Here is a 72,089-nt window from a genome sequence, read left to right on the forward strand (position 1 = left end):
CCTCGCTATGCCGTCCCTAGCCGTCACTACTTCTCCCGGTGTGCCGTCCCCGCCTTGCACCAGCACGTGTCACTCAACATCAGGCGGGCCCTTAGTTCCGCGCTTTGCACAAAGGTCCACTTGACCACCGACGCGTGGACAAGTGCATGCGGACAGGGACGCTACATTTCACTGACGGCACACTGGGTGAATGTAGTTGAGGCTGGGACTGCTTCCCAAACTGGCCCGGTGTACCTCGTCTCCCCGCCTAACATTCCTGGCAGGGACACGAGAAGAACACCCCCCTCCTCCTCCTCCTCTACCGCCTCCTCCTCCGCCACCGCCTCCTCCTCCGCCACCGCCTCCTCCTCCGCTGTTAGATTGACCCCAGCTACGAGTTGGAAACGTTGCAGCACTGGCGTTGGTAGACGTCAGCAGGCTGTGCTGAAGCTGATCAGCTTGGGGGACAGACAGCACACTGCCTCCGAGGTGAGGGATGCCCTCCTCGATGAGACGGCAATATGGTTTGAGCCGCTGCACCTGGGCCCAGGCATGGTCGTTTGTGATAACGGCCGGAACCTGGTAGCAGCTCTGGAGCTTGCCGGACTCCAACATGTTCCATGCCTGGCCCACGTCTTCAACCTAGTGGTGCAACGTTTCCTAAAGAGCTACCCCAATGTTCCAGAGCTACTGGTGAAAGTGCGGCGCATGTGCGCCCACTTTCGCAAGTCGACAGTAGCCGCTGCTAGCTTAAAATCTCTCCAGCAACGCCTGCATGTGCCACAACACCGGCTTTTGTGCGACGTCCCCACACGCTGGAACTCAACGTTTCAGATGTTGAATAGAGTGGTTGAGCAGCAGAGACCTTTGATGGAATACCAGCTACAAAACCCTAGGGTGCCACAAAGTCAGCTGCCTCAGTTTCACATCCATGAGTGGCCATGGATGAGAGACCTTTGTGACATCCTACGGGTCTTTGAGGAGTCCACAAGGAGGGTGAGCTCTGAGGATGCGATGGTGAGCCTTACAATCCCGCTCTTGTGTGTTCTGAGAGAATCCCTGATTGACATCAGGGATAACTCAGATCACACAGAGGAGTTAGGGATAGCATCCGATCCGTCACAGCTGGAGAGTAGGTCCACACATCTGTCCGCTTCACTGCGTTTAATGGAGGAGGAGGAGGAGGAGGAGGAGGAGGAAGAAGAGTTGTCCGATGATGTGATGGTGATACAGGAGGCTTCCGGGCAACTTCGAATCGTCCCATTGTTGCAGCGCGGATGGGTAGACATGGAGGATGAGGAGGAAATGGAGATTGAACTTTCCGGTGGGGCCAGAGGAGTCATGCCAACTAACACTGTGGCAGACATGGCTGAGTTCATGTTGGGGTGCTTTACAACCGACAAGCGTATTGTCAAAATCATGGAGGACAACCAGTACTGGATCTTTGCTATCCTTGACCCCCGGTATAAAAAAATACATCTCGTCTTTTATTCCGGTAGAGGGGAGGGCCAATCGCATCAATGCTTGCCACAGGCAATTGGTGCAGAATATGATGGAGATGTTTCCAGCATGTGACGTTGGCGGCAGGGAGGGCAGTTCCTCCAGTAGGCAACCAAGTTCTCACTGGTCCACACAAACGAGGGGCACACTGTCTAAGGTCTGGGACACCTTGATGGCACCCCCTCGCCAAAGTGCCGCCACGGAGGGTCCTAGTGTCACCAGGCGTGAGAAGTATAGGCGCATGTTGCGGGAATACCTTTCCGACCACAGCCCTGTCCTCTCCGACCCCTCTGCGCCCTACACGTATTGGGTGTCGAAGTTGGACCTGTGGCTTGAACTTGCCCTATATGCCTTGGAGGTGCTGTCCTGTCCTGCCGCCAGCGTCCTATCTGAGAGGGTGTTCAGTGCAGCCGGTGGCATCATCACTGACAAGCGCACCCGTCTGTCAGCTGAGAGTGCCGACCGGCTCACTTTGATAAAAATGAACCACCACTGGGTAGAGCCGTCATTTTTGTGCCCACCTGTGTAAAGCACCCCAACATGAAACTCCATGTCTGTACTCAACCTCTCCAATTCCTCCGCATCCTCATACTCATCCACCATAAGCGTTGCACAATTCTGCTAATACTAGGCTCCCTCCACCCTGATTTCCCCCAACTCTGCTGGTTAGAGGCTCCCTCCACCCTGATTTCCACCAACTCTGCTGGTTAGAGGCTCCCTCCACCATGAATTGGTCCAAACTGGGCTGTTTAGCGGCTCCCTCCACCATTAATTGGTCCAAACTGGGCTGGTTAGAGGCTCCCTCCACCATGAATTGGTCCAAACTGGGCTGGTTAGAGGCTCCCTCCACCATGAATTGGTCCAAACGGGGCTGGTTAGAGGCTCCCTCCACCATGAATTTCCCAAAACTTGGCTGTTTAGAGGCTCCCTCCACCATGAATTGGTCCAAACTGGGTTTTTTAGAGGCTCCCTCCACCATGAATTGGTCCAAACTGGGCTGTTTAGAGGCTCCCTCCACCATGAATTTGCCCAAACTGGGCTGTTTAGAGGCTCCCTCCACCATGAATTTGCCCAAACTGGGCTGGTTAGAGGCTCCCTCCACCATGAATTTGCCCAAACTGGGCTGTTTAGAGGCTCCCTCCACCATGAATTTGCCCAAACTGGGCTGGTTAGAGGCTCCCTCCACCATGAATTGGTCCAAGCTGGGTTTTTTAGAGGCTCCCTCCACCATGAATTTGCCCAAACTGGGCTGGTTAGAGGCTCCCTCCACCATGAATTGGTCCAAACTGGGCTGGTTAGAGGCTCCCTCCACCATTAATTGGTCCAAACTGGGCTGTTTAGAGGCTCCCTCCACCATTAATTGGTCCAAACTGGGCTGGTTAGAGGCTCCCTCCACCATGAATTTGCCCAAACTGGGCTGTTTAGAGGCTCCCTCCACCATGAATTGGTCCAAACTGGGTTTTTTAGAGGCTCCCTCCACCATGAATTGGTCCAAACTTGGCTGTTTAGAGGCTCCCTCCACCATTAATTGGTCCAAACTGGGCTGGTTAGAGGCTCCCTCCACCATGAATTGGTCCAAACTGGGTTTTTTAGAGGCTCCCTCCACCATGAATTTGCCCAAACTGGGCTGTTTAGAGGCTCCATCCACCATGAATTGGTCCAAACTGGGGTTTTTAGGGGCTCCCTCCACCATGAATTTCCCAAAACTTGGCTGTTTAGAGGCTCCCTCCACCATGAATTGGTCCAAACTGGGTTTTTTAGAGGCTCCCTCCACCATGAATTGGTCCAAACTGGGCTGTTTAGAGGCTCACTCCACCATGAATTTGCCCAAACTGGGCTGTTTAGAGGCTCCCTCCACCATGAATTTGCCCAAACTGGGCTGGTTAGAGGCTCCCTCCACCATGAATTTGCCCAAACTGGGCTGTTTAGAGGCTCCCTCCACCATGAATTTGCCCAAACTGGGCTGGTTAGAGGCTCCCTCCACCATGAATTGGTCCAAGCTGGGTTTTTTAGAGGCTCCCTCCACCATGAATTTGCCCAAACTGGGCTGGTTAGAGGCTCCCTCCACCATGAATTGGTCCAAACTGGGCTGGTTAGAGGCTCCCTCCACCATTAATTGGTCCAAACTGGGCTGTTTAGAGGCTCCCTCCACCATTAATTGGTCCAAACTGGGCTGGTTAGAGGCTCCCTCCACCATGAATTTGCCCAAACTGGGCTGTTTAGAGGCTCCCTCCACCATGAATTGGACCAAACTGGGTTTTTTAGACGCTCCCTCCACCATGAATTGGTCCAAACTTGGCTGTTTAGAGGCTCCCTCCACCATTAATTGGTCCAAACTGGGCTGGTTAGAGGCTCCCTCCACCATGAATTGGTCCAAACTGGGTTTTTTAGAGGCTCCCTCCACCATGAATTGGTCCAAACTTGGCTGTTTAGAGGCTCCCTCCACCATTAATTGGTCCAAACTGGGCTGGTTAGAGGCTCCCTCCACCATGAATTGGTCCAAACTGGGTTTTTTAGAGGCTCCCTCCACCATGAATTTGCCCAAACTGGGCTGTTTAGAGGCTCCATCCACCATGAATTGGTCCAAACTGGGGTTTTTAGGGGCTCCCTCCACCATGAATTTCCCAAAACTTGGCTGTTTAGAGGCTCCCTCCACCATGAATTGGTCCAAACTGGGTTTTTTAGAGGCTCCCTCCACCATGAATTGGTCCAAACTGGGCTGTTTAGAGGCTCCCTCCACCATGAATTTGCCCAAACTGGGCTGTTTAGAGGCTCCCTCCACCATGAATTTGCCCAAACTGGGCTGGTTAGAGGCTCCCTCCACCATGAATTTGCCCAAACTGGGCTGTTTAGAGGCTCCCTCCACCATGAATTTGCCCAAACTGGGCTGGTTAGAGGCTCCCTCCACCATGAATTGGTCCAAGCTGGGTTTTTTAGAGGCTCCCTCCACCATGAATTTGCCCAAACTGGGCTGGTTAGAGGCTCCCTCCACCATGAATTGGTCCAAACTGGGCTGGTTAGAGGCTCCCTCCACCATTAATTGGTCCAAACTGGGCTGTTTAGAGGCTCCCTCCACCATTAATTGGTCCAAACTGGGCTGGTTAGAGGCTCCCTCCACCATGAATTTGCCCAAACTGGGCTGTTTAGAGGCTCCCTCCACCATGAATTGGTCCAAACTGGGTTTTTTAGAGGCTCCCTCCACCATGAATTGGTCCAAACTTGGCTGTTTAGAGGCTCCCTCCACCATTAATTGGTCCAAACTGGGCTGGTTAGAGGCTCCCTCCACCATGAATTGGTCCAAACTGGGTTTTTTAGAGGCTCCCTCCACCATGAATTTGCCCAAACTGGGCTGTTTAGAGGCTCCATCCACCATGAATTGGTCCAAACTGGGGTTTTTAGGGGCTCCCTCCACCATGAATTTCCCAAAACTTGGCTGTTTAGAGGCTCCCTCCACCATGAATTGGTCCAAACTGGGTTTTTTAGAGGCTCCCTCCACCATGAATTGGTCCAAACTGGGCTGTTTAGAGGCTCACTCCACCATGAATTTGCCCAAACTGGGCTGTTTAGAGGCTCCCTCCACCATGAATTTGCCCAAACTGGGCTGGTTAGAGGCTCCCTCCACCATGAATTTGCCCAAACTGGGCTGTTTAGAGGCTCCCTCCACCATGAATTTGCCCAAACTGGGCTGGTTAGAGGCTCCCTCCACCATGAATTGGTCCAAGCTGGGTTTTTTAGAGGCTCCCTCCACCATGAATTTGCCCAAACTGGGCTGGTTAGAGGCTCCCTCCACCATGAATTGGTCCAAACTGGGCTGGTTAGAGGCTCCCTCCACCATTAATTGGTCCAAACTGGGCTGTTTAGAGGCTCCCTCCACCATTAATTGGTCCAAACTGGGCTGGTTAGAGGCTCCCTCCACCATGAATTTGCCCAAACTGGGCTGTTTAGAGGCTCCCTCCACCATGAATTGGACCAAACTGGGTTTTTTAGACGCTCCCTCCACCATGAATTGGTCCAAACTTGGCTGTTTAGAGGCTCCCTCCACCATTAATTGGTCCAAACTGGGCTGGTTAGAGGCTCCCTCCACCATGAATTGGTCCAAACTGGGTTTTTTAGAGGCTCCCTCCACCATGAATTGGTCCAAACTTGGCTGTTTAGAGGCTCCCTCCACCATTAATTGGTCCAAACTGGGCTGGTTAGAGGCTCCCTCCACCATGAATTGGTCCAAACTGGGTTTTTTAGAGGCTCCCTCCACCATGAATTTGCCCAAACTGGGCTGTTTAGAGGCTCCATCCACCATGAATTGGTCCAAACTGGGGTTTTTAGGGGCTCCCTCCACCATGAATTTCCCAAAACTTGGCTGTTTAGAGGCTCCCTCCACCATGAATTGGTCCAAACTGGGTTTTTTAGAGGCTCCCTCCACCATGAATTGGTCCAAACTGGGCTGTTTAGAGGCTCCCTCCACCATGAATTTGCCCAAACTGGGCTGTTTAGAGGCTCCCTTCACCATGAATTTGCCCAAACTGGGCTGGTTAGAGGCTCCCTCCACCATGAATTTGCCCAAACTGGGCTGTTTAGAGGCTCCCTCCACCATGAATTTGCCCAAACTGGGCTGGTTAGAGGCTCCCTCCACCATGAATTGGTCCAAGCTGGGTTTTTTAGAGGCTCCCTCCACCATGAATTTGCCCAAACTGGGCTGGTTAGAGGCTCCCTCCACCATGAATTGGTCCAAACTGGGCTGGTTAGAGGCTCCCTCCACCATTAATTGGTCCAAACTGGGCTGTTTAGAGGCTCCCTCCACCATTAATTGGTCCAAACTGGGCTGGTTAGAGGCTCCCTCCACCATGAATTTGCCCAAACTGGGCTGTTTAGAGGCTCCCTCCACCATGAATTGGTCCAAACTGGGTTTTTTAGACGCTCCCTCCACCATGAATTGGTCCAAACTTGGCTGTTTAGAGGCTCCCTCCACCATTAATTGGTCCAAACTGGGCTGGTTAGAGGCTCCCTCCACCATGAATTGGTCCAAACTGGGTTTTTTAGAGGCTCCCTCCACCATGAATTGGTCCAAACTTGGCTGTTTAGAGGCTCCCTCCACCATTAATTGGTCCAAACTGGGCTGGTTAGAGGCTCCCTCCACCATGAATTGGTCCAAACTGGGTTTTTTAGAGGCTCCCTCCACCATGAATTTGCCCAAACTGGGCTGTTTAGAGGCTCCCTCCACCATGAATTGGTCCAAACTGGGGTTTTTAGGGGCTCCCTCCACCATGAATTTCCCAAAACTTGGCTGTTTAGAGGCTCCCTCCACCATTAATTGGTCCAAACTGGGCTGGTTAGAGGCTCCCTCCACCATGAATTTGCCCAAACTGGGCTGTTTAGAGGCTCCCTCCACCATGAATTGGTCCAAACTGGGTTTTTTAGAGGCTCCCTCCACCATGAATTGGTCCAAACTGGGCTGTTTAGAGGCTCCCTCCACCATGAATTTGCCCAAACTGGGCTGTTTAGAGGCTCCCTCCACCATGAATTTGCCCAAACTGGGCTGGTTAGAGGCTCCCTCCACCATGAATTGGTCCAAGCTGGGTTTTTTAGAGGCTCCCTCCACCATGAATTTGCCCAAACTGGGCTGGTTAGAGGCTCCCTCCACCATGAATTTGCCCAAACTGGGCTGTTTAGAGGCTCCCTCCACCATGAATTTGCCCAAACTGGGCTGGTTAGAGGCTCCCTCCACCATGAATTGGTCCAAGCTGGGTTTTTTAGAGGCTCCCTCCACCATGAATTTGCCCAAACTGGGCTGGTTAGAGGCTCCCTCCACCATGAATTGGTCCAAACTGGGCTGGTTAGAGGCTCCCTCCACCATTAATTGGTCCAAACTGGGCTGTTTAGAGGCTCCCTCCACCATTAATTGGTCCAAACTGGGCTGGTTAGAGGCTCCCTCCACCATGAATTTGCCCAAACTGGGCTGTTTAGAGGCTCCCTCCACCATGAATTGGTCCAAACTGGGTTTTTTAGAGGCTCCCTCCACCATGAATTGGTCCAAACTTGGCTGTTTAGAGGCTCCCTCCACCATTAATTGGTCCAAACTGGGCTGGTTAGAGGCTCCCTCCACCATGAATTGGTCCAAACTGGGTTTTTTAGAGGCTCCCTCCACCATGAATTGGTCCAAACTTGTCTGTTTAGAGGCTCCCTCCACCATTAATTGGTCCAAACTGGGCTGGTTAGAGGCTCCCTCCACCATGAATTGGTCCAAACTGGGTTTTTTAGAGGCTCCCTCCACCATTAATTTGCCCAAACTGGGCTGTTTAGAGGCTCCCTCCACCATGAATTGGTCCAAACTGGGGTTTTTAGGGGCTCCCTCCACCATGAATTTCCCAAAACTTGGCTGTTTAGAGGCTCCCTCCACCATTAATTGGTCCAAACTGGGCTGGTTAGAGGCTCCCTCCACCATGAATTTGCCCAAACTGGGCTGTTTAGAGGCTCCCTCCACCATGAATTGGTCCAAACTGGGTTTTTTAGAGGCTCCCTCCACCATGAATTGGTCCAAACTGGGCTGTTTAGAGGCTCCCTCCACCATGAATTTGCCCAAACTGGGCTGTTTAGAGGCTCCCTCCACCATGAATTTGCCCAAACTGGGCTGGTTAGAGGCTCCCTCCACCATGAATTGGTCCAAGCTGGGTTTTTAGAGGCTCCCTCCACCATGAATTTGCCCAAACTGGGCTGGTTAGACGCTCCCTCCACCATGAATTGGTCCAAACTGGGCTGGTTAGAGGCTCCCTCCACCATTAATTGGTCCAAACTGGGCTGTTTAGAGGCTCCCTCCACCATTAATTGGTCCAAACTGGGCTGGTTAGAGGCTCCCTCCACCATGAATTTGCCCAAACTGGGCTGTTTAGAGGCTCCCTCCACCATGAATTGGTCCAAACTGGGTTTTTTAGAGGCTCCCTCCACCATGAATTGGTCCAAACTTGGCTGTTTAGAGGCTCCCTCCACCATTAATTGGTCCAAACTGGGCTGGTTAGAGGCTCCCTCCACCATGAATTTGCCCAAACTGGGCTGTTTAGAGGCTCCCTCCACCATGAATTGGTCCAAACTGGGTTTTTTAGAGGCTCCCTCCACCATGAATTGGTCCAAACTGGGTTTTTTAGAGGCTCCCTCCACCATGAATTGGTCCAAACTTGGCTGTTTAGAGGCTCCCTCCACCATTAATTGGTCCAAACTGGGCTGGTTAGAGGCTCCCTCCACCATGAATTTGCCCAAACTGGGCTGTTTAGAGGCTCCCTCCACCATGAATTTGTCCAAACTGGGTTTTTTAGAGGCTCCCTCCACCATGAATTTGCCCAAACTGGGCTGTTTAGAGGCTCCCTCCACCATGAATTTGCCCAAACTGGGCTGGTTAGAGGCTCCCTCCACCATGAATTTGCCCAAACTGGGCTGTTTAGAGGCTCCCTCCACCATGAATTTGCCCAAACTGGGCTGGTTAGAGGCTCCCTCCACCATGAATTGGTCCAAGCTGGGTTTTTTAGAGGCTCCCTCCACCATGAATTTGCCCAAACTGGGCTGGTTAGAGGCTCCCTCCACCATGAATTGGTCCAAACTGGGCTGGTTAGAGGCTCCCTCCACCATTAATTGGTCCAAACTGGGCTGTTTAGAGGCTCCCTCCACCATTAATTGGTCCAAACTGGGCTGGTTAGAGGCTCCCTCCACCATGAATTGGTCCAAACTGGGTTTTTTAGAGGCTCCCTCCACCATGAATTTGCCCAAACTGGGCTGTTTAGAGGCTCCATCCACCATGAATTGGTCCAAACTGGGGTTTTTAGGGGCTCCCTCCACCATGAATTTCCCAAAACTTGGCTGTTTAGAGGCTCCCTCCACCATGAATTGGTCCAAACTGGGTTTTTTAGAGGCTCCCTCCACCATGAATTGGTCCAAACTGGGCTGTTTAGAGGCTCCCTCCACCATGAATTTGCCCAAACTGGGCTGTTTAGAGGCTCCCTCCACCATGAATTTGCCCAAACTGGGCTGGTTAGAGGCTCCCTCCACCATGAATTTGCCCAAACTGGGCTGTTTAGAGGCTCCCTCCACCATGAATTTGCCCAAACTGGGCTGGTTAGAGGCTCCCTCCACCATGAATTGGTCCAAGCTGGGTTTTTTAGAGGCTCCCTCCACCATGAATTTGCCCAAACTGGGCTGGTTAGAGGCTCCCTCCACCATGAATTGGTCCAAACTGGGCTGGTTAGAGGCTCCCTCCACCATTAATTGGTCCAAACTGGGCTGTTTAGAGGCTCCCTCCACCATTAATTGGTCCAAACTGGGCTGTTTAGAGGCTCCCTCCACCATGAATTGGTCCAATCTGGGTTTTTTAGAGGCTCCCTCCACCATGAATTGGTCCAAACTTGGCTGTTTAGAGGCTCCCTCCACCATTAATTGGTCCAAACTGGGCTGGTTAGAGGCTCCCTCCACCATGAATTGGTCCAAACTGGGTTTTTTAGAGGCTCCCTCCACCATGAATTGGTCCAAACTTGGCTGTTTAGAGGCTCCCTCCACCATTAATTGGTCCAAACTGGGCTGGTTAGAGGCTCCCTCCACCATGAATTGGTCCAAACTGGGTTTTTTAGAGGCTCCCTCCACCATGAATTTGCCCAAACTGGGCTGTTTAGAGGCTCCCTCCACCATGAATTGGTCCAAACTGGGGTTTTTAGGGGCTCCCTCCACCATGAATTTCCCAAAACTTGGCTGTTTAGAGGCTCCCTCCACCATTAATTGGTCCAAACTGGGCTGGTTAGAGGCTCCCTCCACCATGAATTTGCCCAAACTGGGCTGTTTAGAGGCTCCCTCCACCATGAATTGGTCCAAACTGGGTTTTTTAGAGGCTCCCTCCACCATGAATTGGTCCAAACTGGGCTGTTTAGAGGCTCCCTCCACCATGAATTTGCCCAAACTGGGCTGTTTAGAGGCTCCCTCCACCATGAATTTGCCCAAACTGGGCTGGTTAGAGGCTCCCTCCACCATGAATTGGTCCAAGCTGGGTTTTTTAGAGGCTCCCTCCACCATGAATTTGCCCAAACTGGGCTGGTTAGAGGCTCCCTCCACCATGAATTGGTCCAAACTGGGCTGGTTAGAGGCTCCCTCCACCATTAATTGGTCCAAACTGGGCTGTTTAGAGGCTCCCTCCACCATTAATTGGTCCAAACTGGGCTGGTTAGAGGCTCCCTCCACCATGAATTTGCCCAAACTGGGCTGTTTAGAGGCTCCCTCCACCATGAATTGGTCCAAACTGGGTTTTTTAGAGGCTCCCTCCACCATGAATTTGCCCAAACTGGGCTGGTTAGAGGCTCCCTCCACCATGAATTGGTCCAAACTGGGGTTTTTAGAGGCTCCCTCCACCATGAATTTGCCCAAACTGGGGTGTTTAGAGGCTCCCTCCACCATGAATTTGCCCAAACTCTGCTGGTTAGAGGCTCAATCCACCCTGATTTTCAAAACAAATGTTGGTGCCAACCTCAACTTACTACAAGGGCCAAATTCACTGCTGGTGACAAGCTCTCCTCACTGCAAGTGCCAAATACACATGTTTCAAGGTGTTTTCCTACTGTCAGAGAGGTGGTATTGAGTGTGTAAAGTGTGTAGTTGTTAGGCTGTGATGTTGGGGTAATAGAGGGTCTTTGGTGTGTTAGATGCCCCCAGACATGCTTCCCCTGCTGTCCCAGTGTCATTCCAGAGGTGTTGGCATCATTTCCTGGGGTGTCATAGTGGACTTGGTGACCCTCCAGACACGGATTTGGGTTTCCCCCTTAACGAGTATCTGTTCCCCATAGACTATAATGGGGTTCGAAACCCATTCGAACACACGAACATTGAGCGGCTGTTCGAATCGAATTTCGAACCTCGAACATTTTAGTGTTCGCTCATCTCTAGTCATTAATCCTAGGTACCTTGTAAACCCAATGCATAGAATGAGGTACAAAGAAGCTTTCTAGGTAATAATTTGAAATATGACAAAATGTGGACTTAGGCCATTTTTCCGTTGAGCTCTTCACATATATATATATATATATATATATATATATATTATATTAATAATATATATATATATATATATATATATATATATATACTAGAGGGAGGACCCGGCTTCACACGGGTATATTACATTTTATGATTGTGTACTGGCCCCATAAGAATTGTCCAATTTTGCACTGGTGTATTTTGTATGTGGTTTGTGTGTATGTCCATAAGCGTCATGTGATTATGTCTATCTCATTTTGGATGTCAGTGAAAAACCTGTGATCAGTTGTTATGGATACCTGGAGTAAAGCTGTATCTAATCCTTCCCCGTGTAGTACTGTGTTTAGATGCAAGTGTCTAATTCTTGTTTGTGTGGTACTTTGTGCAGATGCACATATCTAATCCTCCCCATGTGATATTGTGTGAAGAGGCGCGTATCTAATCCTCCAGTAAGTGAAACTGTGTGCAGACGCGCGTATCTAATGACTCTGGCGTGTGGTACTGTGTGCAGATGCGCGTATCTAATCCTCCCCATGTGGAACTGTGTGCTGAGACGCGTATCTAATTCTCTGGCATGTGGTACTGTATGCAGAGGCCTGTATCTAATCCTCCCCTGTGTGGTATTGTGTGAAGAGGCGCGTATCTAATCCTCCCCCGTGTGATACTGTGTGCTGAGACGCGTATCTAATTCTCTGGCTTGTGGTACTGTGTGCAGAGGCATGTATGTAATCCTCCAAAGTGTGATACTGTGTGCACACACACGTATCTAATCCTCCCCTGTGTGGTACTGTGTGAAGAGTCGCGTATCTAATCCTACTGCATGTGGTACTGTGTGCAGTCGCGTGTATCTAATTCTATGGCGTGTACAACTGTGTGCAGACGCGCGTATCTAATCCTCTGGAGTGTGGAACTGTGTGTAGACGTGTGTATCTAATCCTATGGCATGTGGTACTCTGTGCAGACGTGTGTATCTAATCCTATGGCGTGTACAACTGTGTGCAGACGCGCATATCTAATCCTCTGGAGTGTGGAACTGTGTGTAGACGCGCGTATCTAATTCTACAGCATGTGGTACTGTGTGCAGACGTGCGTATCTAATCCTCCCCATGTGGTACTGTGTGTAGACGCGCGTATCTAATCCTACGGCATGTGGTACTGTGTGCAGATGCGTGTATCTAATCCTATGGCGTGTACAACTGTGTGAAGACACGTGTATCTAATCCTCCCCTGTATGGTATTGTGTGAAGAGGTGCGTATCTAATCCTACAGTGTGTGGAACTGTGTGTAGACGCATGTATCCAATCCCCCAGCATGTGGTACTGTGTGCAGACGCGCGTATATAATCCTTTGGCATGTGGTACTGTGTGTAGACGCGCGTATCTAATCCTCCCCATGTGGTACTGTGTGCTGAGACGCGTATCTAATTCTCTGGCTTGTGGTACTGTGTGCAGAGGCATGTATCTCATCCTCCAAAGTGTGGTACTGTGTGCACACACACGTATCTAATCTTTCCCTGTGTGGTATTGTGTGAAGAGGCGCGTATCTAATCCTTCGGCATGTGGAACTGTGTGTAGACGCACGTATCTAATCCTACTGCATGTGGTACTGTGTGAAGACACGTGTATCTAATCCTATGGCGTGTACAACTGTGTGCAGACGCGCGTATCTAATCCTCTGGAGTGTGGAACTGTGTGAAGACGCGTGTATCTAATCCTATGGCATGTACAAATGTGTGCAGACGCGCGTATCTAATCCTCTGGAGTGTGGAACTGTGTGCAGACACGCGTATCTAATCCTTCGGTATGTGGAACCGTGTGCAGACGCGTGTATCAAATCCTTCAGTGTGTGGAACTGTGTGCAGAAGTGCGTATTTAATCCTCTGGTGTGTGATACTGTGTGCTGATCTGTGTATCTAATCCTCTGATGCGTGTATCTCAGTTTGGATATCAGTGTTGTATTGTGCATGTGGAGTGACCGTGTGTATTGCAGTTGGAATATGAGTGAAAGTCTTGCAGGTTTGTATTGGCTAAGGGGGGGCACTGTGTTTGAAATGCTGTATCTCAGCAACGGTACGTCCGAGCGAGTTGGAGTCTCGTCTTAAACCTTCCCGGATACCTGAAGTATCTCTGTACCAAATTTGGTGAAGATCGGTCCAGTCGTTTGGTTCGCATTAGAGCACAGACAGACAGACAGACAGAAATTCATTTTTATAATGTAGGGAGATATATATATATATATATATATATTAATAATATATATATATATATATATATGCGCTGTATGATTCTGAGGCAGTGATAACTAAAAATATGAGCATCTAGAGGACAAAGATCGTTAGAAAGAAGACAAGGTTAAAACAAGAAATTAAACAGTTTGGAGGAATCTTTAACCTTCAAACTACATTTTCTCTATGGAATGGATTCAGGTGCAGGAATTACCGATCACGTTAGTTCTGGAAGGGAGGCTTTTACAGTTCAGTGTCAACTCAGAGCTGTGAGGAACATCTTCTCTGACAGTACAAGGCTATGGAGGAAGGGGGGTGTTCTTCACAGCCCAGCAAAGACATTAGGCTGTAAGGCCAACCCTCCTGGCAGAGGAGAGATATGGGTGCCGAAACTAAGAGCACTGATATCTCCAACACCCGAGCACATTCTGGCAAAACTGAGAGTCAACTGAATTCAGTAAACTGTCAGCTTTCTAGCAGTAAATAATATTACACATCTATGAGGATGTTTTATTTTAGGGTTTGTCACCTATGCTTTCTCCTCCGCCTACTTTTCCTTTCTATTACTCCTGTTTTCCCACATTTTTTTGGCTAGGTTTCCTATACCCAGGGAATTTACATTTGAGGAGCTATACCGTGCCCTCTTATGTTATTTATATGACAGTTTTGTACTAACTAGAACCGCTGCTACAGTTTGTATAACTGCGGGAGTGCAGGGCATTACAGTGATGACCTATACTAGGGATAGGCCCTCATTGCTAGACGTTGAATAACTCCTTTAGAAACATGAAGATAACAACAAATATTTAATAGGGCTTTTTACTATGAGGATTGCTGAGCACAGCTGTAAGGCAGTTACATCTATGTATATAAAAAGGTTAAAGGACCAATGTAATTTTGTCACTGTCTGCATGACAGGAATTGTCCCAAAAAAGTAATATGGAAAAATCTGCAGTTACCTCAGGGAAGTGACACAAGTCAGTCTGGCGTCACTTGTGAGGTAATCTGTGGCCTATCCATAGACATAACTGAAGTCAGAGCCTCAGAGGAGCTTCTGAGGTGTTCACATGTTGTGAGTGAATAGTGAGGGAAATACACTGCCATAGAGAAAATCAACTTTCAGGTTCACACAAAATGGTGTCTTCCTTCAAATCTTTTGGTCTTCCTAACACATAGTAGATATTCACAGTATCATGCAAAAAGGGTTTATGTGAAGGGCTACAGACATTATCAGAGGTGCAGGGTCTGTCTCACCTGTGTACAGTCACATATGAGAGGTGCAGGGTCTGTCTCACCTGTGTACAGTCACATATGAGAGGTGCAGGGTCTGTCTCACCTGTGTACAGTCACATATGAGAGGTGCAGGGTCTGTCTCACCTGTGTACAGTCACATATCAGAGGTGCAGGGTCTGTCTCACCTGTGTACAGTCACATATGAGAGGTGCAGGGTCTGTCTCACCTGTGTACAGTCACATATGAGAGGTGCAGGGTCTGTCTCACATGTGTAGTCACATATGAGAGGTGCAGGGTCTGTCTCACCTGTGTACAGTCACATATGAGAGGTGCAGGGTCTGTCTCTGCAGTCACATATCAGAGGCCTCTAGTTTAGCAGTCTCCTTTACTTCAGAGTTATTCTTGCCCTCCTCTGGTTTAGCAAAGGGGCATGTTAGCACTCTAGTAATCTATAAATCCATTTATTTTGTTCTCTTGGAAGATTTTGTGGATCTGGGATACCATTTAACTTCTCAACTAGATTAAAAAAATGAAAATCTATAATAAATTACCTCAGGAAAGCGAAGTGTCCAGACCTCCAGCTCCATGTCCAGAGAGCCAGAATGAGGCCTATGATAATGGCCATCCTTCTCTTGGTGAGGTAAAAGTGATGGCTTTGACCGTGGTCGTTCACCTCACACACTTGTCCTTATCCTCTCTCCTCACAGTCTTACTTTTACATGCACCTCCATACAGTAAGGCTCCTTCCAGACACCCTGCTTCATTTCTGTCAGTCATGCCTTCCTTCCCTGAGGTAGATTATGAAGGGTGTATACAGCTCCTATTATTCACAGAAAACTGTGGCAAAATCTGTTTCCATCTCCACAGAAACCTGACATTGCTATTTGTTTGCCTCTCTTCATGTGTCAGAGATGCGGTCACATATTACAGCCCGGCACTCATAACATGTCTTGTATGTAATAATTTCTTTCTTTTCTGATGAAGAAGATGAAGTAGAGAGCTGTCTTTTCTTTCTACCTCATGAAAACCAGCAGGGAATCGCATTCTGAGGAGGTTACCACAGCGTTTGATACCTAAACCCTGCATGGATCCTCCATTGTCACTACCTGATAACTTTCTGAGGTAATCCTGTGTGGGTGGAGCTTCATCTGAGGGGAAGCCCCGCCCCTATCAGGACTCCTGAGGGAGTGACTGTAGGCAGGTGAATGCATTCAGTCACTTGTCAGGCAGCGAGTAGGAGTCAGTCCCCTGTACCCCATAAGACAAATGGCTATTTTCATAAATGAGGTTATTCAATAAGACATGAGCAACCTGCTTTCCCCTGAATTTTTAAAAATTTTCAGGCTTGACTCAAACCAAAAAGTTTCGGGGTTTGTCAACCACAAAACACTGTTATGCAGCGCTCACACTTGCTCCGCTGTCTGCCCTTTGTGATTCTGCCTAAATTCCCAGAAAAACTGCATAGGGACGGCTTGCCGGCGGTTAATTTAAAAACCCATTCATTTGAAACTGCCGGTGTACATACGCAACCTCTCCTCGGTGACACCGTTTTATTTACACGGACACAAGGTCTTGCATGTCTGACTTTGTGTCCGTGCAAAAAAACTGGTTTCACCGCGGAGAGGCTGCATACAGACACCGGCGGTTTGCTTTAAAAGCCTATTGAAATGAATGGGTTTTTAAACTGACCACCAGCAAGCCGTCTCTATGCAGTTTTGCCGGAATTTAGGTGGAAATACAAAGGGCAAACAGCAGTGCTAGTATGAACGCCGTATTATACTGTAGTATATTTCACCTGAAAACACACGGCCTCCGGAGTCTGCAATCTGCAGCCTTCTCTGTGTTTCTACAGATTATGAAGGTAATGCAGCCCATCAACTTCAAAATATTTCTATGTGTGACCCATTTGCCCAGCCGAGTTTGAGACTCCAGCTCTTGGATTTCTTCATATTCCATAGAATAAAAAGTGAAGGCCCAGGAGAGGGACGGCAACAGAGCAAACAGTTATTGCTCACCTTGCCTCATCTCTCCTGGACATCCTGGCAGTATCTTCTTCCAGCCTCTGAACGATGTCATGCACCCAAGGGTCACTGCCGAGCTTTGATTGGGGCATGCCAACATTATGAAGCTGGGTCAAAGCATCATGACTTTTGTATGCCCCTTGTGACAACTGAGGCCCAATCACAGGCACCAGTAGTGGCCCTGAGGTACATGACATCAGCCACAGGCCAGAAGATGATGTTGGGGTACCCTCGAGGGTACCCAAGAAAAGTAAGGCAGGATGAGTATAACTTATGTCCCTGCACATCCACTTATTACACTCTGGGTCTAACGAGACCCCAGCATAAAATAATAGCAAACAGCTCAAAATAAATCCGACAACTGAATCTCATGAAAATTGGTCTAAAAAAAATCATGCGAGATTCGCTCATAATTATTCTTAATTCAAAACACACCAGCCTTTCTTAATATGACATAAAACAAGATAAATAAGACAAAAAGTATAGAGTGCAGAGCAACAAATATATTTTACACTGTATATATTACAGCATATTAGCAGACAGCTACAATATTAACTAGCCAAGAGTGTGACAATTTACAAATATGCAGACCCTGCAACATAGTGTTTCAAAGCCAACCATACTCAACTACAGGATTATCACATTTTAGGTCAAACATCTTCACTTATAGAACCAACTTTACTAACTTTAACTATCTTAGTTTTTGAAACAATTTTTAGAGTCCAAACCAGGACTTAATATAAGAGAGGAAAAAGCATTAGCACATCAATTCTCACCTTTATCTCCTTAAACAGCATTAAAAAAAAGTTCACAAAAAACGTCATGTCTTTGAAAATCAGACAATCATTTACAAGAATATTATTTGAAAATTATAAAGGAAAAAAAACAGAACAAAATGGGAACATTCATTTCAAGAGCGTTAAAACAAAAACAGGCCTGTGCACACTATGAATGATATATTACACTTTTCTTGGCTCAGTAACCCAGTGTAAGAGACTTCCAGAAGTGGCAGCTAACCGAGCTGCAGGTCCAAGGGCTACTATTGTCGAGCTCCTTGGGATCTGAAATTTTTGAAATCCCATAAGTGGGATACCACTACTTCCTGTTTGGTTAAGACTTGAGGATTCATAGAACAAGCAGTTATCTTCCAAAAACTGCAATTTTTCTTCTCTTGGGCTTAGAGACAACGTATGATCTACAGAAAAATGAAGAAAAAAAACAAAATATTTTATTGCACAATTCCCGTTATCCTACATTCTTCTCTAGGAAAAAGTTTAAAGGGGTTGTCCCATAACATGAATCCTATCTATACTGCTAGTTTATGTGGATATAAGACTTTTCCTAAATACATTGCTTTATCAAAACTGCTTTGTTTGGCCGCTATCTTAATTTATTTATGTCATTGTTTACACCACGTTTCCATGACCACGGGGGCCATGCTGAGCTTATCTGCTCAGTCCCCAGTGACGTAGCTCCCTGCTCTCAGGGGGGTAGGGAGGGGCTGAGTGCTCGGCAGCAGCTCTGAGCTGTGTATGTCTTTGCCACAGACAAGTAACGGAGCTCCTCAGATAAGGGAGGAGGGAGGTGAGAGCTCTGGGATTTCTGAGCTCTTATCAGTTGGTTTAATTGAATTTGGCTGATAAGGGCTGAGATAGGGAGTCCGGTACCTCTGTATGTAATGCAAACTAACTCAAATCCAGCTCAGCTACATCAGTTTCATACTGTGGTAATTCAATTACAACCAATCCCGTGCAAGTGAAAACCCGCCCACCAATGTGCCGAGAGAACCAGGAAGTGAATACAGCACACAGCCTGCACGTTGGTGAGCAAGAGTCATGGGAATACCCCTTTAATTTTTTATGTTTTAGATAAACCACAGGCAGTTTTGACCTTCATATACACAGTGGTAAAAAAACTATTGAGACCAACATATTGGGCAATATTTTTTGAGATCTATGAGAGAAACAAGTTCGGTATCACTATGGCCCTATGTAGTGTTTAGAAATCAAAAGTATAAATGCAATATGTCCCACCCACTTTTTTGTGTCTCGTTTGTTCCATCTAAATAAATGAAAAAAAGACACAATGGTTATTCTGCTGTATGTCCGTATGTATTGTATGTCTGTATGTGTTTTTATGAAAAAATGTTTTCATAAAAACAATCAGTTGCTGGTGCATAGTGTACAGGGTGTACTGCAAACAGGGGCTGCTTGTTCTCTGAGGGTCATTTTATTATACTCGCACTGTACTATACCTGGCATAACATTTTTTGAGATGACTGTTAAAAACTACATTGAAAAAAAATGGTCTTATAAATGTGCAGTCTAGAGATGAACGAGTACTGTTCGGATCAGCCGATCCGAACAGCACACTCGCATAGAAATGAATGGACGTAGCCGGCACGTGGGGGGGTTAAGCGGCCAGCCGCCGTCAAAGCGGAAGTACCAGGTGCATCCATTCATTTCTATGGAGCGTGCTGTTCGGATCGGCTGATCCGGACAGTACTCGCTCATCTCTAGTACAATCCTCTCAAAGTGCATAGGAATATTAAATAACTCAGAAAGGCCAAGGCTTCATGTGATCAAGTGTAGTCTTATCAAAATGGTCATCATGTGGAGATGTTCCTCTAATATTTCAGTTTTTTACCATTAGGTTTGACAGCAGGCTGAACAGTCCTCTCAAGCTCTTCACGTTTCCTTGGTGGAGATTGTAGAATTGTTGACGTCTTAGATGTGTTTTTAGGCTCAATTAGAGAGATGTAAAATTCCTCCAGAGGTTGAGAGAGTTGTTCTCCATCACATCTTTTCTTCAAATAATTTGGTTGCTATAAAAAAGTAGAACAGAAGTTCAGTGCAAACTTTGGGCCTCCGAAAAAAAAAAAAGACAACACTTGGAGATACTAACCTCTAGCTTAGTTTTCACCTCCTGATCTTGTGGTTTTGCAGCAGCATTAAGAGATGACATACTCCTGGAGAAGGGCCATTTTTCATCCCATATATCTTCACCCACAGGATTGGCTTCTAAGCAGAGTAACTCCGTTTCTGCCTCCTCTTCAACCTAAACATATAAAGGAATATCTGTAACCACAACTTTTTCAAGGGAACCTCTTGCTGTTCCAGACATGTCTGTCTGTATTCCCCACGGTTGGAGAACATAATTTCCTAGGATATTGTGTTGTGCAGTTACGGTTATCGCTCCTAGATTTTTATGAATGTAAGGGGGCGTTCACACTACTGTCGGTGTCCGACATGTAGTGTCCACTCCTAGTGTCCGCTCAAAATCTGTCACGGACACTAGGAGCGGACACTAGCAGTTAGGGTTGTGTTCCTTCTCACTGTACAAGCAGCACAGCCAGTTTCAGACTATTTGACAAGTCAATAGTAGCATCCTGTTGTCAATTAATTCATTAATGTCAATGAGTATAAGCAAAGGAACATCATAATGCGGAGTCTTAAGAAAAGATCCTTCATTATTGTTTTCATGTGCAATACAGATAGAGTGAAATCTCTCCAAAAGACCACATCATCTGTGAAAGATTTTCAATTTATCTATGCGACCCATCTTCTTAGAGAAAACCACCCCTCAAGATGATAATTTCTTTCCTGGGAATTAAAAGGGGATGTCCCACAATAGGCAGTATACATTCACTGTCTACAGAATAAGTGATCTCTGGAAGTGGACCCCACTGATCACAGAAACAGGGGCTTACAAATGCCTCATATCAAAGAAGCACTAGCGCACATGCTCAGTCAGTACTCCGTTAACCCCTCTGGGACACCCCGGATGGCTGTCTGCGGCAGTCCCATAGAAGTGAATAGAATGGTGGTCCAGTGTGTGCACCACTGCTCTACTCACATGGGGTACTTATGGACTTCCAGCCTCCTGACTGCTAGTGGTCAGACCTCCAGTGCTTAGATATTGGAATAAGGAAGGTGTCACGTTGCTTGTAAAATATATGCCACACACCATAAATTTCAAATATTTTTCATTGTTCCCCCCCCTCTACCCTAAGAAGTTATTTTTTTTTTTGTTATATTTGCATTTTGCTTTCAAGTCCTGTATAAGCCTATGGGGAAAAGGCTGTGACCAAAGAAAAAAATAAGTCGGAAGTGCATCATATATGACTTTATCGTAACATTTCACCAGAGGGCTGTTGTTAAAAAAAAAATAAAAAAATAAAAAATATATATATATATATATATATATATATATATATATATATATATATATATATATATATATAATGTGACACTGTGTGTGAAATCAGACTGCATTTATTGGAAAATTTGTTTTATGAGGCATATTTTGTGTGTGTGTGGGGAGGGGAGGTTTAACCAAAGCCAGGAGTAGACTGACCGTCAGGGAGAAGTACAAGCCTTTCTGTATATTTCATGTCTGTTTTAAAGCCTCTCAGTTTTGGCCTTTAAAAAAATAAATAAATTAATAATATATATATATATATATATATATATATATATACATATATATATATATGGCTGATGACTAAGGGAGCCTTCATGTGCAGCAGATTTTATTGCAGATATGTCTGCAACCAAAAATTCGTAACATTAATCTGAATGGAGTTGCTTTAAAAGCAAGGGATTCCTGCAAGTTCTCTTTTTTTTTTTTCTAATGTATAGGCAAATGTGGAAATATGCTTTCAAAAATAGAAATGTTAATAGTCTGTTTCAATTAGGTAATGCAGAGAGTGCACACAAAATACAATTTAAGGCGGAGGCCCCACATTGCAGATTTTGCTGCGTTTTTGTGAGCTAAAACCAGGAGTGGATTGAGAAGAAGGGAGAAGTATAAGAACTTTCCATATATTTCCAATTCCTTTTGTAGCCATTCTTGGCTTTGGCTCAAAAAACCGCAGCAAAATCTGCAACAAAAGAAGCTGCGTTTCTGCAACGTGGGGCCTCAGTCTAAATTTGGTGTGACGACCCTTTGCTTAACATCAATTCTTCCAGGTATACTTGCAGACACTTTTTGGCAGAACTTGGCATGGAAGTTGTTCCTGCAATCTTGGAGAACTAAGCACAGATCTTCTGTGGATGTAGGTTTACTCCAATCCTTCTGTCTCTTCACGTAATCCCAGACTGACTGGATGACGTTGAGATTAGTGCTCTATAGAGGCCATATTGAGGTGGCCACACCACATATTGATGTGATTTAGATTTCCCTTTTGTTCACTTTATTTTGTTAATAGGCAAAAATAAAGCGCTCTCACTTTGCAGCACTTTTTCCACACCCGCCTAAAACTTTTGTACAAATCAGTTTTGGGTTTTTACACAAGGTCAGTGAGTCTATGATCATAAATAGCTGCGAAAATCTCTTTTGGAGCTATTAAAAAAAAAATAAATAATAATAATAGTATGGAATATTATATAATAACTTGCAAGGTTTCATTATCTGGCTATCTTGTTGGGGGGTTGTTTGGTGAACATGTTTAGAATATGCTTAAAACGTAAAACTAAACTTTCGGACAACTTTTGATTTTCCATGCAGTATTAATAAATTTTGTAATATTCTTTATTAACAAATTTTGTCTCTGTCTGAAATCCTGTTTATTCTTACCCTTGCTTCTGTATTGTGAGCTGTTTCTGCATTGGTCAGTGATTTTGTTCAGTCATTGTTAGCCAAAATTAGGAGCGGCGACTACACAGAGATCAGGTATAACAGAAGTATTTGTACCTGTTCAGTGTTTTTAACCCATTCCTAGTTTTGGCACACAATCACTGATAAAAATCACTGACCAAATACTGACTGTGTAGAGAGAAAACTTACAAACTTGTTTTTGGTGTCAGATGAAAGAGAAGATTCACTTCTAAGGTTGCAGTGCTACCTATTTTATTTCTAGAGATATTGCTGGTCAGGATTGGGATATTTATATCATATATATTAAATATTATTATATATTATGCAGTTGCATATAACTATCCTAATCCTGACTGTGTCTTGCTACCCTAGAAGAGAGTCTCCTCTTTCATATGACACCAAAAGCAAGTTTCTATATTTTAAAATTCCAGAGATATATCGGTTTAAAAGACCCTCTCCCAGTCTAATTTCCTCTGCATTTTACACAGCCCACTACTCCAAACCCGTACTCTATACAGTTACACGGTGAGAGGCAGGAACACCTCTCACTACAGAAGGAAGACAGTGGGAATAAAGCTAGTCGGGACTTTACTCCTGGTTAAGTATATTACAAAAATGTTAAAACATCATCTGACAATATTAAAAAAAAAAAAAGTTTTCGCCTCTATAATTTTCCAGCAAATATTCCTCTTATTTTTGAGGAATATTTGTAGCCATATAAGAGTAACGTGTTTGAGTTTCTTTTGATTTATTTATTTTTTTATGATATAAAGGAATGGCAATGATATAAACTTTTTTTTCTAATTTTAAAAAAATATATTTTTTTTCTTGAGATCACTTATACCATAGACTGCAATACCACTGTATTGCAGTCTATGGCAAAATCCCTGAATTACTATTAAGGCCGGACCCAGAACTTCAGAAGGCTCCTGGCTGCCATTCCAACTGCACAGCTCCTGCAATCTCATTGCACTGGAGCTGCTCATAAATAGAAAGACGTCTTAACCTTTCAGATACCGAAGTCACATCAGACCACAGTATCTAAGTGGTTTACATGTGCCTGCAATCACTGAAGTCTCAGAGGCAGTTGCTGGGTCTCCACTTTGTAACACAGACAAGACCCTGCAACTATAACAGCAGATCAGCTCCTGATTGAGCACTATGTATAAACCCCAGTTCTAGATAGGCCACAATGTTATATCAGGGAGGTTACACAGGTCTAAATACTGATGAACATCTACTTACACACCTCTGCCACCCATGAGGGTGTGGATCTTTACTAATGTAATTGCATGGATATGGCTGCTACTAGAGATGAGCGAGTAGTATTTGATCGAGTAGGTATTCGATCGAATAGTCGAATATTGAGGTCTACTCGAATCGAATATTTCACTACTCTCTCATCTCTACTGTATACGCTTTTTTAATGCCTACGTTGTCCTACTTCCTGTCCCACCTCCCCTGCATAGTTATTGGTGTAAAAAAAAAACGCCAGGGAAGGTGGGAGGGGAATCTTAATTTTTACTGTGTTTACCGCGTGGTATTTTACAGAGTACGAGTATTTCGAATACCGTAGTATTCGATCGAATACTACTCGCTCATCTCTAACTGCTACCAGGTGCCAGTCACACAGTTATATGTAGTTCATCATGCTAATGCCAAAGAACACCTACAGACTGTGGCTTACCTGTACTGTAATGGAAAAGTGTTTTAAAATGCTCTTAGAAATTTTTTGGATTTTAGTGTCACTCTGTTTGCATGTTCTTCTTTCAAGAGCAACACAAAAGCTATAGTTTCTGTGGGTGAGTTTTGTCATGATTAATCTGTTTTGTTTTTCAATCTATGAAAAATAGATCAATCTTATATGACAAAGATTGTATCCATGTACTGTCTGTAATTTTCACAGGCCTATATACTTGTTTTGGCATGATTTTGCTGAATTGTCCAAATCAAAATAGGACAAGTTTACACACACCCCACATGTCCATGGAAAAGAGACATGTGAATAAGGCCTTGGAAGCAATATACTCATGCATTAGTGTGAACACTAAGAACAGTGTTGTTTTTTTTTTGTTTTAGCATGAAGAAAACCTCACTGAAAATATCAAGCCCTCACTATGTTATGACAGTAAGGCTGAGGCCCCAACCCGTTGTAGATTTTGCTGCTTTTTTTTTTAGCCAAAGTCAAAAATGGCTACAAAAGGAATGGGTAGTATATAGGAAGCTTTTATACGTCTCCCTTCTGCTCAATCCACTCCTGGATTTGTGGAAAATGAAGAGAAATTTGAGGTGAATATCTGCAATGAATTAACTTTCATTTACGGCTGAACCAGACACAGAATCCACAGCAAGATTGAGCAGGACACATTTTTCTTAACGTCCTTCTCCGATCTCTGCCTCCCACTGAATACAATCAGAGGTAGAATACCTTTGTAAAACTGTTAAGACTAAAATAGAGCAATGACTGGTGACAACCTGGAATCATTTCAGCATCTTTAATTCATTAAACAATACAAGCTTGCCCCTTTTGATCAGAATTGCCAATTTTGCAACTGTACTGGTTTACAAAAGACACAACTGCAGAATTCTGCATCACTTGTTTGTTACCATCTTAGTAAAGCTGATTTACTATAACAAAAAAAAAAATAAACCTCATACTGGTGAATGTGGATAAGTCACCAAGCTCAGTAATGTATACGCAAAATAACAATGCATAAATATAGCCTAAAATCACATCTGTCTGAGTATCTTATGGGAAACATACTCTATTCTGTAATACAGGTTCTTGCAGATGGACCTCTAGAAATTCGTCTGTAGTAAGCTCGCTCTGATCTGAACTGTCCTCAGATATATTTTGTGGCTGCTCAGACGACTGGATCAGGTAGCGCATGAATGGATTATGTGTCTGTAAAAGGAAAAAAAAAGTGCAATAGAGATTACCGTATTTTTCGGACTATAAGACGCACCTAGGTTTTAGAGGAGGAAAATAGGGAAAAAAAAATTTGAAGCAAAAAATGGTAAAATATTTAATATAATGGGAGTTGTAGTTTTGCAACAGCTGCAAGGCCACATTTACAGGTGACCCTGCAGCTGTACGGGGATGCATAGAGTGGGTTTTTTTGCGGGGCCAGAAGTACTTTTTAGTTATACCATTTTGGGGAATATCTATTGCTTAGATCACCTTGTATTGAAAAAAAACCCCGGAGGTTTATGACATATGATTTTCTACTTTTATATATATATTCTAGGGACAGGAGGTGATTTAGAACTTTTATTTTTCATATTTTTAAAGTTTTTTTTTTTTTTTTTTACTATTTTATTCCCCCCCGGGGGCTTGAACCTGCGGTCACTTGATTGCAAGTCCCATAGACGTCTATGGTACATTCTGTCTATTAGTATTACGGCTGGTCATAGAGACCAGCCGCAATACTAATATAGCAGTGACAGGCCTGGGAGCCTCATTAGGCTCCCGGCTGTCACCCGGACAGGTCGGCTCCTGCGATATCGCCGCGCAGGAGCCGGCCTGCAACTTTACAGGTACGGGGCCGGTGGGGACCGGCCCCGGGGGAGAAGAGGCCGCTGACAGACTGCAGACCCGGCATCCACTGTACTAGAGAGGTGGATGCCGGGGAGGGATAGACGCCGGGGCCTGAGACATCGCTGCGATCCTCTGCCCTGCCTGAAGCCAGCGGCGGGGGGACGGAGGAGCGGAATAGCATCACTCCTCCCGCTGCTGGCTTCAGGCAGGGCAGAGGATCGTAGCGATGTCTCAGGCCCCGGCGTCTATCCCTCCCCGGCATCCGCCTCTCTATTACGGCGGGTGCCAGGCCAGGCACATTCAGACTATAAGACGCACCCTTCTTTTCCCAAAAAATTTTGGGGGAAAAAGTGCGTCTTATAGTCCGAAAAATACGGTACTTCTGTACATAGAGTCCCGGCTAATAAACCAGTATTCAGCTATAAAAGACATGGATTGCTATAGTGACTGACCCTGCTCATATGTATTGCCACTAAACATGTTTTCATGAACTTTACAGTGTGTGTGTGATATAGATAGATAGACAGATAGATAGATAGAGTATTAGTATAGATATTGGCTAAACTGCACTAGATCTATCATAGTCTCTCATTGCACTAAGCCAGGTCCTTTCCCAGGACTGTCAGGTAGGCGGATCTGATCCGCAGCAGAAAGAGACCATCTACACAACAGTAGAGCACAGAAATAACTGCACATAGACAAATGCCATGTTTACACCTATGTAAAGTACATGATATTCTTATTTATGTGTACACTATACTGCTATACTATATACACTCACCGGCAACTTTATCAGGTACACCTGTCCAACTGCTCGTTAACACTTAATTTCTAATCAGACATGGTCAAGACAATCTCCTGCAGTTCAAACCGAGCATCAGTATGGGGAAGAAAGGTGATTTGAGTGCCTTTGAACGTGGCATGGTTGTTGGTGCCAGAAGGGCTGGTCTGAGTATTTCAGAAACTGCTGATCTACTGGGATTTTCACGCACAACCATCTCTAGGGTTTACAGAGAATGGTCCGAAAAAGAAAAAACATCCAGTGAGCGGCAGTTCTGTGGGCGGAAATGCGTTGTTGATGCCAGAGGTCAGAGGAGAATGGCCAGACTGGTTCGAGCTGATAGAAAGGCAACAGTGACTCAAATAGCCACCCGTTACAACCAAGGTAGCCAGAAGAGCATCTCTGAACGCACAGTACGTCGAACTTTGAGGCAGATGGGCTACAGCAGCAGAAGACCACACCGGGTGCCACTCCTTTCAGCTAAGAACAGGAAACTGAGGCTACAATTTGCACAAGCTCATCGAAATTGGACAATTGAAGATTGGAAAAACGTTGCCTGGTCTGATGAGTCTCGATTTCTGCTGCGACATTCGGATGGTAGGGTCAGAATTTGGCGTCAACAACATGAAAGCATGGATCCATCCTGCCTTGTATCAACGGTTCAGGCTGGTGGTGGTGGTGTCATGGTGTGGGGAATATTTTCTTGGCACTCTTTGGGCCCCTTGGTACCAATTGAGCATCGTTGCAACGCCAAAGCCTGAATATTGTTGCTGACCATGTCCATTCCTTTATGACCACAATGTACCCAACATCTGATGGCTACTTTCAGCAGGATTACATGGCGGCAACTCAGTGCATTTAGGCATGTAGACATGGTCAAGACAATCTCCTGCAGTTCAAACCGAGCATCAGTATGGGGAAGAAAGGTGATTTGAGTGCCTTTGAACGTGGCATGGTTGTTGGTGCCAGAAGGGCTGGTCTGAGTATTTCAGAAACTGCTGATCTACTGGGATTTTCACGCACAACCATCTCTAGGGTTTACAGAGAATGGTCCGAAAAAGAAAAAACATCCAGTGAGCGGCAGTTCTGTGGGCGGAAATGCGTTGTTGATGCCAGAGGTCAGAGGAGAATGGCCAGACTGGTTCGAGCTGATAGAAAGGCAACAGTGACTCAAATAGCCACCCGTTACAACCAAGGTAGCCAGAAGAGCATCTCTGAACGCACAGTACGTCGAACTTTGAGGCAGATGGGCTACAGCAGCAGAAGACCACACCGGGTGCCACTCCTTTCAGCTAAGAACAGGAAACTGAGGCTACAATTTGCACAAGCTCATCGAAATTGGACAATTGAAGATTGGAAAAACGTTGCCTGGTCTGATGAGTCTCGATTTCTGCTGCGACATTCGGATGGTAGGGTCAGAATTTGGCGTCAACAACATGAAAGCATGGATCCATCCTGCCTTGTATCAACGGTTCAGGCTGGTGGTGGTGGTGTCATGGTGTGGGGAATATTTTCTTGGCACTCTTTGGGCCCCTTGGTACCAATTGAGCATCGTTGCAACGCCAAAGCCTGAATATTGTTGCTGACCATGTCCATTCCTTTATGACCACAATGTACCCAACATCTGATGGCTACTTTCAGCAGGATAATGCGCCATGTCATAAAGCTGGAATCATCTCAGACTGGTTTCTTGAACATGACAATGAGTTCACTGTACTCCAATGGCCTCCACAGTCACCAGATCTCAATCCAATAGAGCATCTTTGGGATGTGGTGGAACGGGAGATTCGCATCATGGATGTGCAGCCGACAAATCTGCGGCAACTGTGTGATGCCATCATGTCAATATGGACCAAAATCTCTGAGGAATGCTTCCAGCACCTTGTTGAATCTATGCCATGAAGAATTGAGGCAGTTCTGAAGGCAAAAGGGGGTCCAACCCGTTACTAGCATGGTGTACCTAATAAAGTGGCCGGTGAGTGTATGTAACTGGTATAAAAGGATGTGGGTGTCCTTGTAGGCCAATGATTGAATAACAGCATGCAATGGCAGCTTCTAAGGCCAGAAGGGTATTGTCATATATTAAAAGGGGAACAGTGAGTAGCTGTTCCATAAAAATTTGTTCAAAAGACAAGGGGGCGTTCCCTCCATCTGGAGAAAAAGAAATATTTATCATTCAGAAGCAACGAGGCTTCATCACCATAAGGACTGTGAATCTGTAGAATAACCTACCCAAGATGCTGATCACTGACCATGCCCTTTGCCTTCCCTTAGTTGAACATTTTCGAACAATCTAACCATATAACTATAGTCATGGCTTAAAGATCTGAGACTGACACAAATCGTGCTTTTACTCAGACGATTGCACGGTTATTGAAGTAGTATTATTTCATACTTTCAGCGATACATATCAAGTTGAACCAAATTTTTACATCGTTGATCCTTATTTTTCACCTTGGCATGCTGGACATCAGCCTCTGGTGCAAACCCTGACCAATGTAATTCATTATTGCTGAATCAGTGTCTTGAATTTGTCCAAGTTTTGGGATTGGAAACAAGTTCTCAACACGATTTTCCTGATCAGGGACCCAAAATTACAACATTATGTTCTCCGAGGCACGCACTTAGCACATTTGCCTTGAGATGTGGGGCTCCATTATGCTGGATATAGCATTGTACATCACTAAGTTGGGAGAAGTTGTTCTTGGATGTTTAGATATTCTTTGTTCATGTCAGTGTTCTTAGGCAAAATTGTAAGTGGGACCTCTCCCTTGGATGAAAAGCTGCCCCACACAGGATTCTTAACTGTTGGCCTGACACACAACTCACGATAGTGCTCAGCCTTTTCTTCTCTGGACAATCATTCTTCGAAAAGCCACTTCCCTCCAAGAAAGACATTAATGAATTGGACTTCAGAGGACTGGTGTAAAGTAATTTTCTTTCGCAAAGTCCCCTTCAGACTGTTTGGGACATCTGGAATTTGTGTCAGTCTAAGACTTTTGGCCACGACTATATGTATTTGAGTGCACATGAAATAGCTCCAGGACTTTGATGTACGAAACATACAAGCATTATACACTCACCGGCCACTTTATTAGGTACACCTGTCCAACTGCTCGTTAACACTTAATTTCTAATCAGCCAATCACATGGCGGCAACTCAGTGCATTTAGGCATGTAGACATGGTCAAGACAATCTCCTGCAGTTCAAACCGAGCATCAGTTAGGGGAAGAAAGGTGATTTGAGTGCCTTTGAACGTGGCATGGTTGTTGGTGCCAGAAGGGCTGGTCTGAGTATTTCAGAAACTGCTGATCTACTGGGATTTTCACGCACAACCATCTCTAGGGTTTACAGAGAATGGTCCGAAAAAGAAAAAACATCCAGTGAGCGGCAGTTCTGTGGGCGGAAATGCGTTGTTGATGCCAGAGGTCAGAGGAGAATGGCCAGACTGGTTCGAGCTGATAGAAAGGCAACAGTGACTCAAATAGCCACCCGTTACAACCAAGGTAGCCAGAAGAGCATCTCTGAACGCACAGTACATCGAACTTTGAGGCAGATGGGCTACAGCAGCAGAAGACCACACCGGGTGCCACTCCTTTCAGCTAAGAACAGGAAACTGAGGCTGCAATTTGCACAAGCTCATCGAAATTGGACAACTGAAGATTGGAAAAACGTTGCCTGGTCTGATGAGTCTCGATTTCTGCTGCGACAATCGGATGGTAGGGTCAGAATTGGGCGTCAACAACATGAAAGCATGGATCCATCCTGCCATGTATCAACGGTTCAGGCTGGTGGTGGTGGTGTCATGGTGTGGGGAATATTTTCTTGGCACTCTTTGGGCCCCTTGGTACCAATTGAGCATCGTTGCAACGCCAAAGCCTACCTGAGTATTGTTGCTGACCATGTCCATCCCTTTATGACCACAATGTACCCAACATCTGATGGCTACTTTCAGCAGGATAATGCGCCATGTCATAAAGCTGGAATCATCTCAGACTGGTTTCTTGAACATGACAATGAGTTCACTGTCCTCCAATGGCCTCCACAGTCACCAGATCTCAATCCAATAGAGCATCTTTGGGATGTGGTGGAACGGGAGATTCGCATCATGGATGTGCAGCCGACAAATCTGCGGCAACTGTGTGATGCCATCATGTCAATATGGACCAAAATCTCTGAGGAATGCTTCCAGCACCTTGTTGAATCTATGCCACGAAGAATTGAGGCAGTTCTGAAGGCAAAAGGGGGTCCAACCCGTTACTAGCATGGTGTACCTAATAAAGTGGCCGGTGAGTGTATATACCGTATATACTCAAGTAAAAGCCGAGTTTTTCAGCACAGTTTCACAATGACTGTGAAACACAAACACATTAGGTATCCCTGTGTCTGACAGTGCCTGGTCTACTGAATATAGGGTATCTGCAGTGCTCCTGTTCCGTCGGGAAGGGGTTAATAGGAACACTGCAGATACCCTATATTCAGCCAGACTGAATTCCAAGTGGGGGGGAAAAAAAAAAACAGTCCTCAAGTTCAGGGACGGGGAAGACAGACAACCAAAACACCCCCTCCCCTTTCCCAGCACCTACTGCACCCAAAAACTCTGACCATTTTAATTTTTGAATTTTCCAGTGGCTGCTGCATTTCCCCTCTAGGCTTATACTCGAGTCAATAAATTTTCCCAGTTTTTTGTGGTAAAATTAGGGGCCTCGGCTTATATTCGGGTCGGCTTATACTCGAGTATATACGGTATGTAATATGCCCACATGTACAGTATATTGTGTGATTTATTTTTTTTAATGTAGATTATGAGCCCTATATAGAAATCACAATGTACATTTTTTTTCCTATCAGTATGTCTTTGTAGAATGGGAGGAAATCCACACAAGCAAGGAGAGAACATACAAACTCTGTGCAGATGTTGTTTCTGGTGGGGTTCGAACCCAGGACTCCAGCGCTGCAAGGCTACAGAGCTAACCACTGAGTGACCATGTTGCCCCTTTGTGGGAATTGTCATGGTTGTTATATAATCCTGTAGGTGTTGTGACAGGGGGTGTTTGGCAGGTGAATGTTTGTACCATGGAGAGCGAGTGAGTCTTTAGTCACACCAGTAAAATCTAAGTAACATCATACATTGAGATATATTAAACCACTTTCATACAGGCAAGTAGAACTGTCTATAAGCATCCTTCAAATAGTTATTTCTAAATCAACCCAAATATCACGTGCCTTGTAAAACCCAGCTTCTTGGGACAAGCTGGCATGTCCTTTATCGATCAAGAATTGGTGCAGGTACAGGTCCTCATCAGTAGAAGTATCACAAAGAAAGAGGCACAACTGGTCTGAAACATACTGCAGTATCACTCCCACCAAAGGGCCACGTGCACATTGCTTCTGGAAGAGTTGGATGGCTTCATTTGACCATTGATCCTAGAAGAGAAAAAGTAAAGGCTTGTTGCAAAAAATAGTCAGTAATGTCTACAAAACAGTTTTTCACATGATTTACCTGAAATGGCTTCAAAAAAGCCAATGAAGCGGGCACGGCCTGAGCTGGCAATGTCATGTAGCATGATCTGGCAAGATAAAAATAAAATGAATCAATCAATCACAGGTGCAATAAGGTAGGCTGATATAGACACATCATATAACTGATCACACGATGACAAATAAATAACCCAACTTTACTAGTGGAATTCCCATTTCATGTCAGAATAATAAAGTTGTATTAATCTACAAGAAGTGCACTTGGTTGTGTGTTACAGTATGATTGGCCTGGAAAGGTTCCCTACGTCGCACCTTTAGTCCAGTCCAAGAGGGCCGATTTCACATAGTATCTGCTGTCCAGACATGTGAGGCAGGAGCAGGGCTAGGTAATACAGTCACACGTCAGCTATAGATCTCACAGTTGCATTCATAGCAACCACAAGAGCACCATGACAAAATGTACATTGTAGAGTGCGAACTGCCCCCCAGCTATAGAAATCTACAAGGCATAATAAATCTACCACATTACTGTTTTGTCTGAGAATTAGAACTTAATCTCCAAGACAAGTAAACTGGATTCTGTGTTACTGGACAGCAGATAGGACAGATCCGTGGCAGTTTAACCCCTTAGATGCTATGCGGCACTATTTACTCCAGCATCTAGGGTGTTTGAAAGAAGAAGGGGGCTACCTATGACATCACATTGATACCTTCCAAGATTATCCACAGGCACTGATGGTTTTCCATGACAAATTTTTTTGGGCTTACTTTTATAGTGCCAACATATTCTGCAGCACATCCAGATATTGTCGACACTGTCCCAAGTAAGGCTCACCTTTTAGGGCTACTTCACAAGTAAATTACGTGTGGCTTATTTTGGTCCGGAAAAAAAACGCTTCCTAATTAGGAAGCGGTTTTTGGACCTTGCCGCGTTTTTCCCCTCCCCTAAAGTGAATGGCCGCAAAAAGCATCACTTTTTTTTTTTCGGCGCATTATTTTGCAAAAAACGAGCCAAAAAACGTGACGCGTTTTTCGCCTCCCATTCACTTCTATTGCTTTCTTCAAGCGAAAAACTGCTAAGCAGAAAAAAGAAGGCTAGCAGTCTCCATGGACCACCATTTTATGCTGTCAAAATCCGCCTCCTTGTCACCGTGTGAACTAGCCCTTAAGTTCCCTATCAGTATGTCTTTGGAGTGTGGGAGGAAACTGGAGTACCCAGAAGAAACCCACACAAGCATAGTGAGAAAATACAAACTCATTACAAATGTTTATCTTGGTTCGAACCTAGGACTCTAGCACTGCAGGGCAACGGTGCTAACCACCGAGACACTGTGTTGCCATCAATAAATGGTGGTGAGCGGGGATGGGGGGGGGGGGGATGGGACTCTCAATGCTCTTACTAAAATCTTTGGCTAGTTAATAATGGCATGTTAGCCACTTTAGAAATTATCTTTACACCTTTAATAACAGGATCTTTAGTATTTTGACCCCAGAAACGCATTAGATGTTGTGGGTCTAACAGGAGTTAGACCCTCCTAGTGCTAGGTAGCTGTGGGCTCTTATACTTGTATCCTCTACATCATTGTGGGAGTTCCTTATTGATTTTTTGCTGCCTAAATCTTGCGCGGACATTAGCATCGGACACCGACGCTAGTGTGAACGCCCCCTTACACGCCATTGTTTATTTAGGATACAACGAAAAACTACAAAACATCTTATTTAGTAAAAATGCTATAACTAAGAAAAAAATTCTATATGTTTCATATCACTCCATTTCTAATGATCCACTGGTTTATGCTATTTTTTTTTGTGGTTGGTAAACAGAAAAAAAAGTGATGGTTTGGAAAGCCACGTATACAATACATATGCATTAAAGGGGCTCTATCAGCAAAATCGTGCTAATAGAGCCCCACATATGCGTGAATAGCCTTTAAAAAGGCTATTCAGGCACCATAAATGTTATATTAACCCCCGATCCCGTTTTTAAATAAAAGGATAAACACATATATGCAAAACTTACTTGAACGTGCACCCTGGGCGGGGGTGCACGGTGCAACGTCAGCTTCGGCCACGCCTGCCTCTTCTGTCTTCTTGGAGTAACGCCCTCTTCTCCGTGTCTTCTTCTCGTGAAATCCCGCGCCTGCGTAGTAGTGCTTCCCTCCGAATCGCTACTGCACAGGCTCACTTGCCATTTCACTTAATGGCAGTTCGCGATTGTACTGCGCATGCGCAGTACTGTTGCGTACGTCTACAGGGACTGAGCCTACGCAGTAGCGATTCGGAGGGAAGCGCTACTACGCAGGTGCGGGATTTCACGAGAAGAAGCCGGAAGAAGACACGGAGCAAGAGGGCGTTACTCCGAGAAGACAGAAGAGGCAGGCGTGCCCGAAGCTGACGTCGCATCGTTTATCCCCGCCCAGGGTGCACGTTCAGGTAAGTTTTGCATATATGTTTTTATCCTTTTATTTAAAAACGGAACCGGGGGTTAATATAAGATTTACGGCGCCTGAATAGCCTTTTTAAAGGCTATTCACGCATATGTGGGGCTCTATTAGCATGATTTTGCTGATAGAGCCCCTTTAACACATAGCACACATGAACACCAGAAAAGGGTCTTACTTGAGAAATCGTAGCCAACATCTTTTTACTACAGCCACAGAACCGTAGTCCGGGTAGAACACTTGAACCTCCTCAGAACTGATGACCGCATGGATGATTACTCTGTACCACCACACGTCTCCATCTACATTGAGCGCAAAGATTTCACCAACAGTAACATATTTGTCAGGCACAATATAACGGTTGGACACACATTCATTTGCATAGCAAAACCTAGGAAAAAAGAAAATATATATTTATATTATTACACATTGGTCTATCCTACTAATATTATAAGTGTGAAAGTTTGTGTGTTTGGATGTTTGTGAGTTTGGATGTTTGTTCCTCAATCACGCTAAACCGCCTGGATGGATTTGTGTGCAATTTTCCACAAACATAGTTTTCCCTTAGGATTGAGTCACAGGCTACTTTTGGTGCCACTAAACAACATGGCTTCCTAGCAGGAGACTCACAAAAGCAGGACTCCTAGCCCCAGCTATAGACTTACACACACTGCCTGGCATTTCCTGCCTCAACCTGCCTGCACACTCCTTACTGTCACCTCAGGAATAGCCCTCACTCTACTCACTCACTATATAACAGATGTCTGTACTACATACACAATACAACAGATCACATTGTCTGTATCACTACATACACAATATAACACATCACATTTGCTATCCCACCAAACTTTTTAAAGCACTTTTACAATTTCACACGTCTGTGTCCGCCCAATTCTCAAATCACCGCAGACGAAGTCGTGGGTAAAAGCTAGTAGTCTATATTTTCAAAGAACTTTTCTTGGATCCCAACATTTGGCATTATGTAGCTTAATGGGAACAACATGGGAACAATAAAAAGCTTGCCACAGCAGAGTGGGGGAGGCCTGGAGAAAAAAAAGCTTATGTTTAGAATGGAGCAAAACTTGGAGTAGCCGGTATACACCACCTCACGGACCCAGGAGAGGGAGGCAGTGGCAAGCCAGGACTCCAGGAAGGAGAGAAACGGAACCCTCATACAAGAGAGGGAAGATCTCAGAAGGAGAAGGGCCTGGAAGAGGGAAAAAAAAACAGGGAAGCTTAGGACAAGATTGCCAAGAGACCTGGACTAGAATAGAGGGCTACTTGGAGTGCGAGTCACAGGAAGACTGTGCTCTGCTTCAAGAAGGAGGAGCCAGTCCCTCTGGTGGAGGAAATTATTAAAGATGGACTTCACACAGATGTGCAGATATGATCCATTTATTAATCACCAGTCCGATGTATTTGCAGATAAATACATCCAAAAGTGTTCCCGTAGTGTATTGCAAACGCTACAGAGTAATATTACAAGTAGAGCAAAATGTTTTTCGGTCACAAAATAACCCACTTCAGACTCTGTCGCACTGATGAAAGGTCCTCCAGAAAAAGTTGCATTGGTTACAAATGCAGCTCAATAGCACAGCAGATGACCTGGTGGAGGAAAGAGCCGCTTCTGTCATCGCCAGAGAAGAACTAGGCAGCGTCAAAACAAAAAAGGCAGCCCTGTTGATCCCAGGGAAAGGGACGGGCCACAAGCACCTCTAGAGGATAAAGCATGCCGGAAAACGGATGCAAGGGAACAGCATAGGCACCCGCTGCTTCAGGAAAGCACTGCCCAAAAACCTGGAGACATAGAGGGTTTGGGAAACAAGTAGCCGTACTTCCTTGTCTATGCCCCAGGAGGGGGACAAAACAGGAGAGAGGGGCAACACGGTGGCTCAGTGGTTAGCACTGCAGACTTGCAGTACTGGAGTCCTGGGTTTGAATCCCACCAGGAACAACATCTGCAAGGAGTTTGTATGTTCTCCCCATGTTTACGTGGATTTCCTCCCATTCTACAAAGACATGTTGATAGGAATAAAAAATGTACATTATATAGGGCTCACAATCTACAAAAAAAAAAAAGAGGGGAACAACACAGGAGAGACCCCTATGGAGCTGCTTAGCCCAGGAAAAGCAGGTCTTGATGACAGAAGACACACATGAAAATATCAGGGAGGCCGATTCCTCTACCAAAAGCAGGATAGAAGTCAGAGAGGGCCAAACTGTCACGGGGTCCGCTGCAGGGGGTACCAAACACTGCAGACATGTCCAAGATGGTTCAAGTGAGGCCATTATCCTATTAAGATGGTCTACGTGTGTGATCCAAGATTGCCTGAACTGAATCCTGACAGGTGTCCAGAATAAAACTAAACAGCTCACCTGTGAGCTGATCTACATTGGCCAGCTTATGGAACGGATTACCAACCCCCTTAGAGAAGAGTCCAGGAGAGAGGAGGAACGGGGGAGAATAATACTCACCTATCTTCTATTCTTCTCATATTCACCCTGTCTGGCGTCTTCAGACACTGCAGGGTCATCCCCTCGGTAGGAGCTCACTCGTGGGAGTGGGGTCACCGGAATATCCAGAAAAATATAAACGATGCAAGACAGAAAGACCTGTGTCAGGTCATGACTTCCTCTTAGGACACTAGGTTCAAAACTGACTAGCACAGGGTCTGCGGGTGGGATACAGCCCAGTGGGCGGAGACAACAGCTTTACATTCTCCTAGTGTCAGCCTCCTAGTGCCAGGATCTATATCCCATGGTGCTGTGTCCCACAGTGAAAAAAGCGAGAAAAGGGTGTTTTGTTTTGTTTTTTTGCTTTTTTCTCGTTTCAATTTTTTCGCCCACATTACCAGTATGTCAAACACAATATTACAAGGTGCCATTAGGATGATAACTTGTACCGCAACAAGAAATTCAGAATTTTGTATAACATTCATCAGTTTTAAGTTCAGTCAAAATATTAACATTTGCCTCTAGTATTAGTTTTCTACCAGCAAGCAAACTTGCAAAACATGACTATTTCAAAAAGTGCCCACAATTTCATCCATCACTTGCATCCTGCAAATTTGCCAAACACTTCAAACAATGACTTTATCATTTCTCACCTCATTTCCATCATCATGTCTTCCAGTTTCAGAGAGGTGTCTCTACTAAAACACCGGATGTAGAATTCACTCGGAGAAGTCACATTCTCCACATAAACCCCAACCATGAAGCCACGTTTCATACGAGACAAAGAGCAAAGCTTCTGCTGTCTCACTGCATCAGGCGGGATCTCAGGCCCAGTGACTGGCACTGGCACATCCACATGGCTCCACTGAAAGAGAAATATTACAACAATCATTGCCTCAGTTGGGGCAGACGGACAACCAATACACCCCCTCCCCTTCCCCAGCAACTACTGCACCCAAAAACTCCAACCATTTAAAATTTTTGAAATTTTCCAGTAGCTGCTGCATTTCCCCCCCTCGGCTTATACTCGAGTCAATCAGTTTTCCCAGTTTTTTGTGGTAAAATAAGAGGCCTCGGCTTATATTCGGGTCGGCTTATACTCAAGTATATGCGGTAAGTTTATCACAAGTTAAGCAGCGTTTGAAAAAAAAAAGAAAAAGAAGGCAGGGGTTTCCAGGCAAACAATACTGATGAGCTATCCTTAGGCTGGGTCACCAATATCAGACTGGCAGAGGTCTGACACCCAGGACCCTAATCTTTAACCGTTTTCAGTAGCTGCTATACGAAGAACAAAGCTAAATAGGGGATATGTTGAGTTACTGAAGCTCAGCTCCTATTCACCTGTATAGAAGCGGAGGTGCAGTAACTCAGCACAGCCATTACTTTGAGAACATCTGCTTTCGGCTCAGTTCTTTGTATAGCACCTGCTGAGATCCCGGGTCCCCAAAAATCTGACATTATCAATACCTAAATCCGCTATCACACAATAATATTTTGAGAAAAGCTGCTAAAGTTATGACAGTCATATGCTCATGTCCAGTCAAAAGGATAGGTAACAGGAGTAGCGGACAGATATGTACCACAACATGTAAACATAGTTACAAATTTTCTCTCATACACATACAGTGCCTCTTCTAGAGCTCCCCAAATCAGAGCTGGGAGGTATTTCAGGTGCTTCAAACTGATTTTCTTTAGTCAAAGCGAAGCAGATCAGGAATAAATATCTTAACATTTCCTTTAACCCTATAGAGACACAGCTCAAAAGTGACTTGAGGACCAGGCCTCTTTTTTCAAAACTGACATGTGTCACTTTAAATGGAATTACTTTGAGACGCTTTAACTTACACAAGTGATTCTGAGATTGTTTTTTCGTAACACATTGTACTTCATGTCAGTAGTAAATTTTTGTCAATATGTTTTGTCTTTCATTATGAAAAAATAGGAAATTTGGTGAAAATTTTGAAAAAAATGCAGTTTTCAAACTTTGAAATTGCAAGCCTTTCAAATAGAAATCCATACTACCCAAATTTTTTCATAAATATAATTAACCATGTCTCTGATTTATGTAGCAATCAAATTTTAATCACCCTTTCATTTTTTTCAGATATTATAAGGCTTACAAGTCAAGCAGTAATTTTCCAAATTTTCAAGAAAATTTCCAAAACACATTTTTCAAGGGACCATTTCAGTTCTGAAGGGTACTTGAAAGGCCTCTCTAATAAAACCCCCCGAAAATCACTCCATTCTAAAAACTGCACTCTTGAAAGAATCCAAAACAGCAGTTAGAAAGTTTCTTAACCCTTTCAGCATTTCACAACAATTACAACAAAATGGAGGTCAAATTTACATTTTTCAATTTCTGTCACTAATATATTCATTTAGCCCTAGAATTTACACATTTACTAAGGGTTAAAGGAAAAATTGCACCCCACATTTTGTTACAAAATTTCTCCCGAACACGACAATACCCAATATGTGCTGGTACCCTAATGTACGGGCACACGGTCGCTCTCAGAGCGGATGGAGCGCTAATTGGATTTCGTAGGCCAGATTTTGCTAGAATACTTTTCAGGCACCATGTCCCGTTTGCAGAGCTCCCAAGGTGCCAAAACAGTGGAAACCCCCAAATGTGACCCCATTTTGGAAACTATACCCCTCAAAGAATTTACTAAGGGGTATAGTGAGCACTTTGACCCTACAGGAGTGTAACAGAATTGGCCCAACAAAAGGAAAAGTGACATTTTTTGCTATAAAATGTTGCTTTAACCCCAAATTTTGCATTTCCACAAGGGGTTAAAAGAGAAAATGCACCCCAAAAATTGTCAAGCATTTTCTCCCAACTACAGAAATGCCCCTTATGTGGATGTAAAGTGATGTATGGGCATACTGTAAGGTCCAGAGCTGAAGGATCGCTATTGGGATTTTAGAGGGCAAATTTAGCTGAAATCTGTTTCAGGCACCATGTTGCATTTGGAGAGCCCCTGAAGTGCTAGAACAGTGGAAACCCCCCTCCCCAAATGACCCCATTTTGAAAACTAGACCCCTCAAGGAATTTATCAAGGGGTTTAGTGAGCACTTGGACCCTACAGGTGTTTCACAGATTTTTTTTTTACCATTGAGATGTGAAAATGAAAAATTACTTTTTTCCAATAAATCGTCCATTTAGCGCCATATTTTTAATTTTTACAAGTAGTTAGAGAATTAAAAGCCCCCCAGTTTGTCACACAATGTCTCCTGAACACGGCAATACCCCATATGTGGCCATAATCTGCTGTATGGGAACATGGCGGGGCTCAGAATGGAAAGAGGGCTATTTGGCTTTTGAGGGCAGTTTTCTGGTGCCATGTCGCATTTGCAGAGCCCCTAAAGTACCAATACAATGGAAACCCCTCAAAAGTGACCCCATTTTAGAAACTACACCTGTCAAGGAATGAATAAAGGGGTATTATCATTTTGAGCCTAAAAATGCTTCCCAAAAATTAATGTACAAAATGAAAATTTTAATTTTTAAAGAAATCTGCCATTTCGGTGCCCAATACGTTGCACCCACTTCGTGTTGTCAGAGACCTGCACTCCTAAAACTATTAAGTGGGCCATCCTGAGGGGCAAAAAATTATATATGTAGGTATAAACTGCTGCTTGGGCACATAGCAGGGCTCAGAAGGGAAGGAGCACTGCGCTTTTTAGCTTTTGGGGTACAGATTTAGAGGGACTTTCTAGGTGCCATGATGTTTTTGCAGAGCCCTGGAGGTGCCAGTGAACTGGAATTCCCCAAGAAGTGACCCCATTCTGTAAGGGCAATTTTAGGGTCTCTGCAAAAGTGTCATGGCATCCAAAAAAAAACAAACAAACCGTCTAAGTCTGTGCTACAAAAACCCAATAACCCTTCTTCCCTTCTGTGTCTGGCTGTGCCCTAATATCAATTTATACCCACATATGACATTACGTGCATTATCCGGGGTACACCAGTATCATACATGTGTCATATATGTGGCATAAAATGCAGTTTGGGCACACAGCAGGGCGCAGAAGGGAAGGAGCGCGATGCGGCTTTTGGAGCGCAGATTCAGATGTTTGGTATCTGGACGCCATGTCATGTTTGTAGAGCCTGTAAGGTACCAGAAAAGTGGATTCCCCAAAGGTGTGACCCCAGTTTGAAAACTGCACCCCTCAAAGAATTTATCAGGGGGTGTAGTGAGTATTAGTATCCCAGACGTGACTGCACAGCGGATGGCGAAGAGTGAATATATAAGCTGTGCGGAGGACATTGCAAACACCGAATTTCCTACTATGTCCCAGTAGCTCCTATAATTGGGGGAGTCACTCTGGGGGTCACTTTGGGGTCACTTCTGGTATATTTTCCCTCGTAAGCTCTAAATCTGGGGTGTCCCCTGATATTCGCTCGCACAGCTTATATATTCCCTTCCTGACGCCGCCAGTTGTATTCTAATGATTTGGCGATGTTTGCGGGTTTTTATTCTTGCATTACTAGATGCTATATTTTCTTTACTTTTCTGGTGACGCAGCCATATAAGGGCTTGTTGTTTGCGGGATGAGATGTATTTTGTAATGACACCATTTTTGGGTGCCTACAACTTACTGAATACATTTTATTAACTCTTTTTTTGCTGGATTTAAATAAAAAAAATCAATTCCGGTATTGCGTTTTACCTTGTAAATTTTTCGCCATGCAGCGTACAGTATAAGTAACATATTATCTTTATTCTGTGGGTCGGTACGGTTACGGCGATACCTCATTTATATTATTTTTTTATGCGTAACTAATTCTGCAGAACAAAAACACATTTGGAGACATAAATCAATGTTTTTTGCATCGCCATCTTCTGAGAGGCGTAACATTTTTATTTTTTGGTTGACAGTGTTGGTTGGGGGCTTATTTTTTGCGGGACAATGTGTGCTTTTTATTGGTACTGTTGTGAGGTGCATTTGACTTTTTGATCACTTTTTATAGCACATTCTGTAAGGTGAGATGGCGAAAAATCACTACTTCCGGCGGGTTTTTTCCGTTTTTTTTTTCCGTCATTCACCGTGTACATTAAATATTGTTTCAGTTTTCTTGTACAGATTGTTACGGACACGGCGATACCAAATATGTATTGTTTTTATTAATTTTTAGGTTTTTTTTTTATATAATTCATTTTCTATAGAAAAAAAGGGTTTTTGGGGCTTGATAACTTTATTAATTGTTTCAAAACACTTTTTTTTTTTTTAACTTTTTCATGTGTCCCTATGGGACACTTGCATGAGTGAAGCTTGCATCACTGATCCTGTTTACAGAGTGAGTCACAGGCTTCAGTAAGAGCCTGCACGTTATCACTCTGTAAACAGGAAGTGAGGCTCGGCTCGTGCAGACGGACGGGACAGCTTATCTTCAGGAGATCCCGCACAGGATAAGAAAGGTAAGTGGGACTCAGGACTGCCAGGGGTGACTAATCAGACCCCTGGCTACATGGTAGGGATACCAGCACCCCCCGATCTCGCAGCTGGGGGTGCCGGGGATCCCTACAAGATCGGGCAACCCGTTGTTTGCCGTGATCATGTTTGATCACGGCAATCAACGGGTTAAAACCCAAAATCAGCACTCATGTCTGATGGAGGGGGATGGAGCAGGCTGTTAGGTGTCAGATACAACTAACACCTGCTCCAAGAATGCCCGCACTGCGCTGCGGGGATTGTTTACATCCATGTGGTACTATTACCACATCGGTCGTGAAGCACTAGACATCCATGTGGTAATAGTACCACATGGGTCGGGAAGGGGTTAATCATTACAGGGTCATAAAAGAAACAGAGTAATACCAAAATCTTGCCATCTACTGGAGAAATGATCACAGGTGGTTTCAACCTCTCAGGTTTCTCTGTGTAGTAATCCCATCTGGTAATAGTGTCGGCAGGAGCACCTAAAAAGGAAAAAAAAAACCAGTTTGTACTGGAGGTGATAGGAGACAGCAGCAATTTATAACAGATAAGGCTGTGTTCACATCTGTGTTGGAGACTCAGTCTCAGTACATGTCCAAAATTGCCGGGAAGAGAAATCCTGCAAGTCTGACTTTTTGGTCCAGCAGTTTCAGTTTAACAGAACGGACAGCAGACGGATCTCATGTTAGTTAATGGAGTCCCGTCAGGCTCCATATTTGACCACTGTTGTAGTAGTCTGCCCCTCCGACAGACCAGAACAACAGATAGGCCGATGCTAGAGTGAACCAAGCGTAATGATGTAAGTAGGTAATTTCTACCGTTGTATACTTACCAGTTGTCTCACCATGCTCATGTTTCTTGTTTTTTGATTCAATGTCAAAAAGACGCCAATCTTGTCCATCTTTTGAGTCCTCCAAATAAAGCAAGTCACCCAAGGATCCTACAAGGTCCAACACAGACATAAACCCCAACTCTTGAAATGGCAGCTCCTTTCCTGTGTATTGCTAAGGACAGACAGAAGTTAAACGTCATAACATAGGTGGCTCTCCCAAATGATCACAGGCGTTGGTTATGTCAGCAAAAATAATAGAATTAGGATTTCAATCATAACATTTCAAGGAATCTTACTCTCCAAATACACATTGTGTGCAGGGTATGAACTATGACAACCATTACAGTATTACAGGCCACAATTTACAGCAATCTTTACTTCGCCTGTAATGTCATAAAACCAATTTGACCTTACAATGGAAATCCATGGCCAGTTTATATTAGGGTATAAGGACATCATAGAGGTGGCCCTGAAACCTGGACAGAGGGCTGCTTTACAGGGGTTTTGTTAAAGGGATTCCATCATTAGAAAACTTTTTAAGCTAAATACAGGTGCCCAGTGCTGTATGAGCGCTGGGGAACGCCCTCAGTGCTGCGAGAAAATTAATTTACATAAAGAAGTAAGAAGATATTTCTAAGGAATGGCGGTGCAGATCAGAATAATAAAGGTAAGAGAAGCATAGCCTTTCTTAAGGCTATTCCTACGTGTATTTAGTTTAAAGAGGGTTTCTAATGATAGAATCCCTTTAACCCCTTAAGGACCAGGCCATTTTTTGGTTTCGCATTTTCGTTTTTCCCTCCTCACATTTCAAGAGCCATAACTTTTTCATTTTTCAGTTCACAGAGTCACATGATGGCTTATTGTTTGCGGGACAAATTGTACTTTGTAATGGCACCATTCAATAGGCTGTGCAATGTACTGGGAAGCTGGAAAAAAAATTCAGAATGAGGTGCAATTGGAGAAAAAATGCATTTGCGCCATTTTCTTATGGGTTTAATTTTTACAGCGTTCACTGTTTGGTACAAATGACATGTTACCTGTGTTCTACGTGTCAGTACGAACGCGGTGATACCAAATTTATATAGTATTTGAAATGTTTTGATACTTTTAAAAAAATGATAAACTTTGCAAAATAGAGAAAAAAATTTGTGTCATCATGTTCTAACACCTGTAACTTTTTCATATTTCCATGTATGGAGCTGGTTGTAGTGTCTTTTTATGCGGGACAAGATGACGTTTCTATTGATACCATTTGGGGAAAGATCTGATGGTTTGATCACTTTTTATTCAATTTTTTATAGGAAGCAAAGTGTGGAAAAAACCGCTTTTTGGCTGTTTTTATTTTTTTTGCCGCTACGCCGTTCGCAGTACGGGATAAATGTTTTAATATTCTAATAGTTCGGGCATTTTGGAGCGCGGGAATACCTAATATGTTTAATGTTCTATATTTCAATAGGCTTCCGGCTGTCATAGCAACCGATCACCGCCCTCATGTGACGTTCAGGAGGGCGGCGATCGGCAAAACATGGCGGCGCCCATGCCGACGGCGCCGTTTACACACTGCGGTCACGTTTGACCGCAGTGTGTAAAGGGTTAACAGCAGCGATCGGCTCGGGCACTGACCGCTGCTGTTAGTGGCAGGTTCTGGCTGTATGATACAGCCGGCATCTGCCCTTTATGGAGCGAGCTCAGCGTGTGAGCTCGCTCCATACATCCCCATGCGACCCATGACGTACAGTTACGTCAAGAGTCGCTAAGGGGTTAAAGACAATTATCTCTTATCCATATCTCCTTACCAGTGTGCATGACCAGTTCTCCATTCACTTTTATGAGGCTTCTGGAAATTGCCACCACAGAAACGTATAGAAGTGAATGGAGTGCCAGTCATGATGGAATGCACTTGTATTTCATTCACATGAAGGGGGCTTGGGGGACTTGTCCTGTTCTGTTGATCACTGGGACAAGTGCCTTTAATAAAAATAATAATAATAATCCCTTTCAATCAGAAGCTCCCATTCTGGCAGAGCTATTGTGGTAAACAAGGCAGTTCATTTATCTACATGAAAGCATTTAAAAAAAAAAAATAACAATAACCACCTCAAACATTGCTTCTTATTTTTTTTTGTTCTGGTTCCAATTTAGTTCTATGGGAATCCACCTGAAAAAAGGGAAGGATTCTTTTTTTTTCAGCTTGCAGGAAAAAAAAAAAAAAAGATCTTCCAGCAATAGAAATCTGCCACTGTCTCCCATTGAACTCAACGGAATGCAGATTTTCAGACACGAAAACCTGCTCAAAAACTCAGTGTGACCATACCCTAATAAATAATATACCGTATATACACGAGTAGAAGCCGAGTTTTTCAGCACAGTCTTTGTGCTGAAAAAGTGCTCCTCGGCTTTTACTAGAGTCATTACGGTAATTTTCTGCTAGAAGGCCAGGAACGCAGACCCCTCCGGTCCCCATACCTTTAAAGTTCCAGGCCAGCCGACCTTTTTCCGATGACAGCCGGAAGCCTAATGAAGGCTCCCAGGCCTGTCATCGCTATATTACTATTGCGGCAGGTCTATGACTCTTCGCAATAGTAATGTATAGAATCTCTCATAGACGGTAATACACTTGTATTGCCTTCTATGGAACTTGCAAACAGATGATTGCAGGTTCAAGTCCCCTGGGGGGGGGGGGGCTAATAAAATAGTGAAAAAAAAACGGTTTAAAAAAATGCATTCAGCGTCTGCAGGTGAGTGTCTTCTGCTCTCCGCTGTGAAACTTTTTTTTTTTTTTTTTTTTTTTTTACCAGACACAAGTCCATGCAAAAAAAACAGTTTCGCTGCGGAGAGCAGAAGACGCCCACCGGCGGACACTTTTCAAACCCATGAATGAATGGGTTTGAAAACTGCCAGCCGGTTTGTATCTCCTGCCCAGTTTCTCGGGCAGGAAACGGAAACCTGCATAACGGAGATCGGGCGCTAGTGTGAACCTGCCCTCAAAGTAGAAAATTACTGTGAAACACATAAACATTAGGTATCCCTGTGTCTGAAAGTGCCCGGTCTACTGAATATAGGGGATCTGCAGTGCTCCTATTCCGTCGGGAAAGGGTTAAAAGGAGCACTGCAGATAGCCTATATTCAGTCAGGCTGAGTTCCAATTGGGCGGGAAAAAAAAAAAAAACAGCCCTCAAGCTCAGGGAAGAGGTAGACAGACAACCAAAACACCCCCTCCCCTTCCCCAGCATCTACTGCACCCAAAAATTCCATCCATTTTCATTTTTGAAATTTTCCAGTAGCTGCTGCATTTCCCCCCCTAGGGTTATACTTGAGTCAATAAGTTTTCCCAGTTTTTTTGTGGTAAAATTAGGGGCCTCGGGTTATATTCGGGTCGGCTTATACTCGAGTATATACAGTAATTTACCGTTCTTTGGGGGGGGGGGAAACCAAACATTTAGGCACAGAATCTTACCTTAAATGCAGACAGTAGCTGTGAAATTGGGAGCCCTTCCGTATGCTTACAAACAACCTGTATCATACATAAAGTAGGGATTTCAGATCCATATAATTTTACTCACTTTTAGCACAAAACAATGAAAGCATATGTAGCAAGTAAGTAAATATTAGTAACCATACATGGAGACCATTCAAAGGGCTGTCAGTGTAATAGCTTCCTTCTCTGACTAATAGAAGAGAAATATATGGTAAATTCTTGTATATTATAAATTATATAATAACTTTATTAAATCCTACTTTAGAATTCGGGTGTCTCACGAGAGAGCAATGCATTGCGGGAGCTCAAAGGACAGTGACACAGAGATAAAAATTTGACCACATATCTGCCAGGGCAGTGTACATGTTCCATGGCCCCATAGATTGTAAGCCCTTGCGGGCAGATCCCTCTATCCCACCATTCCAATGCTCACTGTTAGTATTGTACTTTGTGTGTTTTGTGTATTGTATGTAAACCCTGATGTGTACTGCACTATGGAACTTATGGTACTCTAGAAATAAATAAGCATTGACTTTTTTATGGACACTCAGCAAAACATTAAAACCAACAGCCACAGAAAAAAAATGTTAAAAACATTAAAGCAAGTAAGTGCACAAGCTTAAAGGGAACTTACCATTTTTACAAACTTCTAAAATACCATAGTCACATGTCACTAGTTTAAGGGCTGTGTCACATGGCAGAGCTCAAAAGTTGGTTAGCTGAACTTAACTCAGCTCAATATCAGTTCAGCTGAGCAGTGAACAGGATGGTAAATGCCGCCGAAAAATGCACCATTTTCTAAATTCCAAAGCTAGCTGTTTAGAACAGCCCTAAATCAATGTGTGGAGTGGGAGGGCGATACCCCCACCAATTGCTAAATTAACAGACTGAAGCCCTGAGCTGAGCTCTATTCACTTCTCTTCGGCTCTTTGACTAGTGGTGTGTAGATTTTAAAAAGTCCAAAAACCTTCCAAGAGTCTGTACACTGCTCAATGCACTCTATCAGAAGAGCCAAGCAAAGGCAATCCAAAATGGAGGAGCCGAGTGCTTTTTGTCCCTTAAATTAAGCAACCAGTGCGGGTCTCAGCACCTACACCCCGCCAAACAAAACTTCTGACATTTCATTATAACATGAAAAGTTGACAAATAAGATGATATGCCCTGGTCCTTTTCTTCTACAAATTGGACAGGATCTCTGAAGTCAGGAACCAAATCAGGAAGTTACAACATACTCCAGCAATGCTGTATGACATTGAACCATACCCCTTAAAGCATACCGCCACCGCCAAGTATAAAACATATAGGCCAGGGGTGCTCATATTTTTCCAGCGTGTGAGCTACTTTGTTAGCTGACCAAGGCAAAAGATCTACTAGGGCGGGGCCGGGGCGGGCCTGTGGGCAGGGCCGGGGCGGACCCATGGACAGGCTTATGGGCGGGGCGGGCGTGTCTGTCTGCCGGGCGGATCGTGAGAGCAGGAGACAGTGGCGTTCTGTGGCCGCCCAGGGATCCTCGGTGTCTGTTCACAGCGCAGGCTGAGAGTTATCTCTGGACACTGGTAGGCTGGGGCTGTGGCAGCCCCGCCTGCCAGTGTCAGGAGGTGACTCTCAGCCTGCACTGTGAACAGACACCGGGGATCCCTGCATCCCGCGATCGACCCATACGTCCTTTGCGATCTACCAGTAGATCGCGATCGACGTATTGGGCACCCCTGATATAGGCAAATATGAAAACCTTTGTATTATATCTTACTGAAGAAATAGGTTTATTCTTCCACTTATAAGACTGAGCTACTTTTTACATAAAAGTCTAAAGAGAGAATAACAGCAGTTGTACTTGTTATTGCAGCTCATCCTACTCACATCAATTGCACTATGTAACCGTAGCATGACATTATAGAACCTCTGAAACAGCCATGGAGCTCCACTGCTGCTCTCAGGTGACAGACCCCACTGTTAGTAAACTGCTAACCCTTCCTAAAGATAGGTCATCAATTAAAAAGTTCCAGAAAACCCCTTTAAGAAAATAAAGAAATTTAAAAAAAAAATAACGACATCAGTTGTATTGGACTTACATTTTTTATATCTTGTCGAAGATCATTGCCAATAACAAAACCAGCTCTTGTCTGTGATAAACAAAGTTTCAAGTCTTTATCAAACTGCAAGGAAATAAAGTTTGAGTTCATATAAAGTTATTGAAATGGTTACAATATCTGTCCGCATTACTAAGAGAAAAAATATAGTTAGAAAACCAGACATGGGAGGACCAGATGAGTGCCAGGCCAGACTCCACCTGAGCATGAGTTCAGACCTTGGGCATTTTGAGTCTTGAATACTGAACACATTTTGGATATTTAGCAAGCTTTAGCTTAAAGAGGACCTTTCATGTCCTCTTGCACCTGCGGTTTTGTATACTGCTGGGCAGTAAGGCACGCCCCCTGTGACAGTACAGGGCTATAGAGAAGTACTGACGGGGGGGGGGGGAAGCCTTCCTCACAGCTCAGCTAGACAAACAGCACCGATACCTCCAGCCCCAGGGCACATGGGAAAGCCGACAATGCGCTCAATTCAGTGTACTGTTGGCTTTCTAGCAGTATATAAAATCAGAGGTGCACAAGGTCATGAAAGGTCCTCTTTAATGGCCATGTACTGTATAAATATTTTTGGATGGGCTCCTTGTGCGATTTTTGAACACCTTTAGGTGTAAAAAGATATATCCTGCAGTATAATGATTCTAAAACAGACTTAATTACGGTTCATTGTAATCTATGACACATTTTGCTAAATTATTAATTATGTCTAACCTAAGGCAATTGGTTTTATCCATCGATAAGACAGTACATATTGGAAGAAGAATGAAAAGGGAGGGTGGAAATGGAGCAGAGACCTACATTCTAAGAATGAACTGTAAGTCCTCAACATAAGTCACGGCTCACGACAGAAAATCCGGCAGACTGTTTTGTGCGCATTATTGTTCCTTCAGGGCCAAGATCTTTATAGCCACTCACCTTTTCTACTTGATAGGGAGAGACTCCCCACTATGAACTCAGAATACCAAAATGACAACCCCATTAAGACACATTAACCATACCTTCTCCTCGAGGCACTGTAGACTGCAGTCTGTGCTAGGCTTTGCTATTTCAGCCTTTATAATACCTGTATTTAAGTTTGGGCTCCTAGAAGAATCAGTGTCAATGAGAGGTATAGGTTCAATGGGAAGTATAGGTTCACTGACTGCTTTATTAGCACTGCTCTGTGCGGTAGAAGACTGGCGGGAGTTTGTCGTTATGCCATTTTCTATATCTAAATGTTCATTTCTTACAGGAGAACAAACAATTTCAGAATCCATTCTCCTCTCACTGGGCCCCTTAGCAATTGGGTTGCTGGCAAAGAATTGTGTCGCTGCCTCCATAAACAGCTTATCCAAGGTTGTAATGTTAGCCGACTGAGGGACTGTAGAAGGCAGTGGTCTCTCTGTAGCAAGTGATATTTTGGGAGAACTTTGGTCCTTTTTTACTGAAACACTGCTAGTTCCTTTGAAAATGTTTTCAGAATTTGGACGTTGAAAACTTGAGCCTAAGAAATGGCAAAGAATAAGTCAGAAATTAGCAAACTGATAATAAAATATAATAATAATATATAATAATAATATATAAAAAGTAGATCATAATGATAATACTCACTTTGCAATATTCTGTTATTCACGGGAGTCTTAAGCATCAGCAATGATCCAACTTTAGTCTGTTGCACTTGTACAAAGTCAGACACTGACCTCAGGACTTCTATTAAGGAATAGAAGCCATATCGCGTGTACTGAAAACTACGACCAAACCGCTTATAGTAGGAAGTTTCCAATTGAGCCACCAGTAACGGTGATATGGAAAGAAGGTCTCGTAGGTCGCTTTTCACTGACGCTGGAAGTACAGGAGCCACTCTACCGCGCCTCACCAAGTCCATGTGAGATACAGGTCTTGTTATGCGCCGTTTAAGGACTCCTTTCTTTTTGACGCTGTTCTTCTGTCTGGACACCAGCTCGGCGATACTTTTTGTTTCTTCATTAACCACACCTTAATTTATAAAGAAAAGGAAAAGAAAGGGTTAAGTCACACAAATGTATCAATATTACTATAAAAAGCTGTGTTTTCAAATTTTTGCTTTTGTGTGAGACAAATACCACTTGATTTTTCATTGACAGAGCTGTGTGAGGGCTTGTTTCTTGCAGGGACGATTTGGTGTGGAGGAAGGTGGGGTAATACATCAGCAATTTTTTTTCCCCCAGCACAGGGGATAAATAATGTATTCGTTTTTTTTGTAAGGGTTGTCGTAAATGTGCCAATACCAAATATGCATTTTCCAACTACGGGACTTTAACAGTAAGGGGCTTTATCATTTAGGCTGGCGCTGCATCTGGTGATATACACCGCTGAAAAAATAAAGGGAACACTCAAATAACACATCCTAGATCTGAATGAATTCTCTTATTCTCATTCAATTTTGTACTGAACAAAGTACTCAATGTGATGACAGCAAAATCACACAAAAATCATCAATGGAAATCAAATTTATTAACCAATAGAGGCCTGGATTTGGAGTCCCCCCAAAATTAAAGTGGAAAAACACACTACAGGCTGATCCTGAAAACATGTCAAAATGAGTTTCAGTAGTGTGTGGCCTTCACGTGCCTGTATGACCTCCCTACAACGTCTGGGCATGCTCCTGATGAGGTTGTGGATGGTCTACTGAGGGATCTCCACCCAGACCTGGACTAAAGTGTCTGACAACTCCTGGACAGTCTGTGGTGCAATGTGACGTTGGTGGATGGAGCTGAGCTGGTGACATCATGTAAGCAACAGCTGACACCCTCATTTAACACCTGCAGCCGAGCTACAATAGCGGGTGTTAACCCCTTAGATGCTGCATGCAAACATGACAGCAGCATCTAAGGGGTTAAGCAGTTATAAAGACACCCCCCTTCCCGGGACGAGATTTTCAGCAGCCTGGAGTCTGGACAGTGACCCCAGGCTGCCTAGAGCCCCCCCAGTACCTGGTTGATCCTGCTGGGACCAGGGAAAGTCAGCTTATGCGTCTATAATAACGAATTAGCAATCAAAGCATTGTTGATTCAAGTGTCTTGAAGGGACATATGAAAAAGTAAAAGGTTTTATATACCGCTAGACAGCCGACAGTGAGCTGAATTCAGCGCACTGTTGGTTTTCACGATCTGTGCCCCAGGTGAAGAGTATCGGTGCCGATACCGTAGCTCTTCACCGTCAGAAGGGCGTTTCCAACTGTCAGTGAGGAACGCCCTTCCTCAAAGCAGCGCCTATAGCGCTGTACTGTGAGAGCAGTGAGGAACGCCTCCCTCCCTCTCCTCACAGTACTCATATTCGCCACCTTCTTTTGCTGGTAGTTGGGCTACGGAACTGGGAATCTCCTTCCCCTTGAGGTTTGGTCACTGGCCTTTAGTGTGTGTCATAAGTTTTCTATTTCGTGTAGGGTACAGGAGACCAACCATAAGATTCTCTCTAGATGGTATAGGGTCCCTGCCCTGCTTCATAGTATCTACCCCTCGGTCTCTGATAGATGCTGGAGGTGTCTTTCGGATCGTGGCACGATGACCCACATCTGGTTGGGTTGTCCTCTTCTGCGCCCTTTCTGAACTGGAGTCAGACAGGTTATTTTGCACGTGACAGGAATCGACTTGGCGGATGATCCGGCCCCGCTGCTTCTTTCCATATTTCCCCGGAAGTTCCGCAAACCTACCCACAGACTCCTTGGGTTTTTGTTAGTAGCAGCTCGCTCAGTTATCCCTAGACTGTGAAAGACTACGACCCCCCCTCTCTCCTTGCATGGCTTAATGAAGTTTTGGCTATCCGCACATGGGGAGACTCTGGTAGCCGAGCTTCATCAGGACGATACCAGACTTGGCTCCTCTGGAACCATTTCTATTATTCTGCCGACTTCCGTTCCCTCTTCCCTTCTGTGTCTCCTGTCTGATGTCACCTTTTCTGTCTTGTTTGTCATCTGTTCCCCTGGTTTTACTTCACAGTTTTCATTTATTATGGACTGACCTGAATTGTTGCCCTGTATTGGTATATTGGTTCCGCTGCGCCAGAATCTTACGGATTGTCCTGGAGTTTTGCTTGTATTTGTATACTGGCTCTGCTGCGCCAGGGCCTTACTGTTCCCTCCCTTTCTCCCCCTCACCTGCCCCCTCAGATACTTATCAAATTTTGCACATCCTTGCCACCTCAGAGACTCATTCTATTTGTGCCCCCTCCCTCCTCTCCCCAACCCTTTTTTTTGTTGTATAAAAATTCTTTGAAAAATTTCAATAAACTTTAATGTTAAAAAGTGGTGTCAAATCAGAATATAACAATAACGGACATCTCAATTGTCATGCAAAAAGGACAATCTAGTATAACAAAAGTTCTTTTGGTGACAGTTCCTCTGGAGTACTTACCTGACAGCATCACCGTGCCATCAATATTAGTACGGATGTTGACCACGTCTGGCATATCTAGAAGGAGCTCCATGGTTGACCTGTAGTCTAAGGACTTGAGTGGAAGGGGTGAACCGATCATCATGCGGTAATCATGCTCAAGCTCCTGAATACTGAGGCCAAGCTTGGATGCGATCAGCAATGAGCGCACATCCTTCTTTAACTTCTGTAAGATGCGATCCTTGTTCATTTCTGCGTAATATAGAGTAAAAAAACAAACAAACAAAAAAAACCCACACAATTAGATTTCACTAACGCTAAGCCCCATGTAGCGGGCAGCAGCAAAGAAAGGGAAAAACCACTGCAGTAACGCACCGCGGTTTTTCCCACAGTGCTTTTCACAGAAAGCCCGCAGGTTTCCTTTGCAGACTTAAGCTGGGTTCACACCTGCGTTCTTCTTTCCGTTCTGTGCTTTCCGTCTTCTGCATGCCAGAATATGGAAAGCACAGACCGGGTCCGGCTGTGAGTGGCGGTGAGCGTTTTATGCTCTCCGCCGCGAAACCGGATTTTTTTTATCCGGACACAGAGTACTGCATGTCCGACTCTGTGTCCGGATTATAAAACCCGGTTTCGTGGCGGAGAGCGCAAAACGTGGGTGAGAGAGACTCCTGCAGGTTTCCGTCTCCTGCCTCTGTTTTAGGCAGGAAACGGAAACCTGCAGTACGGAGAGGGCGACGCAGATGTGAACGAGCCCTTACCGCTTCCATACCTATTGGTTTTGGAAATCTTAGCATGTCTGCTCCGTATACAGTATTTTTCCGCAGTGTGTGGATGGGATTCTCTAGAATCCTGTCCACTATGCAAGGACTGCAAAATGCTTTGTTTTTTTTCTGCAGCGTTTCCGCCATGTGGAACCCCCGGCCTAAAGGGGTTTCCTGAGTTTTCAATACTGATGAGATCTCCTTACTATAGGTCATCAATGTCAGGTCTAATAGGGTCCTACACCTGTCACCACCATTGATCAGCTGATATTGGAATCCATGGCCAATGGATGAAACAGTGTAAAAAACTATAAGCAGAAATATCAGCAAACTGATAGGGAACCAAGGTATTTTATGCCATTGTTAATGTCTCCTTCACCAGTGGAGGGTGCTCTTAAAGGATTTGTCCCATCTCAAAGATCCTCTCTATACTGGTAACTTATGTAAATTGAAGACTCATCCTAAATATATTGCTTTAGAAATTCTGCTTTCTTTGCCTGCTATGTGAGCTTATCCCTCCCATTGTTTACACAGCGTTGCTATAATCAAGCACCTATAGGACAAGTGACGTCACTTACTCATTGCTCTTGCTGGTAGGACAATTGTTCAGCTAATTGCAGTTTGCCATAAAAAAAAAAAAAAAAAACAGTGAGCCTGTTCTGTACAAGCATCTGCATATTATCTGATCTGTATAAGTGTTGCGTCCATTTCAGCAAGAGGAAGGAAGGGGGGGGGGGAGAAATTCCGGAACTGACACTGCTGCCAGACTGCTGAGACACTGAGATGGGAAAACCCCTTTAATTTATGATGAGTCTGTGCTTTATCACCAATTAGGTGCTGCCTTCTGGTGCCCTTGTGTGTAGGTGCAAATTTAAGACAATCATAGGTTCAGGCAAGATTTAAGCCAATTTTGTGGCATAGACGGTAAAAAATATGGCATGGGCAGTGGCCCAATCCCAACTCAGTTTCAGAAAAAAGGTGAAACCAGCACAAAAATGTCACCATAGGGGCCACACGGTGGCTCAGTGGTTAGCGCTGCATCCTTGCAGTGCTGGAGTCCTAGGTTCAAATCCCGCCAAGGGCAAAAAACCATCTGCAAGGAGTTTGTATGTTCTCCCCGTGTTTGCATGGATTTCCATCCCATATTCCAAAAAAGAAATACTGATAGGGAAAAATGTACATTGTGAGCTCTATGTGGGGCTCACAATCTAAAAAAAAAAAAAAAAAAAAATGCCACCATAAAAGTGGCGTAGGGAATTTGATGAATCCCCCTCTTGTAGTGGTCCTTTCTGGTTACAAAAGTCCTTCATATACCCATAAACCAATAATTATTTCATTCTTTTATGTCTCAACTGTCTGTACACACAATAAAGATTTTAAAGAGGACGTGTCATCACTTCTACCATAAATCTGGAGCATATTTTCTCATAACTATACTGTTCCTCTGTTATTCCTCTTGAATATTTATGAATAAAGTAAGAACTGGGCATTACTTTCCTACCACGTAGAAGGGAAGTGTCTCTACACAACCTGGTAGTGTCAGACAGTGCAGGGCCACCTGAAATTGCTAACATCCAGTTAGTAATTGAGTAAACTGACAGGAAGAATAGCAGAGGAACAGCTCAACACAGTTCAAAGAAGCATTGCGCCAGATTCTTTAATTACACGTGTCCGACTTTGTGTGTGCGCAAAAAATAAACAAAACAGTTTCATGGCGGAGAGGCTGCATACGGACACCGCCATTTTGCTTGACTGACCATATTTGAGCCGTCCCCAAGTTGTTTTTCCTGCAATTTCGGCGGAATCACAGCGAGGTGACAGCGGCGCAATGTGAACACCCCCTTAGCCACATCCTATGGATTTCACTGTATACATTACTAAGGACTAGTTCACATGGAGTTCCGCGTGTACACATTCCATCGCCGCTGTCGCGACAGGATGCTGGTGCAGTGCACTGGCATCCCGTTGTGGCATCCCACGATGGATTAGGCCCAAATGAATGGGCCGGAGCCTCGCGCTGCAGCTGATTCAGCCGTGTAATCCGTGGCAAGATAGGGCAGCTCGCTTCTTTTTTCTGCTACTAGCGGAAAAAAGAAGTGAACAGCTCCCTTTGAAGTCAATGGGAGTAGCGGATTTTGAGGTGGATTCCGCGTCAAAATCCTCTGTTAAAGAGGACCTTTCATCAGATTGGGTACAGGCAGTTCCATATACTGCTGGAAAGCCGACAGTGCGCTGAATTCAGGGGTAAAGCGCTATTGGTCGGTACCGTAGCTCTTTACAGTCAGAAGTGCGTTTCTGACAGTTAGCCAGGGACGGCCTTCTGCCCAGCAGCGCCTATCACGCAGTATAGTGTAAGCGGGGAGGAACGCCCCCCTCCCTCTGCTCACAGTGCTCGTCCATAAACCAGTATTATCAGGAGGGGAGAGGGTGTTCCTCCCCGCTCACACTTTGGAGCGCAATAGGCGCTGCTGGGCAGAAGGGCGTCCCTGGCTAACTGTCAGGAACGCCCTTCTGACTGTAAAGTGCTACGGTAACGGGACCAATAGCACTTTACCCGGGGCACAGATCGGGAAAGCCGACAGTGCGCTGAATTCGGCGCACTGTCGGCTTTCCAGCAGTATACAGAACTGCCTGTGCCCGATCTGATGAAAGGTCCTCTTTAACGTGCCCCATGTGAACTAGCCCAAAAACATACAGCAAATCTACAGCAACTTCATACAACACAACATTTTGGGTGATTTTTGCTGCTGTGGATTCTGGGGGGCGCTGCTGGCTTTCTGTGATGGAAAGCCCTCTGTATTGTACGTCATGTGTGGAGACATAGAAAATAGCACCAGATGCAACATGTGAACAAAGCCGTATAAATCTGCAGTGAACCCATCATTGTATGACTGAAGGGAGAAACCTGGTTGTGCAGAGGACCCACCTGGAGATACAGTTACTGCAGTTTAGGGGTCACAGAAGCAAAGGGGTAGCAATCACTATGGGGGCCCTGGACCCCTCCCCCAGTCACCTAAAACCTAGCACTATTCTGAATAGCACAACATAGGTAAGATGTTGCATCTGGGCCCAGAAATTTTAGGTTACACCTCAGCACAGAGTCAGGCACCTTACACCACATGATGGCGCCATTAAGACAACTAATACCCAGCTAAAGTACATACTGGGCCTAGTAACACGTCACGTGACTGCCTACGTCTCTAATCACTGGTAAATGCATAGAGAAGCATGGTAAAGTGTCAGGAGTCTGAGGCGTGAGAGTGGCCAAATATACACAAAAATACAGACTGTGCGCTTACTGAACACCACGGCGACTCCCCGACTACAACCCAAGGCCGCAGCAGCTGCAGCACCTCCGGCTCCTCGTCTAGCGCGGGAACTTCCAGCGCGGTACTACGCCGAGTACTGCAGATCCCTCCGCCAGCCCCATACCCCGTCACGTGACGTTGCACTCCTGTAAACTCCGGCTTCTTCCGCACTACCAGACATTGTCGCCGGGGAGAGTCTGCGGCGCACTTATTTTTTAACCCCTGATGTTTTCCCTTCGTAGATATGAAGGATAGTAATGAAGATAGCAAAAATAATAAAGTCACAAGATTCTCCTCTAATGTGTTTACTGGACAGACCCCTCCTACTAACACAGTGACACAGTGGTACACAATAATGGTGTTTGGGCTGTGTACACATTACACATTCTCTGGTATTGGTTTTATTGTATGGAGGCTTTGTAAGATTAGACAGAGAAGCCAGGCAGCGCCGCATTATACCAAGTCCAATCTTGCATCCAATAATAATATGGTCTGCACAAACCCTCTAGGTTATGTTTAGTTTTGGAAATCGTGGCGCGTCCGTAACACGTCTATTGCCGCAAAGTGTGCGCGGGCTTCGCTTGAATCACATCTACTTTGGTCTCATTGCAAAACGCCATAATTTTTTACACCACGTGGGCCCTGGCGTAAAGTGGTTGTGTCCGATCTCTGTGGGCCCAACCCCTAAGGGCTCGTGCACACGGAGTTAACACGCGTGTATTTTAGCATAATACACATGTATAGAATACACGTGTAAAAATAACACTCCCATTGACTTCCCATTAACACTCCATTTGACGTGTTTTTACACGTGTAAAAGATTTCATTGAAGTCAATGGGAGTGTTATTTTTACACGTGTATTCTATACACGTGTATTATGCTAAAATACACTTGCGTTAACTCCGTGTGCATGAGCCCTTAAGGGCCCCTTCACACAGAGTATACGCTCGCTGATTCTGAACATGTAAGACGTTCCGAATCAGCGGCGTTAAAACAGATCCCATTTCTTTCTATGGGGGCCGGCCTACGTGCGCTCCCCATAGAAATGAATGGGCTGCTTTTTTCCCTACGTGCCCATTCATTTCTATGGGGGGCGCACGTATGCCGGCTCCCATAGAAAGCAATGGGACCTGCTTTAACGCCGCTGATTCGGAATGTGTTACACATTCAGAATCAGCGAGCGTATACTCTGTGTGAAGGGGCCCTAAGCCTCCTTGTCAATGGAGTGCCAGTCATGCAGGTGCACTGACTCTCCATTCACAGGGAGGTTTATTGGTCCCTAAACAAAAAATATATTTGGATATAAATGGTATGTGTACTCGAAAAGTGACAAAGAAAATAGGGAGAGATATAGTACACTAAAATATAACTTTTAATAGTAAATATCTAAAAGTACAAGATAATAAAATTGTGTATTCAAACACATTCCTAGACGCACACACTTCATTATTATAGGAACGTGTTTGAATACACAGTTTTATTATCTTGTACTTTTAGATATTTACTATTAAAAGTTATATTTCAGGTTTATTGGTCCTCTTGATCACTGTGGCCCCCCAGCGATTGGACACTTAGAGGATAGGGGATAACTGTCCGTAATGGCACAACCCCTTTAAGGACAGTGTATTACAGTAGCAGAAAGGTGGATGAGAAATGTCTGATTGCTGGGGGCCCGATTACTGGGTCCCCCAGTGATCAGGAAGACAGGGAACCAAAAGTCCTCTTAAAGGGGCTCTATCATTGGGAAAAGTCATTTTTAGCTAAGCACATACTTGCATAGCCTTTAGAAAGTCTATTCCATACTTACCTTTTGTATGTTAATCTCCTCAGTAGTTTTTGAATGAGCCTGTTTTTATTTACATGCTAATTAGCCTCCAGCGAGCACAGGAAGTCTCAGCGAGCACCCTCTCTGCTATGTACACAGCACAGGCTGCTGCTGATGATGATGACTCATCTCCCCGCTCTCATACATAACAGAGAGGGTGCTTGTTGAGACTTCCGGGTGCACGCTGGAGCCTAATTAGCATGGGAATAAAAATAGGCTCATTCAAAAACAACTGAGGCGATTTACATACAAAAGGTAGGTGTGGAATAGCCTTTCTAAAGGCTTTGCAAGTATGTGCTTAGTTAAAAATGACTTTTCCCAATGATAGAGCCCCTTTAAGACGTTCTTGTGAAAGGAGTGCCAGTGCAATTGCGTGACCTTCACTCCATTTATTTCTATGGGGCTTTCGGGCTTTGTAAACCCCAGTAATATCTGCAGTCCCTTAGAAGTAATTGAAGCATTGGTCATACAAGTGTACTGGTGCTGTATTCACAAAGAGGCCTTAAGCCAGGTTCAGACGGAATCCGCATCAAAATCCGGCTCAAAAAACCGCCTCCCATTGACTTCAAAGGGAGCTGGACAAGTCCTTTTTCTGTGAGTGTTTTTTTTCCTGCTCTTGGAAAAAAGAAGTGACCTGCCCTTTTTTAACACAGATTTCACGGCAGAATCCGCCGCGGCGTCCGCTTTGCAACAATCCCTCTCGACTTGGCCTGAGCGGAAGGCCATGACTGTTAGAATGTGCGACAGTCACGGCTAGCCGCGGGAGGCGCTTTTTGGACTGGATTCTGAAGCGGCTTCCCACATCAAAATCCGGTTCAAAAAACCCCATCTGAACTCGGTTTTAGGGAGACTTGTCCTCCTGATCACTGCGGTATCCAGCAATTAGGCCCTCAGCGATCAGACACTTACCCACTGACCTGTGGATAGGGGATAAGTGTCCATTGTGGCACAACCCCCTTGAGTCAGGTCAAAAAAACAGACACCATAGAAATCAATGGGATCATTTTTAACGGACATAAAAAATGTTCTTGCATGATAAATGGAATTTTTAATTTGCCTGGTCTTACCGATAAGAGTGATCAATATCACCCTGATACAGTAATAATAATCTTTATGTTTATAGTGCCGACATTTTTCATTATGCAAATAAGCAAGTAACAAGATAAAGGACACAAAATCAAATAACATTAGATATAGTGTAATAAATCTGTTCTGTATAGGATGAAGGAGGACATGTCCAGTTCCAGAGCAATTTATTCCACACTTGACCCCCCCACACTCCCTGCAGACCTTCCCACACAGATAAACATTTTCTCTATTAAAGATCATGCATGGTCAGCAACTACATTAGTGATGACTATTGGGCTATAGGATTAACTCTGTGTGTCACTGTATTCACACATTCTGCAGCTACAAAATCTCTGAATTTGTGCTAAAATTATAGTCATATATAGGAATTTATAGTCAAAGCAAGAAGGAAGAAACTTACATTGTCAAAAAACATGCATACATGGTACACGATATGTAGAAACATTGAAGAACAAACACAGATGGGGCTGTGTATTATTTGTATAGTGAAGGCATTTTTTGGATTGCTGACTAGTTATACTAACTATAACGTATAGAATTTATTACACAATGTTTTTTAATTGCAATTGAAGAGAAGTGTGTATGATAGTTATAGATCTATGCACTTTGTGCTCAAGCTTTCCATTTCACATATACTTCAGGAAAATTACCAAAATTACTAAAATGACCTGCATATAGATCAGAATTATCCATATGTCTCCATTCACCCGATGAACTTTTGGAGGGTCACTGAAAATAAATACTCAACATATTACACATTACACAGTATACATTATTTTCCAGTGGGACCCCATTGGCAATGTGCTGTATACCTCTGTAGAATACATTCAAGACTTCCATGTGAGGTTAGTAGATATTGTGAATGACTTGAACTTCATACTTTTTTTTACATACTTCATACAATTTTTTTGTCACAGTTTAAAAGGGTTGTCCAAGACTATATATTGATAGAGATAGGATAGGTCATCAGGATGAGACTGATGTGGATCTGACCCTGGTAGTCCCACCAAGCACCTGATATCTGGTATACAACCTCATCTGCTTCCAGCTTTGTACACTGTTCAGTAGGACAGCCAGGTGTCAAACCCCTCCTGTGTCATCCTGAGGACCTATTAAAACGCCTATTAATATGTCTTAGACAATCCCCTTGAAGGGGTGTTCTGCAATTTTTATATTAATGGCCTATCCTATTCAATATCTGATCAGTGGGGGGAAGTTGACCCAGTGCGCAGGCAAGTGCAGCAGCTTCTTCACTCTATACCTTCTAAAGAGGTCGCCTATACTGTCCCATCTAAAAAGGTTATCTTGTAGTTGGCAGATGGGTTCACACAATTTGATCAAAATGTTTACGAAGAATCTCCATACAGTAGGCTTAGCCGATATACGGTACTCTTGGTGCTGCTGAAGTTGTTTGCGTCCTCACTGTTTACCAAGGGTAGCAGCTGTGTATGATATAGCCAGCTCACTCTTATTCACTTTCCCAGTCAGATTGCTATGATATAAACCATGGATGTAAAATGTAAAATGTATTTCAGTTTGAAAACTAAAAAAGGCCCTGGTCACCTCTCCGGACATGCCAATTTTAGTAAAAACTTATATTTATAAAAAGACAACATTTCTGGAGCATCTTTTCCTATAATTATGCATTGTTCTGTTCCTCTGTTATTCCTTCTAGAAATGTATAACTAAATTGACAACTGGGTGTTACCCAGTGGCGTAACTAGGAATGGCGGGGCCCCGTGGCGAACTTTTGACATGGGCCCCCCCACCGACACCGACGTCGAAGACCTCGACCGACCCCCTCCTCCACACTCTATTATGTTCCTTAGTAAGCCCTGCACACAGTATTATCCTCCATAGTGGCCCCTGCACACAGTATTATGCCCCATAGTGGCCCCTGCACACAGTATTATCCCCCATAGTGGCCCCTGCACACAGTATTATCCCCCATAGTGGCTCCTGCACACAGTATTATACCCCATATTGGCCCCTGCACACAGTATTATGTCCCATAGTGGCCCCTGCACACAGTATTATGTCCCATAGTGGCCCCTGCACACAGTATTATACCCCATATTGGCCCCTGCACACAGTATTATGCCCCATAGTGGCCCCTGCACACAGTATTATGCCCCATAGTGGCCCCTGCACACAGTATTATGTCCCATAGTGGCTCCTGCACACAGTATTATGTCCCTTACTGGCCTCTGCACACAGTATTATCCCCCATAGTGGCCCCTGCACACAGTATTATCCCCCATAGTGAGAGAGAGTTAGAAGAAACAGTTCTGTAGAATTGTGCTTTCATGGGGAATCCAAGACTATAATATAATAGACATGTCAGAAAAGGCGACAGATCCTCTTCAAACAAAAAGTGCTAAAAAGACAAAACAGACATTCAACATTTTAGTAAGCAGTGTATAAGATTTTTTTTATTTCTTTTATTAATATTCTCGATAATACATATATAAGGAGAGAGGGGACACAAATATTTGCCACCACAATAGTAGCAAACATACAAGAAGAACTAGATAAGAATTTGCTGGACTTCAATGTGTAGTATTAGTGAGGATGGCAGAATTCCCAGAAACTAGAATGTGGAATGTCACTTACTGTCACATTCTTAATTACGTCCTGTCTTGTGACATGTCCCACCTGTTGGCATCACATAAGTACACTGTGCAGCCCCCTCACTGACCATCACAACCATGGCTGAGAAAAGACCGCGCAGTTCTTCCAGGGAGCCTCCTCAGAAACAAAGGGACTCTACTGGCCAAGGGTCCAAAAGAGAAAAGAAAGGAAATCAAGGCTCAGGAAGGTCTAGGACCGGGAGGGTCAGAGAACCCACAAAGAATGATGCTAAGGTATCCGCTGTGGTTGATGTGGACAATGTGGTGGCCTCAGATGAGGAGACGGAAATCATGGCTCTTCTGGAGGGTGAGCAAAAGGATGATGGTAAGTCAATGGGACAGCTGTGTAATAACATGAACATCCACAGCTACGTGCATAGCATTCTGATGTAGGGAACGCCGAACCCTGCAGCACTGACCAGAGTGACATGGCCCCTTCAACCAGCAGATCATTGGGGTGCCAGGAGACCCCACCAATCTGACAATGATGGGCTATACTAGGTATAAATATTTTGAGTCTGGAAAACAACTGTAATTCTATACCTAACTTTGCAACATTAATATTCCCCTGCTCGATTTGTGTGTGAACTGTGCTTTAATCTTACCTGTTGTATTAACTGTACTAATAATAGACAACATTACATACGGGTCTATTTACACATTTACACAGGGTTTTTTCATAATTGTATAGAAAGATTGCAAGATTTTGGAAAAAATAGTTGCAAACAAATAGCTACTAAAACAGGCATATAGGGGATATAAAGACTTGTATGCAAGTCTGGCCATGTAACATATTTATTAGTAAGGCTGGTAAGGCATATTAACACATGTTGGATTTAATATGGATTTCAGATCAGATCATTTGAAGTCCACATTCAGGCTAAAATCATTAAAAAAAAAAAAAAATCTACCATGGAAATACATAGCATGCGATGCTACCCTTTGTTCACAAATTCTGCAAGAAATAGCCAAGCATTAGACTTGTAGAATGACACTGGGGCTAAACCTTGAGGGGATCTGCAGAAGTATCTACTGCTCATCCACAGATTATTATTCAATGTTTGTATTCATCACAATAATCACAATCCTGGAGCTTGTACTGCTTATAGGTGACGCTGGGTTCACACCAGCGTTCAGGTCTCCGTTATGTTTCCGTCTCCTGCCCATTTTCAGGCAGGAAACGGAAATCTGCAGAACGGAGGCCGGGACGCAGATGTGAATGAGCCCTGAATAGTTTGTTAGCGCCATAGATTCAGTTTACCTTTTTAGGCCAGGGCCCCACATTGTGAACAGTTGAAACACTGTGACAAAAAACGCTGTGAATGACAAGTCCCTGCAAAGAGGATGGGATTCTGAATAATCTCATCCACACATTGCAGAACAATATTGGCAACAGAAGTGCTGCAATTTCAAAACCCATTGTGTGCTCTGGCTCACTATGTGGGGCCTGAACCTTATGCTGTTTTTTTTTGTCGATCATAACTGAGAATGGGTCTGAAATCAGGAGACTCGTAACTCTTTCCATTGTACTTTACCTTCTTGTAGGATACATTCCTGGTGTAGCTCCATCGAGTGTATGATATATAGTTGATATATAGAGATACTATACATACCCATCTGAGTACAATGTATTATTTTGTCATTGTTTCCCCCCAGCTGTGAAGTCTCCAGGTCACAGAGTATGTGAAGTACTGCTCACGTTCTGCTGTATGCTGCTGCTCATCCTCACCTTCCCCCTCTCTATCTGGTTTTGCATTAAGGCAAGTGTAAAAAATAATAATAATGTTAATGGTATATTCACACGACCAAACATAATGGCGATAACTGGGGGAAGGAGGCACACATGGGGTAAGCCAAATCATCACATCCTATTTGGCTTACACTTTTACTATACAGTTTTTCGGGTGCTATTTAGAAAACATAGCAGAGCTCTTTTTGTTATCTATAGACGATAAGAATGATAGCTTTTTACCATATCATTTTCCATAGAAGAGGCCTGCAGTTTACAACCCCTTGCCAGTTGTTCCTGTGTTTATTTTCCACACTGAGTTACAAATGTGTGCAAATGTTTGGTTTTTATCTATAATCTTGTTGTCGTATCCTACAGTTATTACACCCCGGCCCAGATTAATTGACATTTCAATGTTTTTTCGTATAGATTTTGAGAGAATATGAGCGTGCCGTTGTATTCCGCCTGGGACGCTTGCTGCCAGGACGTGCCAGAGGCCCCGGTAATATAAGTGGTTTGTCATATATGTGGACTGTGTTCACACCTGTGTCTGAGGTTCCATCAGGGGCCTCCAGTGCTGATTCTGATTAAAAAAATAAAATTACAGACAAAATACATTTCTCAAACTCAGTTTGTTTGTTTTTTGTCTGTAGAAATGATGTACGCCAAAAACAGAGACCAGACAGGCTCCTTTATAGTTGATGGGATCTGTTGGGCTCCATTGGTGTTTGTCATTTAATGGATCTGTCTTTGATGTCCATTCCATTTTGTGTTCCTTGATAAAACAGAAAAATGGAATGGACACAGTATAGTTAGGGACAACCCCAACAACAATATAATTTCCTAATATACATTGACATCTTTTTCTGTTTGCAGGAATCTTCTTTTATCTTCCTATTTTGGACAAATGTATCAAATTAGACTTCCGTATAAAGACATTTGAGGTTCCTTTCCACCAGGTAAATCTACAGTATTTTTGTGCCCTGTAGCTACAGGATAGGTCATCAGTATGTGATCTGTTGGGGTCCAGTGCCCAGAATCCATACAGATAAAGTGGCAGAAGCTTTTAGTGGATGGGCATGTGCAGTATGGCTCCTATACACGTAATAGGAGCATTGGAGCAACCCCGTCCACTGTATAGAGCTGGTATAGGAGTGGCGATGCACGTACTACCCATCCACTAGTAGCTTCTGGCACCTGGAGGCTGCTAGGATAGCTAGTTTGTGCGGGGTTCAGGTGTTAGACCCTGCACAGGTGTCCTGTGGGGCCCAGACAACCCCTTTACGCTGACCATACACAGTAGTCTTCTCATCAGCCCGATTTCCGCCACTGTTCAGTTCTAAAACTACCGGGAACATTAGAACTGTTTGAATAGCAGTCAGCCCAAAATGAAAGTGTTGGCGTGACCGTCCACTTTTGACTAATCATCAGTCAATATGCTCAGACTGTGCGCATTCTCTTAAGAAACTTGTAGAAATTTCCCTGACCGGGCAATCCCACCATTGATCAAATGGCCAAATAAGAGACACCAAAAAACAAATGTATATGGTCAGCATTAGCCTTAACCTAGAGGCAGAGAGGGAGCAAGTGCAGCTTTATCCTCCAAGCAACTAAGCTTTGGTTTTCACCTGTGAACACTTACCTGTATAAGGTCTTTTCTCCTTTCTGTTATAGATTGTCACTAAGGATCTAGTCAGCCTGGAGGTCGATGCGATTTGTTACTACCGCTTAGAAAACGCGGCTCTGTTTCTAACCAGTGTCAGCAATGTCTCCAATGCCCTGCAGCTGCTTATCCAGAGTACTACCAAGCGTCTTCTGGCCCACAGGTCTTTCTTAGATATCTTACTGGAAAGAAAAAGCATTGGAGAGGAAGTAAAGGTAATTCCTGTAGAAATGAAAAAAATGGCCCACATTTTGAGGCATGGACAACTGCATAAGGTTGAAGTGGAGCAATAGTTCAATAGTGCAGACAGTGCAATCTCTGCTAAATCCATCTTTCGAGACTGCCTCGAAAGACTGCCTGCTGTCAAATTACAGATGCACATAGAATCCTATGGAGGAGAGGCCAAGTGACACCAAACCTGAAAATGAAGAGGCCACACTAGTTTACGGGCCACCCAATTGTGTAGGGAACTGCAATGTGGCCCAATGTACTTGAAAGTGCTTTACTTACTCCCTTTCAATCCTTTCACCTTTAAACAGGGTTTTCCCCCTTGTAAATTTTTACCTTTGAGATGTAATTTTTGTCAATATGCAAATGAGCCCTTAGTTAGCAATGAGGACATTGCCGCATACTACACATAAAAAAAAGAAAATTTGTAATATATTAAAAAAAAAAAAAATGCATTGTCATTTATCAGTCTCTTTTCGGCTTGCCCTCCTCCTTCCTAAACTAACAGTCACGTTGCAATCTCTACTGAATCCGTTTTTGGAGACGGACTGCCTGCTGGCTAAAATACCAAATTACAGCAGCCCATAGAATCCTATGGAGGAGGGCCCAAGTGAGAGAGAAGGAGGGGCATATGCACTGACACAGACAAACAGGCTGCTGCAGCTAATAGTGAGTTGTATGTCTTCCCCATGTGTTTTATTTACATCAGTACTTCGCTATAATGGCCCACATGATGTTTCTGATTGAGTGAGAAAGTTAGGAAGCAGAATTAGTCTATAGGAGACATCATAGCAGCCTGGTTTCACTTGCCAGCTCAGGAAAAAATGCAATGGAGCCCACAGAGGGGAAAACAGCAGAATGCAAATCATAGAATATGTAGGAAACTTCAACTTAACTTTTAATAGAAAGTCATCTGAAAGGTTAGGTATGCTTTGTCTTATAGAGCACCTGCACCAAAACTTGCATTTCACTATTCAAGGCTAACTAAATCCTACTTGTTAGAAATTGTTAGGGTATCTGAAAGTCAGATAAAAGATGACATTTTAAAACAGGAAAGGATCTTACAGCTGGTAACAGATAACTATGATCTCATGTTGTGCACTACTGTATGTTCCACAATGTTAATATTAATAGTTGGAAAATATGGTTTTACTTCTTCACAGGTAGCTCTGGATGCTGTGACCTGTCATTGGGGGATCAAAGTGGAAAGAACAGAAATGTAGGTAACAGGGAAATATAACAGGGTAATGGGGGACATCTGCAGAATTATAAATACATACTGGAGTGCATAATCATGGCCATGCAATGAAATCTAAACAAGGACTAGAATCTGCATGGGTTTTCCAGCTATATGTGAATGGGGCTGTACTGTAATTTATTGTGGATTTGGCACTGAGATTTGCAACAAAGCTCTTACCAGAGACAGATTTAGACTACTATGGGCAATGGGCTGTATGAAAATTATCCCTTCCCTCACTATTTTATTTTTATGCAACCAGATTGAGTTTGTCATTGCACCAGTGCTCTTTAGAAACAATAGGGCAGATGTATGAAGACTGGTATTTTCCAGGCCAGTCGTCATATCTCCTGAGCTATGAGAAGGTGCACCTTATTTGTGATGTGGTGCATGACGCCTCACCCTCTATCTGCACTGAAATCTACGTAAGCTCATATCTGGCATGGAATTCAGACATCATTTATGCCAGTAAAAAGTATAAATGATCATAAATCTAGTGCAGTTGGTGGCCCCGCCCAAGCTACGACCCTTGCCCATTAGTTTTCAGGATGGTGGCATAAATAAGAAAATGTTGCAAAGGTTTGTTATAAGACCTGACTTGCAAAAAAAGATTGAAAGCATTTACTACAGTTGGAAAAGGTTCAACGGGGGCCACAAAACTGATAAGGGGCATGGAGGACCTCAGTTAGAAGAAGAGACTTAGGCTGGGGCCCCACATTGCGAAAACACTGCATCTTCACCGGAAATACGTGGCAAAAAATGCTGAGTTTACAGTACCTGCAAAGTGAATGGGAATCTGTTCCATTTTTTGCTGTGTTTTGCGGCCGCAAAATTACGGGCGCAAAATAACGCGGCATATACGCTCGTAACTCCCATCGAAATCAATGGGATCTTTTTGAGTGCGCAAAATGCTGACACGCGTATACGTGCCACATTGCGCTCCATTTTACATTGTGTGAATTCCCCCTTAGTCTTAAAAAATTAAATCTGTTTAGTCTGGAGAAGGTGTTTAAGGGGAAATATGATAAACCTGTAAAAATTTATCAATGGCCCATACAAGAAATATGGGGAGAAGGTGTTCCAAGTAAAATCCCCTTAAAAGAAAAGGGGGCATTCACTCCGCGTGGAGATAAAAGGTTTAATCTCAAGAGTCGACAAAGCTTCTTTGCTTCTAGCAAATCCCATCTACACATTGCAGAAACATGCGCAGTGGAAATGCTTCAATTTCTAAAACCGTAACGGTTTTGGAAATTGCAGCATGACAATTATACCTACGGATGCTGGCGGTTTCCCTATAGGTATAATTAAAGCAGAAAGTATGCGATCTTCTGCGGACTCTCTGTGAAAAGTGCTACGAGCTCGCTACTTGTTGCTTTAGCCTTACAAAGTATAGTAAATCTCCCCCAATGCCTTCTAATATTCCAATATCGTACTATTACCACATATAATACTGCATTGTTCTTTTACCCTCTTTAGTAAAGATATTAAGCTTCCTGAAGACGTTAAACAGACAATGGCTGCTGAAGCTGAAGCGCAAAGACATGCTAAAGTGAAGGTAAGGGAAATGAAGGTTGAGGGGAAAGGCTTCCCAGGCAGTGTCCAATAATGGCATGACTATGCAGGTAACCAGAGATATTACCTGTATAACAACGTGACTATTGGCCATCGCATGCAGATATTCAGCAGTCATGGTGTTTGAATACAGTTCTATATAATGATGTATAACTTATATCACCCCCTCTATGTCACCCCCTCTACCTCATAGATTGTAAGCTCTTTTGAGCAGGGCCCTCAGTCCCATTGTGTGAAATGACGTTCTTTGTTATGTATGTCTGTATCTGAACCCTATAAATTGTACAGTGCTGCGGAATATGTTGGCGCTATATAAATAAAATGTATTATATTATTATAATATAAACGTTTCTATGTGTGTGTCAGATTCTTGCAGCAGAATGTGAAAAAACGGTGTCAGAGTCACTTAAAGTTGCAGCAGAGAGTTTATCGGGATCACCCACAGCAGTCCAGCTCCGGTATCTTCACACGTTACAATGCATGACATCTGAGAAACCCGCAACGTTCCTTGTACCATTCCCTTTTGACCTTATGAACCTCAATATTTTGCCAAACTTGCAGGCAAATAACACAGACATGCCTAGATCTGATACTGAAGCAGACCGGGACACTAAGAAGGATTCTCCAATGCTGTAAACCAAGGAGGTCACTGACTGTGTAAGGACTCTGTGTATAAAAACTAAAGCAGATAAAAAGTGAAGATGATACAATCCAATTTTCAATTACAATCCAATTTTCCAGCACTCTTTTTTTTTACTTTACAATATGTGGAATGGTCTTTATTTTTGTGTCTTCATCTTTTGTATTCAATTGAGTCGTCCATATGAAAAATGTTTTAGAAAAGGGCTCAGAATTTTGTAAAAATTTTCCAAAAACTCACTTACCTCACTGATTGTTGAGCCTTTTCTAAATAATTTTTGCGGACAACCCCATTCAATTATTCGCAGGAAGAAAATATTCTATTCTTGTGCTTTGACTATTGAGATTTTGAAGGATCTGTGATGTGTTTTGTCACATAAGAATACAGGAAGAATTTTGAGCTTGGAAATATTTCTTAAAGGGGTTGTCCAATTATGTAAATAACATTGTATAATAAAAATAAAAGTTATACAACTTGTTATAGTGTGTGTTTCTATAAAACCAGAAAATCTCTATATTTGTGTATACCAGTAGTTTACTACAGTAAGGCGTATTAGGTATACATGGAATGAAAACATTTACTATATTATTTACCAATCATGTTTGGTAAAATGAAGTGTTTTAGGTGTTTGATGCAGGAATAAGAATCTTTTTTTTTTTTTTTTTTTTTATTAGAGGTACACTCCAGTAAAATTATTTTGCCCCCTTCCCCAATTACAAATGAGCCTACGTATAGTGTACTGTTAGTAGGTAAAGGGGTATTCCAGTTAGAGCAACCCCCACAGTGAAGCTGATCAGTGGGGGTTCCACCAGTGGCACACCTACCAATCAGCAAGCTACCCCCTAACCTTAAATAGTTACCCTCAGGTTCACACATAAACATTAAGTACATTGAAGAGTTTCCAAACGTTTCCAGTTGACAACCAATCCTTAGAAGATCAGTAGGGGCCCAAATTCAGTTCTCCCACGAAGCAGCTGTATGAAGCAATCCACTTCATAGGCCATGTGACATCAGGTTTATCAGTCACATGGTCTGAACACTGCTCAGTTGCATTCAAGTGATACCATGCACGGCTTCTATACATTGGATGGCACTGTGCTTGGCTTTCTGTGATGAAGCCGTAACGCACATCCAAATACTGCATTCTCTTCACACAGCTGATCAGTGGCGATCATGGGTGTTGGACTCCCATCAATCTTCAGTTGATGACCTATTCTTAAGATAGGTCATCAACTAATAAGCCTGGAAAACCTCTATGTATAGTTATAACAGTTCAACATTGTGGGATAAGGTAGAAAACACTTCATTTTCATGAAGGGTTCACATTAGCCAATGTACATACAGCACCGCTTAGTAATATTAAATGGAGAAGAGTAATCTTTTATATCACTATACTCTGTGCAAACCATTTAATATATTGCAAATTGGATTTATTATACATTATAAAGGATTACTGCAATAAACTCAAATTACACTTAACAAGTTGTGCAAATATACTGTGGGTGAGTGAAGTCCAGGCACGAGTGTGGCAATAGTAATAAGGCCTTGTGTACACAGCGACTGATGCCAGTAGAAGCTTTATATTATTTATGATGCTTTGCTTTACTGGATTTGGGCCTCTTTTTTGCTGGCACAGGGAGACTTAGTTGTTCACTTTTAACTTCAATGTCAGCTGGAGGTTCTAGAAACAAAGAAAGAAATATACGTGTAATGGACATCAGGAAATAAAAGAAGGAAGTATATTTATACCAAATTACTAGATGAGACCAAATTTGTTAATGTTTAGCTAAAGAAACTCTGTCAGCAGTAAACTGACTGTACCCTATAAAACGGATTCTGCAGTTTCCAAATTTGCCTGTGTTATTCAGCCCCATTTTCACGTGACCCCTGCTTTATTCATATGCAAATAATGGGGTGGTTTGGGGTCATGTGTTAGCCTGCCTAGGCTATGCCCGAGAATCTATAGCT

General features: G+C 43.9%; 3 protein-coding genes across 4 annotated transcripts in view; 1 reads left to right on the forward strand and 2 right to left on the reverse strand.

Annotated features, from left to right (window-relative positions):
- Window positions 1-17,912: 17,912 nt before the first annotated feature.
- On the reverse strand, window positions 17,913-57,614 carry TDRD5 (tudor domain containing 5). Its single transcript, XM_075287896.1, has 16 exons — window positions 57,499-57,614; window positions 53,460-53,690; window positions 50,676-51,063; window positions 50,088-50,565; window positions 49,072-49,155; window positions 46,979-47,035; window positions 43,522-43,693; window positions 43,071-43,171; window positions 37,904-38,115; window positions 34,972-35,184; window positions 32,375-32,441; window positions 32,098-32,298; window positions 25,316-25,456; window positions 19,844-20,010; window positions 19,600-19,754; window positions 17,913-18,148 (listed from the first exon to the last, which is right to left on the reverse strand). Exons 2-16 carry the CDS (start codon window positions 53,686-53,688, stop codon window positions 17,913-17,915), a joined length of 2,901 nt encoding a protein of 966 aa, XP_075143997.1. The 5' UTR covers window positions 53,689-53,690; window positions 57,499-57,614.
- A 3,985-nt stretch (window positions 57,615-61,599) lies between these two features.
- On the forward strand, window positions 61,600-70,117 carry NPHS2 (NPHS2 stomatin family member, podocin). The gene is given in 10 exon segments (XM_075286151.1): window positions 61,600-61,654; window positions 62,983-63,111; window positions 63,114-63,377; window positions 64,709-64,812; window positions 65,211-65,283; window positions 65,658-65,740; window positions 66,456-66,659; window positions 67,836-67,891; window positions 69,386-69,464; window positions 69,848-70,117. Coding segments are annotated over 10 exon segments (1,317 nt in total).
- A 708-nt stretch (window positions 70,118-70,825) lies between these two features.
- The window catches only part of AXDND1 (axonemal dynein light chain domain containing 1), a 36,786-nt gene continuing 35,522 nt past the window's right edge, over window positions 70,826-72,089 (reverse strand). For both annotated transcript variants that reach the window (XM_075286591.1, XM_075286592.1), the window contains one exon: window positions 70,826-71,802. In XM_075286591.1, coding sequence (XP_075142692.1) covers window positions 71,705-71,802 — 98 coding nt within the window. In that variant the 3' untranslated portion in view covers window positions 70,826-71,704. The remainder of the gene's footprint in view (window positions 71,803-72,089) is intronic.

The sequence above is a fragment of the Leptodactylus fuscus genome, chromosome 9 (genome assembly GCF_031893055.1).
Source record: "Leptodactylus fuscus isolate aLepFus1 chromosome 9, aLepFus1.hap2, whole genome shotgun sequence".
In the NCBI taxonomy this organism is placed as follows: Eukaryota; Metazoa; Chordata; class Amphibia; order Anura; family Leptodactylidae; genus Leptodactylus; species Leptodactylus fuscus.

Excerpts from the sequence above, each read along its gene's own strand:
- TDRD5 (XM_075287896.1), bottom strand. The coding sequence starts at position 53,688 with ATGAACAAGGATCGCATCTTACAGAAGTTAAAGAAGGATGTGCGCTCA. Across the intron at positions 51,064-53,459 it reads TGGCACGGTGATGCTGTCAG|GTGTGGTTAATGAAGAAACA; the intron begins GTAAGTACTCCA and ends TTATAAATTAAG. Across the intron at positions 43,172-43,521 it reads TGAGCATGGTGAGACAACTG|GTGCTCCTGCCGACACTATT; the intron begins GTAAGTATACAA and ends TTTCCTTTTTAG.